The sequence below is a fragment of the Mesoplodon mirus genome (genome assembly GCF_964341445.2).
Source record: "Mesoplodon mirus genome assembly, chromosome: 2".
NCBI lineage: Eukaryota > Metazoa > Chordata > Mammalia > Artiodactyla > Ziphiidae > Mesoplodon > Mesoplodon mirus.
The window spans coordinates 105,005,665-105,077,753 of NC_138977.1; the positions used below are offsets into that span (position 1 = coordinate 105,005,665).

General features: G+C 35.8%; 1 protein-coding gene across 1 annotated transcript; it reads right to left on the reverse strand.

Annotated features, from left to right (window-relative positions):
- Positions 1 to 10,250: 10,250 nt before the first annotated feature.
- On the reverse strand, positions 10,251 to 35,977 carry SULT1E1 (sulfotransferase family 1E member 1). Its single transcript, XM_082609388.1, has 8 exons — positions 35,870 to 35,977; positions 31,850 to 32,011; positions 29,675 to 29,800; positions 28,575 to 28,672; positions 18,327 to 18,453; positions 16,094 to 16,188; positions 13,032 to 13,212; positions 10,251 to 11,109 (listed from the first exon to the last, which is right to left on the reverse strand). Exons 2-8 carry the CDS (start codon positions 31,995 to 31,997, stop codon positions 10,997 to 10,999), a joined length of 888 nt encoding a protein of 295 aa, XP_082465514.1. The 5' UTR covers positions 31,998 to 32,011; positions 35,870 to 35,977; the 3' UTR covers positions 10,251 to 10,996.
- Between the last annotated feature and the right edge of the window lie 36,112 nt (positions 35,978 to 72,089).

Genomic DNA, 72,089 nt, shown 5'->3' on the forward strand with positions numbered 1-72,089 from the left:
TTTTAAAGAACTTCCATACCATTTTCCATAGTGTCTGCATCAATTTACATTCCCACCAACAGTGTTTGAGCGAACTCATCTGAACATACTAATTACTAGTAGTGAAGTTGCATTTGTAATAAAAAAATTATAAATATATACACACAAGACAACAAAGTCCCCAAAATATATGAAGCAACCCCCTGCAGGGTCCTTCTCCATTTTAGTAAGACTTTTCCAGTTAATTTGATTGAAGTATGCAGCTTACTTAATTCGACTTCATGGGAAAGAGTCAGGAATTAATCAACTTGACTTCACCATCCTTGTTCCCTCAGATCTCTGGGAAAATAGAAACCAGAGGTCCCAGAATACTGTTGATGTAATCAATATGCATCAGCCTCCAGGGCACAGAACAGGATGGAAAAAAGTGGAGAATGAATCTGGAGGGGTAAACTAAAGATATACAACATGGCAAACTTGTCCCATTTTTCCCTAATTATTATTTTCCTAAAAAGCATTGTCAATTTGATTGGTGAAAAAATATGTTAAATATTTTTCTGTAGGGATACATTTTGTAACTAAATATTCTCTCTAGGAATAAATCTTATAAGTTTGCATCTCCCTGGGAACATATGTATATGTATAGCTGATTCACTTTGTTATAAAGCAGAAACTAACACACCATTGTAAAGCAATTATACTCCAATAAAGATGTTAAAAAAATAAAATAAAATAACTAAATAAATAAATCTTATAAGTTTGCAGAACATATGTGTGTGTGTATAGAAATCAAGATTAAAATAAATGGAAATACATACTTAATCTAAAGATGAATTATTCATAGCATAAGACTGTGGGTTTTTTTGAGAGAGTATCATATCAGTGCATTTTATCAACACTATCCTGGATTTGATAAGACTGAACCTAAGGGTAAGATTATCTCAAAGCATAGATCTCTAGTTTCTCATCACTATATTTTATTTCAAATCACTAGATTTGGCATAATGTACAATGGATGATTTTTTTTTTTTTACACTGGAAAGATTGCCACAGAGATGATCATCTCATGGCAAGTTTACTAACATGACCTTAGGCCAGCTAATACCTCCCTTGTTTAATTTGCTTTCTCTCTCTTTTTAAAAAAAAATTGAAGTATAGTTGACTTACAATATTATATTAATTTTAGTTGTAAAACATAGTGATTCAATATTTTTATAGATTATACTCCATTAAAAGTTATTACAAAACAATGGCTATATTTCCCAGTACTGTGCAATGTGATATAGAGAACAAACTAGTGGTTACCAGTGGGGATAGGGAAGAAGGGAAGGGCAAGATAGAAGTATGGTTTTAAGAGTTACAAACTACTGAGTGAGCCAGAGTCCCCGAAGAGGCTGCTCCTTTAACCCTGTCCTATCTGAGCGAAGAACAGACGCCCTCCGGCGACCTACACGCAGAGGCGGGGCCAAATCCAAAGCTGAGACCCAGGAGCTGTGAGAACAAAGAAGAGAAAGGGAAACCTCTCCCAGCAGCCTCAGAAGCAGCGGATTAAAGCTCCACAATCAACTTGATGTACCCTGCATCTGTGGAATACATGAATAGACAACACATCATCCCAAATTGAGGAGCCCGGAGTCAGTGCTGTGCCTCTGAGGTGGGAGAGCCAACTTCAGGACACTGGTCCACAAGAGACCTCCCAGCTCCACATAATATCAAACGGCGAAAATCTTCCAGAGATCTCCATCTCAACACCAGCACCCAGCTTCAGTCAACGACCAGCAGGCTACAGTGCTGGACACCCTAAGCCAAACAACTAGCAAAACAGGAACACAACGCCACCCATTAACAGAGAAGTGGCCTAAAATCATAAAAAGTCCACAGACACCCCAAAACACACCACCAGACGTGGACCTGCCCACCAGAAAGACAAGATCCAGCCTCATCCACCAGAACACAGGCACTAGTCCCCTCCACCAGGAAGCCTACACAACCCACTAAACCAACCTTAGCCACTGGGGACAGACACCAAAAACAACAGGAACTACGAACCTGCAGCCTGCAAAAAGGAGACCCCAAACACAGTAACATAAGCAAAATGAGAAGACAGAAAAACACACAGCAGGTGAAGGAGCAAGATAAAAACCCACCAGACCTAACAAATGAAGAGGTAATAGGCACTCTACCTGAAAAAGAATTCAGAATAATGATGGTAAAGATGATCCAAGATTCTATTTCCCAGATCCAAAATCTTGGAAATAGAATAGACAAAATGCAAGAAACAGTTAACAAGGACCTAGAAGAACTAAAGATGAATCAAGCATCGATTAAAAACACAATACATGAAATAAAAAATACTCTAGATGGGATCAATAGCAGAATAACTGAGGCAGAAGAACGGATAAGTGAGGTGGAAGATAAAATAGTGGAAATAACTGCTGCAGAGCAAAATAAAGAAAAAAGAATGAAAAGAACAGAGGACAGTCTCAGAGACCTCTGGGACAACATTAAACACACCAACATTCGAATTATAGGGGTTCCAGAAGAAGAAGAGAAAAAGAAAGGGACTGAGAAAATATTTGAAGAGATTATAGTTGAAAACTTCCCTAATATGGGAAAGGAACTAGTTAATCAAGTCCAGGAGGCACAGAGAGTCCCATACAGAATAAATCCAAGGAGAAATACGCCAAGACACATATTAATCAAACTGTCAAAAATTAAACACAAAGAAATCATATTAAAAGCAGCAAGGCAAAAACAACAAATAACACACAAGGGAATCCCCATCAGGATAACAGCTGATCTCTCAGCAGAAACTCTACAAGCCAGAAGGGAGTGGCAGGACATAATTAAAGTGATGAAGGAGAAAAACCTGCAACCAAGATTACTCTACCCAGCAAGGATCTCATTCAGATTTGATGGAGAAATTAAAATCTTTACAGACAAGCAAAAGCTGAGAGAGTTCAGCACCACCAAACCAGCTTTACAACAAATGCTAAAGGAACTTCTCTAGGCAAGAAACACAACAGTAGTAAAAGACCTACAATAATGAACCCAAAACAATTAAGAAAATGGGAATAGGAACATACATATCGATAATTACCTTAAATGTAAATGGACTAAATGCTCCCACCAAAAGACACAGAGTGGCTGAATCGATACAAAAACAAGACCCATCTATATGCTGTCTACAAGAGACCCACTTCAGACCTAGAGACACATACAGACTGAAAGTAAGGGGATGGAAAAAGATATTCCATGCAAATGGAAACCAAAAGAAAGCTGGAGTAGCAATTCTCATATCAGACAAAATAGACTTTAAAATAAGGACTACTAGAAGAGACAAAGAAGGACACTACATAATGATCAAGGGATCGATCCAAGAAGAAGATATAACAATTGTAAATATTTATGCACCCAACATAGGAGCACCTCAATACATAAGGCAAATACTAACAGCCATAAAAGGAGAAATCGACAGTAACACACTCATAGTAGGGGACTTTAACACCCCACTTTCACCAATGGACAGATCATCCAAAATGAAAATAAATAAGGAAACACAAGCTTTAAATGATACATTAAACAAGATGGACTTAATTGATATTTATAGGACATTCCATCCAAAAACAACAGAATACATATTTTTCTCAAGTGCTCATGGAACATTCTCCAGGATAGATCATATCTTGGGTCACAAATCAAGCCTTGGTAAATTTAAGAAAATTGAAATTGTATCAAGTATCTTTTCCGACCACAATGCTCTGAGACTAGATATCAATTACAGGAAAAGATCTGTAAAAAATATAAACACATGGAGGCTAAACAATACACTACTTAATAACGAAGTGATCACTGAAGAAATCAAAGAGGAAATTAAAAAATACCTAGAAACAAATGACAATGGAGACACGACGACCCAAAACCTATGGGATGCAGCAAAAGCAGTTCTAAGAGGGAAGTTTATAGCAATACAATCCCACCTTAAGAAACAGGAAACATCTCGAATAAACAACCTAACCTTGCACCTAAAGCAATTAGAGAAAGAAGAACAAAAACATCCCAAAGTTAGCAGAAGGAAAGAAATCATAAAAATCAGATCAGAAATAAATGAAAAAGAAATGGAGAAAACGATAGCAAAGATCAATAAAACTAAAAGCTGGTTATTTGAGAAGATAAACAAAATTGATAAACCATTAGCCAGACTCATCAAGAAAAAAAGGGATAAGACTCAAATCAATAGAATTAGAAATGAAAAAGGAGAAGTAACAACTGACACTACAGAAATACAAAAGATCATGAGAGATTACTATAAGCAACTCTATGCCAATAAAATGGACAACCTGGAAGAAATGGACAAATTCTTAGAAATGCACAACATGCCAAGACTGAATCAGGAAGAAATAGAAAATATGAACAGACCAATCACAAGCACTGAAATTGAAACTGTGATTAAAAATCTTCCAACAAACAAAAGCTCAGGACCAGATGGCTTCACAGGCGAATTCTATCAAACATTTAGAGAAGAGCTAACACCTATCCTTCTCAAACACTTCCAAAATATAGCAGAGGGAGGAACACTCCCAAACTCATTCTACGAGGCCACCATCACCTTGATACCAAAACCAGGCAAGGATGTCACAAAGAAAGAAAACTACAGGCCAGTATCACTGATGAACATAGATGCAAAAATCCTCAACAAAATACTAGCAAACAGAATCCAACAGCACATCAAAAGGATCATACACCATGATCAAGTGGGGTTTATTCCAGGAATGCAAGGATTCTTCAATATACGCAAATCAATCAACGTGATACACCATGTTAACAAATTGAAGGAGAAAAACCATATGATCATCTCCATAGATGCAGAGAAAGCTTTCGACAAAATTCAACACCCATTTATGCTAAAAACCCTGCAGAAAGTAGGCATAGAGGGAACTTTCCTCAACATAATAAAGGCCATATATTAAAAAAAAAAAAAAAAAAAGAGTTACAAACTAGTATGTATAAAATAGATAAGCAACTAAGGTGTGGATCAATTTGATGTTTTCACTGTGGCCCAAGAGTCACAAATGATTCTTACACTTTGGGCCAAATATTGGGAGACTCAGAGGCCTTAATGTGAGGACTGTGTGATAAATTCAGCATTTTCTTAACAAGAAAATAAATAACTGAAGTTTAAGGATGGCAGGTGGTTAAGAATGAAACTAGAAAGTGCTTGAACTCTTGATAATGCAATTCTTCCTGTAGAATATCAAATAGATAGCAACAGTTCTGATTATGAAGGCTATAAAAAGGTAAGAGAAGATTATGGAAGTTGATGTTAACCTTGGCAAATATTCACTGTCCTCCACTTTGCTCGTAAAGGAGTATATACTTTCCTGCCCAATAACTTTGGACTTGGTCATGATATCTTTGGCCAATTAAATGTGAGCAGAAGTGAGAACACACCAATGATGCTTTAAGAGACTTTGCATTTTACAATGGATCTCTTGTTCTTTACTGTGTCTAACTTGAGAATGAACATGTACCCCAGGGGGCTGCTTCTTCAGCTTGGGTCCCAAAATGAAAAACATGTATCAGAGTCTCATCCTGTCTAAAACCTGGAAATGCATGGCAGTATAAAGGTAACATGAACTAGGACTAGCCCTCTGTTATTGTAGGTAATGAGAGATTTCAGATTGTTTTGTTTCTTTAGTAAAGCTGGCTAACATAATTGTTTCTTACAGACCTTCCCTAAAATAGTTGCTAAGTTGGAGACTGGTTTAAAATTTTTCTATAAGTATTTGTTCTAAAATATGTACAATAAATCTTTCCCTTTATAGACAACTTTGGTCTTAATATTTAGAGATTTGAACAAAAGTACTATATAATTCAGTTAAAATTAATGTTCAATGGTTTCAAGAGTTGATATAAATGAGAAAAATGACATTTTCATTGGTATAAGTAAGGAATTTATTTTTTAAACTCTTTTTAATAACAGAGATGTACATATGTACCTTGGTAGACATTCATTCATTCATTCATCTAATATTCATGAATATATACTGTACACAAGTCACCATACACAAGGCTTTGTATTGATCAGTGAATAAAATATAGTCCCTGCTTTCATGGAGTTTAACTGTATTTAGATTGGAGAGAGACAAAATAAATGTTATCTTTGATTATTGATCAAGCTGGAGTCTGATAGGTTTTGTGCATCTTAAAGTCACCATTTCTCTCTTTGTAATTGATTAGCATTGTCTGGAGAGGTACACTTAGTATCTGCAGTATCCAGTTCTACACTGGATTCGTTATATATTATAGGGTAACAAATTACATACACTACAATGTAGTAGCATAAAGCAACAAACATTTATTATCTTACACAGTTTCTAAGGGTTTGGAATATGGGAATGACTTAGCAAGGTAGTTCTGGCTCTGGGTCTCTCACAAGGTTATAGTCAAATTGTTGGTTGGGGTTCCAGTCATCCAAAGGCTTGACTAGGATTGGAGAATTCAATTTTAAGTTCTTTGACTTGCATTGCTGTTGACAGGAAGGCTTAGTTCCATTCCAGTTATTGACAAATGACCTAATTTCTTTGTCATGAAGGAATGTCCACAAGGTTGTTGAGTATACTCATGACATGGCAGTTTTCTTTCTTCCTTTGCAATCTGTGTGCTATTTATTTATTTATTTATTTATTTATTTTTTGCCTTATTATAGTGGCCAGAGCTTCTACTACCAGGTTTAATAAGAATGATGAGAACAGGTATTCTTGCCTTGTTCCTGATTTTAAGATGAAAAGATTCAGTCTTTTCACAATTGAGTGTGATATTAGCTGTAGGCTTTTTACAGATAGTCTGTATCAAGTTGACATAGTTTTCCTCTATTCTCAAATTGCTGAGAGTTTTTATCAATGAATTCTATCAAATGATTTTCCTACATCAATTCATATGGTCATATGATAACTCTTCTTTAGCTTATTAATATGGTGATCTATATAGATTGATTTTCAAATGTTGAAAACTCCTTACATATCTAATATGAATTTCAATTGGTCATATTGTGTGTGTTTTTTAATATATATATTGCTAGATTCAGTTCACTAATACTTTTGTTGAGAATTTTTGTGCTTAAGTTCATTATGGATATTGACCTATGGTTTTCTTTTTTGTACTATGTTTGTCTGGTTTTAGTATCAGGATAATATTGGTTTTATGAGTTGGAAAGCATTCTTTTCTTTTTTATATCCTAGAAGAGATTGTGTAAAATTGGTTTAACTCTTCTTTAAATGTTTGGTAAAATTCTGCACTGAAGTGAGCTAGGAATGTGTATTTCTTTTTCAAGAGTATTTTAATTAAAATTCAATTTTTAATAGTTACAGGACTATTCAGGTTATATATTTCATCTGATCTGAGTTTTGATAGCTTGTAGTTTTTAAGTAATTGGTTCATCTTTTTCTAAGTTGTCAAATTTATGTGCATAAAATTGTTTATAGTAGTTTCTTATTGTCTTTTTATTGGCTATGTAATCTATGGTAACATCTCTTCTTTCCATTCCTGATATTGATGATTTACATCTTGTATCCTTTCATCTTTGCCACTCTTGCTAGAGGATTGTCAATTTTATTGACTTTTTTAAGAACTAGTTTTTAGTTTATTAATTTTCTCTATTGTTTTTTCTGTATTCAATTTCACTTATTTATTATTTAAATTTTTATCATTTCTTTCCTTCTGCTTCTTTGGGGCTTATTTTACTTTGGTGAAATAATGAAAATACTGTTCCAGAAATCCAGAAGAAACAGAAATCTAGAGAATTGAACCCTGCTAATCCCATAAGGACTTCTGATTTCCTGAAAGGTGGCTGAGAAGCTGAGCATAGCTTTTGAGAGCCCTGTGGGTTTAAGCAGATAAAAGTTGGATTCTAGGCCCCAGAAAAAGATAGGGGAGAGGCCTTGTATAACCACTGTGTTTTTAACTGAATCCTGAAGACCACATAAGTTCAAATTCATATTTCATTTCTTCATATTTCTTTTCCTTGAAAGTGGTAACATTACTAAGGGCTAAAGAGTTACTGGGGTCTAGCAGGCAACAGCATGCCTGGGTGAGGAAAACATGGCAGTGAATCTAGGGGTCAAGTAGGTGGCAGGCAAGAGCAGAAGTAGCATGATCATGAGATTGGTTACCTATGGGGAAAGAGGGGTGTGATTAAGCAAAAAAAATAAGTACATTGAAGTTAATGGGAAATAATTTAGAAATTTGGAAAATGAAAAGATTGTATAATATTATTGAAGTTATAGGTGTAGATGTAAACTTGTATTTTTCATAGTATATATACTTCGATTCAAAGTACATATATATATATATATATATATATATATATATATATATAGAGAGAGAGAGAGAGAGAGAGAGAGAGAGAGAGAGAGAGATTTATCTATTTAACTATTCATTTACCCCTATGAATCTATATGTCTATCTATCTATAGAGAAAGATATTGAGAAACGAAGAGTGACATAGCTGTGCACTAAGGTGACTCAGAAGCAATGACAGTCTAGAAACAATGAGCACACAAAATGCTCAGTTCTTGATTTCTAAATGGTATCTTCCACTAAATTAACTCAAATTCCTTGGAAAAAATAGCTTGTTCCAAGGCCGATGCAAGGAAAATACATGTCAGAAAATAAGTTCTCAAAGGATAAGGGAATGTCAAGAAGGCACAGAGCCAGTTTGAAGGGACCCCCACTGGCCAGAACTGAGATAATTTGAGTATCAAATAAATTTTGATATGACATATAATAACTTTTGAATTAAATGGGAGTCATGAGTTCATAATGATATGAATAAATAAATGAGGGGAAAGAAAAATTACTTTCTTATAATATAATGCCATGCAATAAATTAAGAATGATAGAAATAGAAACTATTGACAGAATTTGCAATCATTTTAGTGGTGAAAGATTTAGGATAAGTAATCAATGGATGCCAAATGCAAGGGAGTGAATTATAGTCTCAGATTATCTCCTCACAAAATACTAATCAATCACAAAGATAGAAAAGGTGACATTATGGTAGAGAAAAAGGGCAGGCGCCAATTTAACCAAATGATCAAGTTTGACGACATCAGTGTGCAACAGGCTGGTATTGCATGCCCTCTGATGTGATGTGCTGAGAGAGTCACAATTTTTCTGTATGTCCTGAGAGTTGAGATGGGCAAGATTGGAAGATACTGTGCACAATTAAAAGTCTATATTCTAAAACTGCAAAGGTCACGAACACAGAAAATACTGAACAGCTGTTGAGACTGAAGGAAATCTGAATTATGACAATAAAATGCAACATGTTATCTCAGATTGGATCCGGGACCAGAAGGAAAAAAACAAAAAGCCTTTGATGAAGCAGTTGGGATAGATGTGATTGTAATATATGGATTGGACAGTAGTACTGTGTCAATATTGATTTCCTGATTTGGATAGTTGTGATTATACAGGAAAGTGCTTTATTTGGGGGAAATAGACACTGGCATATTTAAGGGTGATTATGTCTTTATCTCAGATGGTTCAGAAAAAGAATAATGATAATGAATGAGTCTGAATGTGTGTATAGGTATATTCATTGTGTGTATGTATGTAACAGCTGTTCCCCCAGAGACTGAGATTCTAATTACCACCTCAACCCAAACAAAATCTTAAAAGTTTTCAAGGCTCTTCAATTTTTGTATAATGCATAGCAATGTTACACTAAAAAAATAACTTTTATTCTGAAAATCATAATTATGAAATCAGGGGCTGAGAAATTCCTAGCTTTTCCTCCAAAGCATAAGAAAACATATATCAGTTTCTCCCTAGATTTGATCTTTGAGTTTGGAAGTAATGACATTCTATTCTACTAAAGACCCATAGTGAATTTTTTGAGATCTTGTGTGTCTTCTGATTTAGAAAAAGGAAGCATTGACTGTTAAAAGAAACATGCTATAGAAAAAAATGATCAAGAGAATAGAGAAGGGCTTCCCTGGTGGCGCAGTGGTTGAGAATCCGCCTGCCGGTGCAGGGGACACGGGTTCGTGCCCCGGTCCGGGAGGATCCCACATGCCACGGAGCGGCTGGGCCCGTGAGCCATGGCCGCTGGGCCTGCACGTCCGGAGCCTGTGCTCCGCAACGGGAAAGGCCACAACAGTGAGAGGCCCGTGTACAGGAAAAAAAAAAAAAAAAAAAAGGGAATAGAGAAAAATAGGAGACATAAGCCAAAACAACATTGTTTAAATAAAAAAAATAATAATCCTTCTTTTACTTTTGTTTGTATTTTATTTTACTGGCATATATCACATTCTTTAAAACTTTACAGAGCTTAATTTTATTATATTGTGTATAGGACAGAAATAATACTAAAGCATAACTATTTCAAATTAGCTAAAGACGTTCAAGCATAAATAACACTCACTGGGATTATTTATAAACGTCTGGAAATCAGTTCTCTTATGCCCCAAATTTACATTAAACTAAGGTAAATTCCAAATTAAGCCATTTTGCAGAAAGTGAAAGAAAATATCAGGAAGGAAATAACAGATCTATTTATACCCTCATATTTATTTATTCTTTAGTTCTTTCTGTCAAGGTTTTCAAATTCCATGTAAATATATATATATATATTTATGCATATATGTATATAAATGTATATGTGTATACTAAATGTACTAACAAATGGAAAAAAAAGTAACAAGAAAGTTAAAGAATTTGGAATGTTTGGTTATTTTTGATGAGGCTTTAACAAGTTCAATAATTTGTGTGTTCCTACATCATTCTCATAGGTTATAGATTTGTGTAATAATTTGTAATAAAGAAAGAAAAGGAAAAAAATTAAAAGATAACAGCAGGGAAAAAGTCTTTCTTGCTTTTTTATACGAAGATCTCAATAATCATGTGAACCTGATCATGATCTTTCACATGACTCATTCTCTACTAGTCAAAAATAAAAGAGGTAAGGAATGATGAGAAGAACACTTTAATCTCAGATGTGTCAAGAAAACCCTTCCTAGATCTCGGTTCGTAACTTCAGTGTAGACCCCTTCATTTGCTGCTCATAGTGCATGTCAAATTTCTCATTTAGGGCTACTGTAAAGTAATTCTTCCAGTCTCCTGCAATCCCTGTAACAAAAGAGAAAAAAAAAAAAAAGTAAATATTATGTCTTCCAGCCAGAATAATGACATTTTCTAATATTCATCACTTTCATTAACACCTAATCAAATTTTATTCTTGTAATCCTTAATTATAGAAATAAAATATATACCATAAATACTATATATTTGAGAGTACAAACAAGTATTTGTCCTGATTGTTAAAACAAAACAAAACAAAACAATAAAAAACAGCAAATTTATTTCTCTGACCTTCCCCTGTTATGCTATCAATACTTCACTTAATTTTTCTTCTCCAATTTCCTCTGAAATGTTGAGGCTCCTGAGATCCATGTTTTACCTACTCCCAAGATATTAAATATCATCTTCATGCTGATAATATTAAAATCCAGACTTACGTCTTCATATCCAAGTGCCTACCTGATATGACCATTTCCATTCCATACGAGCATCTCAAATTCACCCCGTTTAAAAATAAATTCATTTCCTTCCCTACAAAATTGCATTTTTTTGGTGACCTTCTCCATAGCCTGGTTAATAGCAACAGCAGGTATCTTACTGCATAAACTTGGCAGTTATCCTTCAACCACAATATCTAATTCTTTATTTATATTCAGACTTTCTTCATAGCCATTGCCTTCCCTCCATTTCTGCTGCCACCGACAGAGAAGCTCCTCAGCGTTTCCCACCTGTGTGTTACAATAGCCTAGCAGGCTATTCTCTTTTGCTTTTCACCACATCCCACCCTCCCCTGACGGAAGGAAGTCACCTTGTATTTTAAATTAATCAATTGTTCAATAGCCCCGATAGCTCAAGGAGACCTAAACTTTTCCAATGAAAGGATCCAAAAAGCAGAAGATAGAAAATGTGTCTTGAGAATCATGTGGGGTCTGAGGGTATAACAGTACAAAGCACTTTACAAACATGGCCATTATTTTAAGTTTGTTGTTTTATCTTAAAAATATATGAGGGCATTATGGGAAAAGAAACTGAGATAATCTGAGGATTCAATAATTTAAATTTACTCTGCATGTTAACTCTCTTTCATGTGTGCCTTATTTTCACCCAGTGGCAGGTTTATTATTCCAATTGTTTAAAAAATCCCTGACTGACCCTCTCAATGACAATTTGGTTCCAAGAGCAAGATTTTCTCTGTTCTGTTTCTGCTTCACATATCAGTAAGACTGGATGTCCCAATACTCTGCATATCCTACATGCCTTTGGGTTTATAAACTGACTATATCTCATCAAGACCACCATGCCTCCTCCCAATAGATGTCACCTCATTGTATTTTGATATTTTTGCTAAGCCAAGCTGTATTTGCCATTAAGTGTTTTGAAACTTAGTCTTTTTTAAAACAGCTTTATTGAGGTATAATTAGTATACAGAGAACTGTACATATTTAATGTATACAATTTGATAAGTTTGGATATTTGCCATTTAGTCTTGAAAAACTCCTTCCATTTGGTTAAGGAAAAGCTGACTAATTGCTCTAAGCTTGTTTCCTCATCTCAAAATTAGATTATAATAGAATTTTCTCTTAACTCTTGCATTAGAATTTTAAAAAAAATTAGAATTTACAATTTATAAGATGTATGTCATGCAGCACCAAGGCACAAAGACTTAATAAGTAATAGCTAGTAGAGTGTGGTATTAGTGCTAGTACTGAGGCTTGGGTGGCTGCTGGTCATTCTTAATATAATTTGCTGCATATACCAAGTAATCAACAAGTAATAGTAATTTATTAGTAGTATTAGTAGTAGTACTAATATTTTATGCTTCTGAAGAACTGGTTACTCAAATGTGAAACAGCTCTGAAGAAAACAAGCAGGGTCCACAGGCATGAATCGGCCTTAATAGATGTTTGCCTATAACTATTTCAACTTATGACTTCCTACAGCAATGGAGACAAATAACATGACTATCTCACCCTTTCTCATGAAGGGAGATACTTTTTGGTTCATGACTTCATCCGGTAGCATTGTGTAATTTGTAGATGGATTGTTCTTCATCTCCTGGAATGAAGTGTGTTTTATAATCTTGTCCACAAGCTCGTCTGATGCCTTCCTTCCCAGAAATTCTATCAATTTCATCACCTCTTTTCTGATATTCTAAGAAGAAAAAATATTTTGAAGACTCAGTTAATAAAATTGAATACATTACTTTGTGGGGAAAAAAAAGGACACAGAAAGAAAACTTTTCTTCCCTCCTCTTCCTCCCACTGATATTGGAATTAGGCTTCTAGTGAGCAAAAACATTTCTTGGGAAAGTGGTATTTTTTAACTTTTCTAAGCATAATTTTCCCCATTCATAAAATTGACATAAAAGAAACTTCAAAGATTTTTAGAACACTAAATGAGATGGTGTTCATAAAATATTTATTTTAGTCCTTTATGCATAATACATGCTCAATAAATACTATCTGTGAATATAATATACGCTCTTAAAGACTACAGTCCCCTTTGACAGATCAAGTTTGGGGTTGAAAATATGCAGAAAGCTTTCATTTTTCTTTTAATTTATTGATGTAACTAGTGAGAAGCAAAGGAACCAGAAAGATTAAGAAAGGGTGTAAAAAGTCAAATAATCAATATGGAACGATATCAGATTTTTATGAACCATAGCTACAAACATCCCCATCTCTAGTCACTTCTATAGCATACCCTATTATTCAGCTTAATCATTCAATGCAACGATTCTCAAAACCAACTATAATGCTTATTCTGGTGTATCGTTCCCTTTACACAGAATGCTGTTCTCTAATTCTCTGTCCTACAAATTACAGCTTGCCTGTCAAACTTCAGCTTAAGTATCACCTTCTTTGGGATGATTTCCTCGACTATTCCAATTTGAGTTAGATAACTCTAATTTTGCTCTCATAAATCCCTATGTAAATCTCTTGTACCATATACATATTCTCACATGTTTTTTATTTACTTGTTTTCCACAAGAAAAGGTAGTATCTCTACATAACAAGGTTACTGTCTTTTTCTCTTTCTACTTGATATGTTGTAGAAATAAGAGAAAACATTTATTCTTCTGTTCCTCATTCACTCAAATAGAGAAGAAACTTAAACATGGCCATTATTGACCAAAATAGGGAGTAAATGGACATGAACAATTTGGAAGGGTGAAATGGTTGGATTAACTAATAAATTATTTTCGTGTGCCTTTTAAATTTACTGTCTTCAATATTCTAGTTACAGAACACAAATTTAAGTAATAAAACAAACTACAGATCATGGCTGCTTCTCATTCCAATTTGTTCCATGTTAAATTCTATAAAGAAGTAATAATTCAGTTTCTAAAATAATACTTATGATTTTATTTTAAATTTGTCCTCATCAAAACAACTCTAGAATGACTGCCACATGAATCTTAAGAATTGTGCAAAGATGTGGACAATACATGGATATCAATTGCTTTCTTGGTACTAATAAAGAATGAGAGAAGATATTTCTTACCCCTTAATAAAAAGACCCAGTATTTTGTCTTTCATTGTAAAATTATTTGATATGTGCACATATGTGTTTAAAGAATAAAAATCAATGTAGCACCCTTACCTACTACCCAATGTATGCAATAAAACATTCATAATTTGTTGAGTTTTTCCATTTGCAAGTTTCTAACTTCATTCTTTTCATTCTCCATTCCAATTTCCACAAACAACAACAAACTTGTTATCCTGAAATTGACCTAATCAATCTTGTGCTTTACTCTGTAGATTTGAAACTCACGTATGTATCCCTAGACAACATATGGTTTGGTTTTACCCAATTGATGTGCACATATGAAGTGTATTCTTTTTCATTGCAATATAATATTTACTTGTAGAATAATAGTATATTATCATGTATTGATTCCTGAATATATGTATATTTGGGTTGTTTCCAATTTTTATGGTCATGAGGAATGTTGCTATGAAGGTTGTTGTATATATAAACTACTACACACAGTCAGTGTTTCTCAAGAGCATGTATCTATTAGTGGAATTTCTGAGTTTTAAATTATGTGCATGTTTGCCCTCCCTAGGTAACATGTTGTTTCCATAGTGTCTGTATATTTTTATACTCTTATCAGAAATGTGTTACTTCTCACTAACACACATCCTGACTGGTATTTATTATTGTCAGACTTTTTAATTGCTGTCAATCTTGTGGATGTGGAAGAGCATCCTAGTAATTTTTATTTTGAATTACCCTGATTATTAACAAAGCTGGAAAAAATAAAAAACAGATTATGAAGAAATTGTGATGTCCTCACTCTTTTTCATATTGTTGTTCCAGCATTCTCTTTACTCTCTTCTTCTGGAAGTTTGAATTGACATAGGTGGGACCTTATTAATCTATCTTATATATTCATTACCTCTTCTAAAGTATTCTGTTTATCTCACTGTGGTACATCCTGTGGACTTTCCTCAGCATCATCTTCTACATTACTAATTCACTATTTAGCCATGTCTTATCTGTTATTTAAACTAACTTTTAATTTTCTAATTTTAATTTTTCAAAATTATTTTAGAAATTCTATTTTGCTGGGGTTTTTCCCAAATCTGCTTTGTCAATTTTAGTAATCTCTTGTTTTTTGTAAAATTTTTAATTTCTGCTTTTGTTTCTTTAAACATGTTCAGCATAGTTATTTTATGGTCCTTGTCTGATAATTCCTACCTCTATGGATTTGGAGACCAGTTAAGTCTTCTTGCCCATTGTGATTCCTTGTGTGCATATGTATGTGCGTGTTGTTGTTGTTTCGTTTTATGAACTCAAATTCCTTCTTTTAATTTTGGTAATTTTTTGAGACTTGGGTTTATATGTATTCATTTACAGAAGGTTTTTATTTATTAGCTTCAAATCTTTGCTAAAGTATCTGGATTATTTTAACTTTTGGAGTTGGCTGCATCATTTGTTTAAAGGCAGAATTTTGTATTTACCATGTTGTCAAATTCTAACATTTTGAGAATTACTAAGTTGTCATGTGTTTTGAGTTTCTCACCTCCTTCATGTCTTCATAGAAAAGAAATAGCACTTGCGGATTCTCTCTCTTTTCCCACCAAGATTTTGTGTGTTCATACCAGGAACCATAAGGAACTAAAATTAGAGATAAAAACAATGTGAGGACATAGCATCATCTTTATATAGCTTGAAAATGAGTCTTCAGACAAAGAAATATAAATAAATGATCATGGAATGAAAACTAGAGATCAGCCGCTCATCTGAAGCAAATTTCTCTGCAGCAAAAGCAGCACAGTATGTTGAATAAACTATATACAGAAACATATTCTAAATTTTCATTATTATGACATGGTTTATGACTCAGGGGAAAAGTGAAGGAAGACTCCATCCATTTGATTCAGAGCTTATGAGAGCATTTTTGAAAATGGTGTGTGTGTTTGTGTGTGTGTGTGTGTGTGAAATCAAGTTGTTAGTGAAAGGAGTTGAGTAGTGGAATTATCAACATTATTATGATCAGAATTCAGTCCAGGTCTCAAATATACCATTTAAAAACTAGATTTGGGGCTTCCCTGTTGGCGCAGTGGTTGAGAGTCCGCCTGCCGATGCAGGGGACACGGGTTCGTGCCCCGGTCTGGTAAGATCCCACATGCCATGGAGTGTCTGGGCCCGTGAGCCATGGCCACTAAGCCTGCGCGTCTGGAGCCTGTGCTCCGTGACAGGAGAGGCCACAGCAGTGAGAGGCCTGCATACCGCAAAAAAAAAAAAAAAATAAATAAATAAAGCTTTGGTAACTGAAGCTAGCAGCTGTATAATTTTTGTTACACTACTCACAGTTTAAATGGTAAGAGGTGTCCTCTTAGGGACCCTTAGTATCATTCTCACTCTAAAAAATTAGAAGATTTTGGAGATGATGTGGTATGACCAAATACTGTTTCTTCCTTTCTCTTCCCTCATCTTCTCTCACGTATATCCAAGTGTTTTACCCAGTAAAAAGCTGACATGATAATATAATGATGTGTGAGTTAAAGTACTCTGCTTTGCATTAAATCGTTACATACCTCTTCTGTTCTTTGACTCTACCGACAATTTATTTATTTATTTATTTATTTATTTATTTATTTATTTATTTAGTATAGTTGGCTTACAATATTATAGTGGTTGTACAACATAGTGATTCAATATTTTAATAGATTACACACCATAAAGTTATAATAAAATATTGACTATATTCCCTATGTTGCCCATTACTTCCCTGTGACTTATTTATTTTATAACTAGCAGCTTGTACCTCATAATCCCCTTCATCTATTTTGCCCCTCCCCATCCCCTTCCCCTGTGGAAAACACTAGTTTGTTTTCTGTATATGTGGGTAGGTCTGTTTCTGTTTTGTTACATTTGTTTCTTTACAGAAAAAGTCATATAATGATTTTTATAGTGATCTTATTCGTTCATTTTGCAGAGGTACATTATCTTTCTCTGCCTTATAACACCTGTTTGATGATCTTGAGGCATGTATTTTATTCATGATTCTTTAGCATAAAATTTTCCAAACGTAGCGACAAGCATAAAGCACATATAACACATTTTCATTGAGTCAATATTAAATTTTTTGGATATAAAAATGGTGTTATTATGTTTTTTCCTTACAATTATTACTACAGGATTAGAATGTCCTTCTTTAGTTAATATTAGATTCTCCTGAACCCTTTCTTTCTCAAATTTGATTACTCAGTTGCTTTAGTTGGGAGTTAAATAAAAAGACAAAATTTCCCAGAATTTCTGCTCAAGTAACTCTTGTACTGTTCTGAGAAATCTAGTTGAATTATTCAGACTGTACAGTGGTTAGAATGACTAAGAACTTTGTAGATATTCAGACTTCTTTGTGAATTCTGGCCCCATGTAGTATCTGAAATTTTTCTTAGAAACAAATGAACATTTTCTCTCCTCTGTCTTTTTCCCCCCTTGTTCAATGAAGTTGTAATAACACACTGTGAAGTTCTTCTGTAATAAAAATAGATGAGAGAAAATTGGACACACATACATCTGTATACTTATTTGTAGGCACCAAACTAGAGTATCCAGATTCTGCAATTTGCCATCCACATCTGGAAACTCTATGCTTGTTCTAAAGTTCAAGGTCTTCTAGAATTTCTGTTTTAATTAAGGACTAGGAAGGATAACAGACCAGAACAGACAACAAAAATTTTTGCCGAGATGTTATTTGTCTTGTATCATTTACCTTGAAAGAATTCAGAAAAAGAAACTCTTCATACCTTCTCCATCCATGAATTTTTCCACAAAATCTTGAAAAGAACCAGGATCTGGATTAGCAGTCACCATTAAAAAGAAATAATAATAAGAAACAACCACATCCTTGGCATTCCGGCAAACATAGATGATCTAAGAAGATGAAATTAGATATTAAATTAGCTAATATTTTTCAAATATAGTCTCATCAAGATTTAAAAAAGAAATGTTTATGTTTTCAACTATAAACATAACATATTTATTGTAGAAAATATATAAAATATATAAAATTATAAAAAAGAAAACTCCTTAAATAATCTGAAGTGACAGAATTTTTTGCATTGTTGTTCAATGTTAGTTCTCACTTTTCATTTTTGTGCCATATTCATTTTTATTTCACATATTTCATTTGAGTGTCTCAAATTCCATTGATATAAAATGGATGAGGCAGATTATTATCCCCAATTTCTAAGTGAAGAAACTAAACTGAAGCTTAGTCAGAATACATGGTTGAGAATAAATGTACCCAATGAGAGTAAAAAGTTTTCTGGCCTTTATATTACACCACTATTCCTTATAGCAATTAAAAAAAAGTCTGTTATTTTCTTGCTTGCAATCTTGAAGAAAAAATCATGTTTATGAGGTTCTTTTTAAGTGCATCTTGCTGTCAGTGAAAAAATATAATCTTCACTCACGCCTTGTTGAGTTTCCATTTTATATAGCAAGGAAACATCAATAAATGAACAGTCAGGAAGCCTTGGTTTTAGACGCTGGTTCTGGCACTAATTTCTACCATCTTGTGCAAAGCACCAATCATTTTGGACCTACATTTTCTATCTATTAAACAAATGAGTTACATCAGATCGTTACAGTTTCTTCTAGGTCAGACATTCAGTGCTGCCGGAAAAGACCTGTAAAAGTAAACTCCATCTCTCTGGTCTTCCATTTCCTCCTTTAGGCACCTGAGAAATGCCATTGGGAATGGCTGCTCTTGACTCTCCATTCTTTCCTGGATATGATTAGGCTCATAACCTGTCTTACTCAAGTTAATACATTTTTATACAATTTTAAAGAAATCTTTTTGTATACTCTAAGAAGTATGGTTTTCATCTTTAAGGTCCCACTATAAAAAGCTCCAAATACTACAGTAAATAAAGTGAACTTTCTTTTCTCATCAAAGCTATCATTAGCCATATTGAATTTTTCCAACCTTACTTAAAACTCTCCCTAGTCCTTTTTACCTATTAGCTGAATGGAATTCTTTGCCACTATATCCAACAAGTTACTTCATAATTTTCATCCCTTTTTTTAATTCATGATGTTCCCTCTGTCTTGAATATTCTCTGCATCTCAAAATACTATCCATGGATCGGTTCAAGATGGAGGAGTACAAAGACGTGAGCTTACTCTCTCTTGCAAGGGCACCAGAATCACAACTAACTGCTGAACAATCATTGACAGGAACACACTGGAACTCACCAAGAAAGATACCCCACCTCAAAAGACAAAGGGGAAGCTGAAATGAGATAGTAGATGTGGAGAAATCACAATAAAATCATATCCCATAAATGGGGGTTGGGTGACTCACAAACTGGAGAAAAATTATACCACAGAAGTCCACCCACTGGAGTGAAGGTCGTGAGCCCCCATCAGGCTTCCCTACCTGGGGGTCCGGCAAAAGGAGGAGGAATTCCCAGAGAATCAGATTTTGAAGGCTAGTGGGATTTGATTACAAGACTTCAACAGAACTGGGGGAAACATAGACTCCACACTTGAAGGGCACACACAAAGTAGTGTGCACATCAAGACCCAGGGGGAAGGAGCAGAGACCCCACAGGAGACTGAACCAGACCTATCTGCTAGTGTTGGAGGGTCTCCTGCAGAGGTGGGGGTCACCTGTGGCTCACTGTAGGTACAAGGACACTGGCAACAGAAGTTCTGGGAAGTTGTCCTTGACGTGAGCCTTCCCGAAGTACACCATTAGCCCCACCAAAAGAACTGTAAGCTTCAGTCCTGGGTCACCTTAGGCCTAACAACCAACAAGGAGGCAACCCAGCTCCACCCATCAGCAGACAAGTGGATTAAAGTTTCACTGAGCTCTGCTCACCAGAGCAACACCTGGCTCTAGCCACCACCAATCCCTCCCATCAGGAAGCTTGCACAACCCTCTTAGATAGCCTAATCTACCAGAGGGCAGACAGCAGAAGCAAGAAGAACAACAATCCTGAGCCTGTGGAAAGAAAACTACATTCACAGAAAGATAGACAAAATGAAAATGCAGAGGACTATGTACCAGATTAAAGAACAAGATAAAACCCCAGAAAAACAACTAAATGAAGTGGAGATAGGCAACTTTCCAGAAAAAGAATTCAGAATAATGATAGTGAAGATTATTCAGGAGCATGTAAAAATAATGGAGGCAAATATCGAGAATATGCAAGAAATGTTTAATCAAGACCTAGAAGAATTAAAGAACAAACACCTAGAAGAATTAAAGAACAAACAAACAGAGGAGAACAATGCAATAACTGAAATGAAAAATACACTAGAAGGAATCAACAGCAAAATAACTGAGGCAGAAGAACGGATAAGTGACCCGGAAGACAGAATGGTAGAATTCACTGTGTGTAGCAGAATAAAAAAAAAAAGAATGAAAATAAATGAAGACAGGCTAAGAGACCTCTGGGACAACATTAAATGCACCAACGTTCAAATTATAGGGGTCTCAGAAGGAGAAGAGAGAGAGAAAGGATACAAGAAAATTCTTGAATAGATTATAGTTGAAAACTTCCCTAGCATAGGAAAGGAAATATCCACCCAAGTCCAGGAAGTGCAGAGAGTCCCAGGCAAGATAAACCCATGGATAAAAATACAGAGGCACATAGTAATCAAATTGACAGAAATTAAAGACAAAGAGAAATTATAAAAGCATCAGGGGAAAAATGACAAATAACGTACAAGGGAACTCCCATAAGGTTAACAGCTGATTTCTCAGCAGAAATGCTACAAGCCAGAAGGGAGTGGTATGATATACTTAAAGTGATGAAAGGGAAGAACATACAACCAATATTACCCAGCAAGGATCTCATTAAAATTCGATGGAGAAATCAAAAGCTTTACAAACATGCAAAAACTAAGAGAATTCAGCACCACTGAACCAGCTCTACAGCAAATGCTAAAGGAACTTCTCTAAGTGGGAAACACAAGAGAATAAAAGGACCTACAAAACAAACCCAAAGCAATTAAGAAAATGGTAATAAGAACATACATATCAATAATTACCTTAAATATGAATGGATTAAGTGCTCCAACCAAAAGACACAGGCTCACTGAATGGATACAAAAGCAAGACCCATCTATATGCTTTCTAAAAGAGACCCAATTCAGATCTAGGGACACATACAGACTGAAAGTGAGGGAATGGAAAATGATATTCCATGCAGATGGAAATCAAAAGAGAGCTGGAGTAGCAATACTCATATCAGATCAAAACTGACTTTAAAATAAAGAATGTTACAAGAGACAAGAAAGGACACTACATAATTATCAAGGGATTGATCCAAGAAGAAGATATAACAATTGAAAATATTTATGCACCCAACAAAGGAGCACCTCAATACAAAAGCCAAATGTAACAGCTAAAAAAGAGGAAATTGACAGTAACACAATAATAGTGGCGGACTTTAACACCTCACATTCACCCAAGGACAGATCATCCAGACAGAAAATTAATAAGGAAACACAAGCTTTAAATGACACAATAGACCAGATAGATTAAATTGATATTCATAGGACATTCCATTCAAAAACAGCTGATTAAACTTTCTTCTCAAGTGCACACGGAACATTCCCCAGGATAGATAACATCTTGGGTCACAAATCAAGCCATGATAAATTTAAGAAAATTGAAATCACATCAAGCATCTTTTGCAACAACAATGCAATGAGATTAGAAATCAATTACATGGAAAAAAAACATAAACATAAACTCAAACACGTGGAGGCTAAAAAATATGTTACTAAATAACCAAGAGATCACTGAAGAAATAAAAGGGGAAATCAGAAAAATACCTAGAGACAAATGACAATGAAAACATGACAATCCAAAACCTATGGGATGCAGCAAAAGCAGTTCTAAGAAGGAACATTATAGCAATATATTCCTACATCAAGAAACAAGAAAAATCTCAAAAAAAAATGTAACCTTACACCTAAAGTAACTAGACAAAGAAAACAAACAAAACCCAAAGTTAGTAGAAGAAAAGAAATCATAAAGATCAAAGCAAAAATAAATGAACTGGAAACAAAGAAAGCAATAGCAAAGATCAATAAAACTAAAAGCTGGTTCTTTGAGAAGATAAACAAGATTGATAAAACTTTAGCCAGACTCATCAAAAAAAAAGAGGGAGAGGACTTAAATCAATAAAATTAGAAATGAAAAAGGAGAAGTTACAATGGACACCGCAGAAATACAAAGCATCATAGGAGACTACTGCAAGGAACTCTATGCCAATAAAGTGGACAACCTGGAAGAAATGGACAAATCCTTAGAAAGGTATAACCTTCCAAGACTGAACCAGGAAGAAATAGAAAATATGAACAGAACAGGCACAAGTAATGAAATTGAAAATGTGATTTTAAATCTTCCAACAAACAAAAGTCTAGGACCAGATGGCTTCACAGGTGAGTTCTATCAAAGATTTAGAGAACAGCTAACACCCATCCTTCTCAAAATCTTCCAAAGAATTGCAGAGGAAGGGACATTCCCAAGCTCATTCTGTGAGGCCACCATCACCCTGATACCAAAACCAGACAAAGATACTACAAAAAAAGAAAATTACAGACCAATATCACTGATGAATATAGATGCAAAAATCCTCAACAACATACTAGCAAACTGAATCCAGCAATAAATTAAAAGGATCATACATCACAATCAAGTGGGATTTATCCCAGGGGGGCAAAGACACTTCAATATATGCAAATCAATCAATGTGATAGACAATATTAACAAACTGAAGAATAAAAACCATATGATCATATCCATAGATGCAGACAAAACTTTTGACAATATTCAACAGCAGTTTATGATAAAAATAAAAAACTCTCCAAAAAATGGGCATAGAGGGAACCTACCTCAACAAAACAAAGGCCGTATATGACAAACACATAGCAAACATCATACTCATTGGTGAAAAACTGAAAGCATTTCCTCTAAGATCAGGAACAAGACAAGGATGTCCACTCTTGTCACCATTATTCAACATAGTTTTGGAAGTCCTAGCCATGGCAATCAGAGAAGGAAAATAAATAAAAGGAATACAAATTGTAATAGAAGAAGTAAAACTGTCACTCTTTGCAGATGACATGATATTATACATTTAGAATCCTAAAGATGCCACCAGAAAACTACTAGAGCTAATCAATTAAATTGGTAAAGTAGCAGGATACAAAATTAATGTACAGGGCTTCCCTAGTGGCACAGTGGTTGAGAGTCCACCTGCTGATGCAGGGGACATGGGTTCATGCCCCAGTCCGGGAAGATCCCACATGCCACGGAGTGGCTAGGCCCATGAGCCATGGCCACTGAGCCTGAGCATCCGGAGCCTGTGCTCTGCAATGGGAGAGGCCACAGAAGTGAGAGGCCTGTGTACTGCAAAAAAAATAAAATAAAATAAAAAAATAAAAATTAATGCACAGAAATCTCTTTCATCCCTACTCACTAACAATGAAAGATCAGAAAGAGAAATCAAGAAAATAATCTCATTCACCATTGCAACAAAAATAATAAAATACCTAGGAATATGCCTACCTAAGGAGGCAAAAGATCTGTGCTCAGAAAACTATAAGACACTGATGAAAGAAATCAAAGATGATGCAAGCAGATAGAGAGATATACTATGTTCTTGGATTTGAAGAATCAATATTGTGAAAATAACTATACTACCCAAAGCAATCTACACATTCAGTGCAATTCCTATCAAATTACCAATGGCATTTTTTACAGAACTAGAATAAAAAATCTTAAAATTTGTATGGAGACACAGAGGACCCCATATAGCCAAAGCAATCTTGAGGGAAAAAAACAGAGCCGGAGGAATCAGACTCCCAGAGTTCAGACTATACTACAAAGCTACAATAATCAAGACAATATGGTACTGGTACAAAAACAGAAATATAGGTCAGTAGAACAGGATAGAAAGCACAAAGATAAACCCATGCACCTATGGTCAACTAATCTATGACAAAGGAGGCAAGGATATACAATGGAGAAAAGACAGTCTCTTCAGTAAGTGGTGCTGGGAAAACTGGACAGCTACATGTAAAAGAATGAAATTAGAGCACTCCCTAACACCATACACAAATAAACTAAATAAATAAAACAAAATGCATTAAAGACCTAAATGTAAGACCAGACACTATAAAACTCTTAGAGGAAAACATAGGAAGACCACCCGTTGACATAAATCACAGCAAGATCTTTTTTGACTCATCTCTTAAAGTCATGGAAATAAAAACAAAAATAAACAAATGAGACCTAATGAAACTTAAAAGCTTTTGCGCAGCAAAGGAAACTATAAACAAGACAAAAAGACAATCCTCAGAATGGGAGAAAATATTTACAAATGAATCAATGGACAAAGGATTAATCTCCAAAATATATAAACAGCTCATTCAACTCAATATTAAAAAAACAAAAACCCAATTAAAAAATGGGCAGAAGACCTAAATAGACATTTCTCCAAAGAAGACATACAGATGGGCAAATGGCCATGAAAAGCTGCTCAACATCACTAATTATTAGATAAATGTAAATCAAAACTACAGTGAGGTATTACCTCACACTGGTTAGCATGGGCATCATCAGAAAATCTACAAGCAACAATTGTTGGAGAGGTTGTGGAGAAAAGGGAACCCTCTTGCACTGTTGGTGGGAATGTAAACTGGTGCAGCCACTATGGAGAACAGTGTGGAGGTTCCTTAATAAACTAAAAATAGAATTACCATATGACCCAGCAATCCCACTCCTGGGCATATACCCAGAGAAAACCATAATTCAAAGAGACACATGCACCCCAATATTCATTGCAGCACCATTTGCAATAGCCAGGTCATGGAAGCAACCTAAATGCCCATCGACAGATGAATGGATAAAGATGTGGTACAATGAAATATTACTCAGCCATAAAAAAGAACGAAATTGAGTCATTTGTAGAGACATGGATGGACCTAGAGACTGTCATACACAGTGAAGTATGTCAGAAAGAGAAAAGCAAATATCCTATATTAACGCATATATGTGGAATCTTGAAAAATGGTACAGATGAACCAGTTTGCAAGGCAGAAATAGAGACACAGATGTAGAGAATAAACGTATGGACACCAAGAGGGGTAAGCGGGGCGTGGGTGGTGGTGGGATGAATTGGGAGATTGGGATTTACTTATATACACTAATATATATAAAATAGATAACTAATAAGAACCTGCTGTATAAATAAATAAATTAATTTAATTTAACTAAAAAATACTATCCATATTTAAACTTTTGCTCCAGGTCCTCCATGAAAGTTTTTATTCTCCAGGATGTGGGGCAGGGGAAGGTGGGAAGTTAAAGCAATTCCTCTTTCTTTAAACTTCCATCAGTTTGTCTTATCTCTTTTTTGTAAGATCCTATTCTCTTCCCTAACTTTTCACTGCACATGCTCTTCCTGCCTTTGAGTTAAATCTAGGTTTTTCCACTCAGTTCTCTCAAGTCAAAATTTCTAGTTCGCCCACAATTCACTTGGGATCATAATCTTTCTTAAAATTCCTACACTTGAAAAACCTCTGATCCTATAATAATTCATACTTAAACCAGCTGAGCTATTTTTAAGCTTGTGGTCATTCCCTTGCTTTAATTGAAGATTTGAACACCTGCCTTATAGTGTTACTCTCCATACCAAAACTTTTCACTGTATAATTTTAGTGTCTGTATGCATGAACCATCTGATTCTCTATGTTCATGTGGTCATTGATCATTATCTCTATTTTACTTCAGCTAACAATATTTTTAGCCAAATCTTGAAACTTGTCAGTACCCTAAAGTTTCTGAAGGCTTGTCCTTGAGCACCATATTTTCTTCCAAGACAGTCCTGTTTCTTTATTCTTTCTTTCTTATCAGGAATATACGTCTTCTGCAACAACTTGAAGTTCTCAAGTTTATTGGCCTCAATTGTTTCTTTTATCTATTAGCCTGTTCCCTTTTTTTTTATTTTCTTCTTTTTTATCACTTAAAGTTTCTAGTCCAACACTCCAAACACACTTTTACTAACAGTCTCAATCCACTTCTCTTCTTGTCTATCAGTGAGTCACCCTGGAAGTACTCAGGATGTGAATCCATCCAATTGTCTCCTATTCTTTGATGATCTCTGAGATGATCAGCAGTTTTGTGAAGACTGAGGCTATTATAAAGGTACAGTACGTATTTTCATGTAAAAGTAAAGGGGGGGAATTCCCTGGTGGCATGGTGGTTAAGAATCCACCTGCCAATGTAGGGGACATGGTCTGAAGCCTTCGTCCGGGAGGATTCCATATGTCATGGAACAACTAAGCCCATGTGCCATAGCTACTGAGCGTGCACACCACAACTACTGAGGCTTCACGCCACAATTACTGAAGCCTGCGAGCCTAGAGCCCATGCTCTACAACAAGAGAAGCCACTGCAATGAGAAGCCCATGCACTGCAACAAAAAGTAGCCCCCGCTCGCTGCAACTAGGGAAAGACTGCATACAGAAATGAAGACCCAACACAGCCAAAAATAAATAAATAAATAAATTTATAAAACATATATATTTTTTAATTTTTAAAAAAATAAATAAATAAAGGGTAACATCAAGGCTTCATCCCATTCTCCAAAAAAAATTAGTAACTTGGCCAAATCTCTTGAAAAAATAGTAATGACATGTATCTTTCCCAAAAGATACATAAATAATGTTTATTAAAGAGAGAGCTCTTATGTATGGAATGATTTCAGCAGGATGTATGTGATCTTTCTAAGATTGCCTATGATATAAACAAACAAACAAAAAATGAACATTGGAATCTTCAAAATTTTGCACCATGGATCTCTAGAAAATGTCATATATGCCCTGTTATGTCAGAGTACAAAATGGAAATGTTTCATGACTCAGATAGATCCCCTTTTTGTCAATAATGACTACATATAGTGCTTTAATATCTTATATGTTTAGTATGGGTCATAGTGTGTCCTAATAAAGCTAGTAAGGTCTTGAGAAACGGCTTCAGTGTTTTAAGACAATGTTTTGCCTGTACTTTAGGATTCCATGTATTATTCTTTCTAAAAAGCAAAATTGATCATATAAATCAGCAGCTTAATATGGCTATAACTCCTCATTATCATCAAAGTGGAACCCAGACTTTCTAAATTGGCTTCCATATCTGTTATAAACAAACCCAGCTTATCTCCCTTCACTCATCCAGCCAGTATGGACACTCAGCTTTCCAGCTAAATTGAACTGGTTTCACATCCCACCTTGGGTTGCCTCTGGGATTATATAGACTAATTCCTGTACATCCTTCATATATCAGCTGAGATGTTACTTGCTCCTGGATAACTCCTCTGCCCTCAGTGTCTGGGCTAGAATTCTTCTCTTACTTGACTTATAGTACCTTATGTATTGTTTGTTTATTTGTCACTTTCTCCCTGTGGACCATGTGTCCATGAAGACAAGGATTGCATGCATCTTGTTAATTGTCATATTGCTGGCTCATGATAGGCACTCAATAAATAATTATTATATTATTTTTGTCTGGTTTATCCTTGTCTAGTTCATTTGCATGCCTCACAATGCCAAGCACAATAGTTTGCAAAAAGAGTATATTGAATGCAATTATTAATAACAGCAAATACAAAAGTAGCTACCATATATTATTTATAACATGCTAGGTACTATGTTAAGCACTTTACAAGAATTATTTTAGTTAATCCTTATAACAACTCTATGTGGAATGCAATTTTTATCCCTCTTTTATAGATGAGGAAACTGAAGCTTAGAGAGTTTACCTGTTTTTCTCAGAATCACCTCTGGAGTTAGAACTGAAATCTAGACTCTCTGACTGTACTGACTATGATCCACATTTAAAAATGTCTATAGATTCAATGAAGGAATAAATAAACAAGTGTGTATAAGACACAGTTAGGATGTTACATAACATTACCATTGTAAAATTCTTTGAGTTTGGTGAAGTTCTAAGAGCACTTGACTCTGGTTACCTTACAGTTCTTTTCCCAAAATGAGGCTGGAAGAAGCTCAGGTGGTAGATGAGACTTCACTATTCTAGGAGATGCCATCTGTTTTAATTGTTTTACTCCTAATTTTTTAAAAAAACAAAAGTTAGACAACTTCAAAAATTATAAATATTTATATGGATTTTCATAGATTTAAAAGAATAAAAGTAACTATATATTCTATATTGTTTTCATAATAATAATACATATTCACTATGACAGAAGTTTAGGTAGAGAAAATTATAGAGAAAAAATACATCAAATAAAATTTCACCTTTGAAAAAAATCATTATTAACGTTTTGATAAGCATCCTTCCATACAAGGATGTCTATATGCCCAGACTCACAGCCATACAAATACCACACACACAGATGAAATTTTTAATATCTTCTGATTGAATTTTTCTTTTCTTTTAAGATTTTTTTTCATGTAGGCCATTTTTTAAGTCTTTATTTAATTTGTTATAATATTGCTTCTGTTTTATGTTTTGGTTTTTTGGCCGTGAAGCATGTGGGATCTTAGCTCCCTGACCAGGGATCAAACCCACACCCTCTGCATTGGAAGGTGAAGTCTTAACCCCTGGACAGACAAGGAAGTCCCCTAATTACATTGTTCTCGATATATTATAGCAACACTTCAATGTCAAGAAACATATGACATCATAACATGTTTAATGATTTCATATCACTTTTAACTCTTATTTTGTTGATTAACATATATATTGTTTCTAATTTTTCATAATATTAAAAGAATCTGTGATAAAAATATTTTTGCATATATCCTTGAAAAATTTATGGATATTTTCCTGGCATTTAAAGTACTGTTGCATACATCCCATAAAGAGATAAATGCTCACATATTACTAGGCTCTGCTGAAAGCATGTCAGAGCTATCCTTATTCACTCTATTCAAGGTATATGCTATACCATAAACTCTGTCAAGATTTAAAATTAAATTTACATTCTTTCCTATGTAGAAGACATAATACTAATTGCCACTTTTGCTTATAGTCTCTTTCCTTGCACCATTTACACCCACACTTAAAATATGTGTATATAGCTTTTAAAATTAACTTAAGCATTACCATTCATCACCTTTTCGGTTCTGCATTCCAGGTAAGGAATTCGATTAAAAATGGCATCTTCTTTGCACTTTTCCACATCACCCTCTGTATAAATCATGTATACAATTTCACTAACCCATGTTGTGCCTGAAAAAAATTAAACAAATCTGAGTCTCCCGCTGTTGATGCATAGCTGATGATGAAGGGAGTGACAGATTTATAGTTGGATAAAGTAGGAAGTTACCAATGCAATAGTATTTGAAAGATCCCAGAATAACCACAGGACTCAAGAAATATTTCCTCTAAAATTTAATCTTATAGGATCTTAACATAGCATCAATAAATAAAGAAGAACATTGTAATAAGATACACCTGTGGTAGAAATCTGAATTTGTCGAAGATGAATTGTGACTTCGTACAAGCTGATAACAGTCTTGGAGCTAAAATTTTGCATCTAAAAAGTAAGCATGCTGGGCTTCCCTGGTGGCGCAGTGGGGCGTGGGTTCGTGCCCCGGTCCGGGAAGATCCCACATGCCGCGGAGCGGCTAGGCCCGTGAGCCATGTAAGCTGAGCCTGCACATCCGGAGCCTGTGCTCCGCAACCGGGGAGGCCACAACAGTGAGAGGCCTGCGTACCGCAAAAAATAAAAATAAAATAAAAAAATAAAAAGTAAGCATGCTTTCATCCACAAATTTTCTGGATAGCTTCTATGCCTCAAGTTGAGTCCTAGTACAGAGTATATAGAAAATAATACATCTGGTCCTTGTCCTGTGATATTCATAGGCCCTCTGAAAAGTCAGAAAGAATGCTCAATAATTACAACACTTCTTTTTTCTTAAGATGTTGTAATACAGATGGTCACAGGGATTCAAAGGGCTGTAAAGGAGGAACTTTGTGTGATTCTGCTGCTGCCGTGATGTTTCCACAAGAAATGTCTTCAAGATACCATGACAATTGAGCTTAGCTTTAACAAATTATTGGCATAAATTCACAAGTTTTGTAAGGTAGGTAAGTGGTCTACCAGACAGAAGATCTGTTTGTTTGTTTGTTTTTTAATCAAAGTCCAGATACTTACAGATAGTAAAGTGGCAAGGAAACAAATTGGATGTAGATTATAAAGACTAAATCAGAGGCTATCTGAAGGGATGGGTGGAGCTGAGCTTACAGCAACAGCCAGACACTGAGCCTAAAAAGCCTTGTAGTTCATACTAGCGTTCAAGTTGTTTTCTAAAAGTTTTTCAAAGGCATTAGCATACATTAAGCAAGAAAGCAAGATTATCATGGTTATATTTTGGAAGAATTCCTCTAGAGCCAAAGTAAATAAAACAATGGAGTGAGGGGTCAATAAAAAAGGTGACAAGAGACCTGTAAGAGACTGACTGTGAGGCATATCTAAGAGACTAAATGGGCAAAACACATTGACTGATTGAATATGGGAGATGCAGAAGTAAGAGAAATTGACTCTGGAATAGCTCTCAGGTGTCCTCTTCATGTGACTGGTTTTGTGCTGGCATAGATCTAGACAAGGAAGAGAAATGCAGGAGCTCTCTACAGTCAGAGTAGTCAAAGACATATTTAGTGTTTGACATACTTAAGTACTAATTGGAACAGTTAGAGAAGATAGAGATAGAGATGATAGAGAAGAGAAGATAGAGATTGAGAAGAAGTCTGTATTGGACCTTTCTAATTTCTAAAGGTCTAGGATTTTAAGACTCCAGAGGTATGACTAGCAAGCAAATTTCAGGAAAATAGACGTTGCTTGCAAATAGAGTTTCAGAGATGGACTTTATAAAGAGGAGCTTGTTAGCTGAAAAAGTGTTAAGTTTTAAAAAATCTAAAATTGCTTATACTTTGTCTATACAACAATGACAATAATGACATAAGGTAAACAGAGTGGGTGGTTTTAAATTTTAGTTATGGTTCCTTATTCATCCATCTGTATTATGTGATTTTCTAAAGTGTCCAACAATACTCATTTGTCAATGTGCTGCTCAAATTATAGGTACAGATTGTGGTCTTAGAATAGAGCTATCGTATGCCACTTTTTCTATGTCTATACCAAAACTGCTATATCTGTCCTTATTTAATATAGAGAATGAGTGTGGGAGGGGTGAATGGCTCAATATTTACCAGTCAAGGTGGGTTTGTCAATTCTAGGTGAAAAGGGAACAACTTTGAAATAACAAAGAGACTTACCAGATTTGGGATAGGTGACAATGACAAGGTCATCTGGCCTTGCCTCAAATGCCTCCACATCATGCCAATATTTGATAAATTCTTTATACAGTAGAATTCCATGGATTCTGCCAAAGTAATCTAAATAGGCAGGTTTGGAAGAATTCATCACAGAGTGGTACACTGAAAGAAAAAATGTATGCTTTCCACTTTGTATGTACTTTAAAATGTTTTAACATTAATAATAGCCCTGTGCGTTGAGTTTCTCTTGGGTGTCTAGCATTTCTTAGCTGTTGAGCATATGGTGTAAAGGCATATTAAAGAAGGGTATAACATAACCTGGGTGTTTTAAGAGTTTCCTACTAATAAGTCTAACATATGAAAGAATAAGTACAAAACACAATAAAGCAAGATGTTTCAAAACTATGTACAAAATATGTGATACATTCAACAGAGCCTTCGATTTCTCTGTCAAAATTGATGGGGCATATAAAAAACTAAGAGATTGAGAAATACAAAAATACTTTGGCAAATAATCACTTTGATTAATTCTATATACATTAAATAACAATAAAGATTGATGGTCACATTTGATAGCTATTGCCAGATACCAAAGTCAGAGCTTCCTTAGTTCCTGAATATGTTTCATTTAAACATATTCAATCAAATGCTTGTTGAGTGAATTAAAAAGAAGATGAAATTAATGACACTGTAATGGATATGTCTAAGACAGATTCTTGAGGGTAGAGAAGATTCCTGTGTGACCCCTAGCATTACTTATACTTTTCTCTCTCACTTGATCAGTAAAGAAGTCAACACTCCCATTGAGTGACTTGTGTGACAATTATAAGGTTAAATAACATGTTTATCATTGACAGTTCCTCTCCTGATCCCATGTTAAATCATTTCATGTTCAGAGTTAGTCTTAAAATTTTTAATTAAGCACACTTTCCTTTATTGGCTTTCAACTTCTTTCACTACATTTTTACTCCCCAAACTTACCCTGTTCTGAGTTTGTGATATAGCATCTCAACAAATGTTGTCCTTCTTTGATATTAACATTACAGCTAATATCCACCCTTGCCCAAAAAACTTCCAGATAAGTTGTTATACCCCTATACATTTGTGACTGCTGTGGCTTTTACTGTCTTATTCAGAAAGTTCATACCATAACAGGAGCCGCTTGGAGGCAGTAGTTCTTTTAGTCACCTAATGTGTTTCCTTTAATACAGAGCATCCCAAACTATGAGAAGTACACTCTAAAGAGGAAGTGAAATTAGCAGATATTGTAACAAATGCATTAACCCAAAGGAAGAAATAACTGATGGTAAAATTTTAGAAAGGTGTGACCTACAAATCAAACCAAGTATTTAGACCACTGACTTACACTGAAAGCTCCTTCTGGTAGTGTTTCCCCTATTACATTTCAGGCTAAATAGTAGAGATGAAAACTTTCAGATGTTACCTCCCATCTCTCCCTCACTGTCACCAGGCACTCAAACCCATTGATTCCATCTCCATTATTTTCTGCTCTTTTCTATCTTCATGGTCACTGCCCTAGTTAGGAAGCTCAACAACTACTGACTGAATATGAAAATAGCCTTCCAGCTGGCCTCACTGTAAGAAGTGCCTATTTTCTTTCTACGACCACCCTAGGAAAGAAAGGATATTATTTATTAGACACATTTTGGCAGACCTGAAAAGTTTTATTTTAAAACCTTATGCATATGTCATAAGGTTCTATGAAAAAGCAGACATCATTATAGATTAGGTTAAGTTTGTCCTGCAGGAGACTCTTTGAGGATTGAACCATATCCGTCTTACAAAAGGAAGGATAAATTTGCACACATTCATGCATTCATGTAAACATGCACATATAAATATCCTTATTTTTGACACGTTGAAAACATTAAATGATATAGAGAAAATGAAAGTGCTCTCTTTATTCTACACATAAGAAATGACCATTCCTAATAATGCTGTTTTTATGTTTCTAAATATTTAAGTATATATAAAATCTATACACTTATGAATGTAGTTTAATTTGTATTCTATTTTACATTCATTTGTAATCTATTTTTACACTGAACTGTATGATGTGAACATATTTTAGTGCTGGTACATAAATTCTGTTTTTATTCTTATAAATAACACATAGCAATCCATAGTATGATGTAACATAGATGATACAACTCTTTATTGTTGGAAATCCCTGTTTTTCCTTTTTTCCAATATAAAGAGTACTGCAACAAATTTCTTTGAGCATATGTCTTTTCACACTTATCTTTGCAGTGATGATGGAATTGCCAAAGTAAAAGGTATGCACACTTAAGAAATTGGCAATTGTCTTTAACAAATAGCTAAAAGAGTGTGCACATTTGTGCGGTATATGAAATTGCCTATTTTCTCACTGCATCATCAGTATTGGAAATTTATTTGTTGTAGTCTTTCATAATTTAATATATATTATTTAAATAGATATTTTATAATTTTTCATGTTTTCATATTTCATAAGTTTATTGGTTCTTTTAATCATTTTGATCAATTTTGTCCATCAGGAGTGTTGTTTTGTCCTAACTGATGTATAGCTAGTAATTTATTATTTATTTATAAATTGAAGATATCTGTAGTTTTCCCATAATGTATTTCCAGTTGTCTTTAACTTTCTTAATGGTTTGCATAGAAGTCTATTGTTCATATAATCACTAGAAAAAAACTGTGTGATGAAGGCATCCCTTGCCCTGTCTGTTGATTTGTTTATTCATGTGAACAACTTTCTTGATGTTCTGCCAAGTTTGTAAGAATTGGCTTATAGTCAATCAGGAGTAGCTGATTTATTATCAAACAGTTGACTGACTTCTGGCTGACCCTTCATGGTCAGTTTGAATCTCAGAGTTAAACTAGGTGGCATATAATAAAATCTCTTGCTTTGTTTACCTAACTTCTTTTAGTAAATTATCACACATCACAATGTATAGTTTCACCTCTAGCTGCTTTTTTCTTTCTCAGAAGACCTATTTCAGTTAGAAATTGCCAATGTCATTTCCTACCTGAGTATGTAGGTTACTGTTGTCTAGAAACACCAACAAAAATTATTAAAACTGTGATTCATAAACTCAGTTTAAGGAAGAAATATTTCTTCTTTCTCTTTTATTTCTTCTTTCCTTCCTCTTTTTCTTTCTGTGTTTCTCCATCCTCCCTTCCTCCACTCCCAATCTGCCTTTCATTCAGCAAGTACTCTCTGTCTGAGTTCCTCTGTTGTTACCAAGCACAGTGATAAGTGCTGAATACCAGGGTGAGTGTAGATGCAAAGAGCTCACTTCAGCCTCACCTTCTTAGACTTACTTGGATTTGAGCAAAGTGGCTGAAAGTAGAGAATATCCTCTTGTACATCATTCTATCCAGAACCTCAACACTGTGTCACAAAATAGATGCTAAAAAAATCCTCATTAAATTCAATTATTTAATTGTTAGATCAAATCTTTTCAGGCTCTCTAGGTTCCACTAAAGTCTCCTAGATAAAATAAGTACTATCCTGACAATGGTCTACCTGTCAACAACTTACCAAGGACTTGGATTTCTGCTCTTGTGTATCTAATATCTCTCACTTAAAAGTGATAGTAATATTTTCAAGGCCTCTGGTGGTAATAGACTGCTTCTGACATATTTCACAGAAGTAAACACCTGACTAGAATTCAGTCTGCCCTCTAACTTTTCTACTCTGTTGCTTTGTTTTCTTATCAGTAAAATAGAGAACATATCCAACATACAGGACTTACAAGGCAATTAGAATACTGTAGTTTTATGTTAAAACTCTTTAAACAGCAAAGCATTATATAAATACAAGATATTATTTTTAATGATAAATAAGTGATTTAATAAAGCTTTACATGTTGTATATTATTAAGTGACTAAAGTATTGATAAAAACTTCATTATCTCTATATTTCCTTCTTAAAACAGTTTTGTAATAAATAATTTGCATTCTGTATTTGCTATATCTAAAATCTAAATATTAATGTCAGCAATAATGAGATAAAACCTGTCCAGATGGTCCTGTGAAAGAAACTTGGTGATCCAATCCAGTTTTCTTCAAATCTCCACTCAGGTTTCAAGCTGCAAAAAAAGATGAGAACTACTGTGCGTTTGGAATGTTTCTGGTGAGCTTTTATTCTGAATGCCAGAGCAGGAGGCGGAGATTAATCTGCAGGGCTAGGCTTTCTGGAGTTTGTGTTGCAATGGAGTAATGCAAATATGGAATCATACCTGCAGATGCAGTGAGCCACACAAAGTCATGTTTATTCATACAGAGATGTAGAAATTCTCCTGTTATTTTTCATCCTTGGTTCATGATCAAATTTCTAAATCTGCCAATAGCCATCTGTGTGTTAAGGAGAAGGAGGGAGAGGAAGTGAAGGCAAAGAAGAGGGAGAAAAATGTAAACATGATGCAACAGAGTATAAGAGAGCTTGGAAGACAGCGTCCCTTACTCATTCACTGATGAATAATCAAATGGGCAGGCTTGACCTTTGAGAGAATAAACTTACTAGGGGAGTAAGAAACAGAGAAGAAACAGGAGGGCATTGAGGACCCTGGATGGGGAGACTTAGATTAGTTTAGGGAGACCTGTCAAAGAAGGCATTGTAGTACTTGCTTGTGTCCTAAGTCACTTGGAAAACACCTTCTATTTAAAAATCTTTGCCTTTAACTCTTAAACATCCCTGAAAATCAAAAACAGGTGACAGCTAAGGAAAGAATGTAAACAGCACTCACCTTTGGATTATTATTGTCATTTATTTTATTTTATTTTTTTTTGCGGTACACGGGCCTCTCACTGTTGTGGCCTCTCCCGATGCGGAGCACAGGCTCCGGACGTGCAGGCCCAGCGGCCATGGCTCATGGGCCCAGACGCTCCGCGGCATGTGGGATCTTCCTGGACCGGGGCACAAACCTGTGTCCCCTGTATCGGCAGGCGGACTCTCAACCACTGCGCCACCAGGGAAGCCCCTGGATTATTATTTTTAAAACCTCACTTCTCTCTGCTCCTAATCACATGTTCAATGATATAGTGTGAAATTTCCAGGTAACGTTAGCCATTGACACCACTGGCACCATCAGAATTTAGATAAGAGAATGAAAAAAATGGACTTGGAGTGCGTTATGCTGAGTAAAGTAAGTCAGACAGAAAGACAAATCCTGTATGACATCACTTATATGTGGACTCTAAAGAAATACAACAAACTAGTGAATATAACAACAACAACAACAACAAAAAGCAGACACAGATATACAGAACAAACTAGCTGTTACCAGTGGGGAGAGGGAATGAGGGAAGGGAAAGATAAGCATAGAAGATTAAGAGTTACAAATTGTTAGGTATAAAATAAGCTACAAGGATATATTGTACAACACCAGGAATATTGCCAATATTTTATGATAACTATAAATGGAGTATAACCCTTAAAAATTGTGACTCACTATATTGTACACCTGTACTTATATAATATTTACCTCAACTATACTTCAATTCAAAAAAAAATCCAAGGGTTTTGGAATGCATGACTCCTTCACATTTTTTTTTTCTTTTCATGTCTCTGCACCTACTCTGTCTTCAGCTGAGAATATTCTCCTTTGCTCCCACCTTATACACTCATCAATACCTTCAACCCAGTTAGTTCAAAGCCTGATTAGTTCTCCTTTGTCTCTTGACTCTAATTTGACTGGACTTTCTTTGAAAGGCATTTCCTGACTCTTGCAAGACTGAATATCCCTCCAAGTGACCTTTGAAACCTTGCACCGCATCCTATTTAGCATTTACCTCATTGTGCCGTAATTAAAATTTACATGTCCAACTCCCTTATTAGTCTGTGTATACATTTAAAACAGAGTGCTATTCTGTAATTAGCTCACTTCTGGCATTTAGCAGGCTGGTCATTGAATACATATTAACTGAATGAAAGTGGCTCATGTGTTCAAGAAAAAAAAAAGAGTTAAGAGAACTGTGGTTGTTAATTGTAAAAGGCGTTAATATCCAGCCCTACGACATAAATACAGTACCATGTGTAAAATAGATAGCTAGTGGGAACCTGCTGTATAGCACAAGTAATTCAGCTCGGGGTTCTGTGACAACCTAGATGTGTGGGATGGGGGGGTGGAGGTGGGAGGGAGGTCCAAGAGGGAGGGGATATAGGTATACATACAGCTGATTCACTTCATTGTACAGCAGAAAGTAACACAACATTGTAAAGCAATTTTACTCCAATAAAAAAAACAAAAAAACAAAAACAAACAAACAAAAAATAAAACCCAAAAAAACCCAAACAAAAAAATAAAATAAAATGAACTGTTAGGTGGTTTTTGAAAAATGGTAATTTTTCATGATAGAAAATCAAAGTAGATTAACAAGGGATTTATTTTTAGATTGTATATTATTTGGTCTTATGTAGTTGGTTATTTTATTTTTTATATTTATTTGAGTTGAATAAAATGTGTTAAAACATTTAATTGTTAAATATACAAATTTAATATGGACTGTAATATTTAACACTATTGTGTAGCTTAACTTAATTTTTAAATTATCGTTATTTAATGATAAAGATCTGTGATGTTTCCTTCATTGTTTACCAAGATATCCTTTGATCTGAAAAGTCAGGGTATGAGCAAAGGCTAATATGAACAAATGTAACCTTCTCTCTTGTCTTTCAAGCCATCTCTCTTGTCTTTCACTCTCTTGTCTTTTCCTTCTGTATGACACACTTATTTCTTTTAGATCTAATTTGAGGGTCCTAACATTTGTTTTATAAATGACAAGATTTCGATATTTATAGTGAAAAACTGTGGCAGTGTGACGGAATGGTTTTTATTGTTATTAGTAGTAGTAGACTTTATTTTTCAGAACAGTTTTGGGTTTACAAAAATGATCAGGTAGGGGCTTCCCTGGTGGCACAGTGGTTGAGAGTCCGCCTGCCGATTCAGGGGACACGGGTTCGTGTCCCGGTCCGGGAAGATCCCACATGCCGCGGATCGTCTGTGCCCGTGAGTCATGGCCGCTGAGCCTGCACGTCTGGAGCCTGTGCTCCACAACAGGAGAGGCCACAACAGTGAGAGGCCCGCGTACCGCAAAAAAAAAAAAAAAAAAAAAAAAAAAAAAAGAAAAAAGATTTTCTTTTAGTAAGATAAACAAAGATGTTGAGTTTTGTAAATCATTTAAAAATGTCTGGCGTTCCAAGTATCAGGCATTTCAAAGAAGCTATCTGCTCTAATGAACACTACTGAAAAGTTAGTGGTTATGTCTTTCTTTCCTGATAAGACTCTCAGGGGACTTTTCACAAGTGGGAGAAGACTGTTGTCACTTTACATTTTTAGTCTCACAGAATATCAAAAAATGAAGCCACATAGATGCATTAAAGTGTTGTCAGACTCCTGGATTTTCTCTGACATACAAAGAGCATGTAAATAGTCAATCACATCCTCACAACAAGAAAAAAAAACTGAACTGGAAATCAACAATGCTTCTTAGGTCCATCAGAGAAATGAGGTCGCAGGGCAAACTGCAGCCCCCAAAACTGGAGAGACAGGAGAATACATAGAATGAGAACCAAAGAGAGTGAAAGCCAGTGGAGCCAGTAACTGGTAGGAACTGACGAAATGCTGGAGGCTCAGTGTGGATTAGTTTAAGAGTTAAAAACTCCTGAGGGCCCAGTCAGAGAAAAGCCCCAGGCTTTTGTGAGTTTTACTTCCAAGAGTCTCACCAGGTTATTATGTTGAAGAAAAAATGGAGAAAAATTCCCTGGGTTCAGACAGTGAGAGGGGAAAAATAACCATCTAAAAAAAAAAAAAAAACCTAAAGGGAAAAAATCAGAATGCAAATATCAAAAGTACTTGAAATTAGAAGGCTTTGAAAAGTGTCTATAGTCATTAGTATCTTAATATAAACAGATGAAAGTAAAAATTCTAGTCATAGAGATACGGATGATAAATTGAACTTTGGGTCATTTATTTAGACGTTTGATATTGGGCAAATCCAGCCACATATTAAAGGAGCTCTTATCCTTCGTCCTGCCTTCTTAATATTACAGTTACACAGATTTTCCAAGAGAAACATTATTTCATCAATAGTATGATTATTTTCTATGCAAAACTCACAATGTCTTCATGATTAATGTGTACAGAGACAATGTCAATGTATTTGGTTTGTGTCTGTGCTTATTTTTAGAATACATTTAGGCTTAGTTCAAATATGAGAAGTCTCTTCAAACTTGAGGGTCATGGAAAAAAAACATAGATTCATCTACTTAATAAAGTCTTCCTGAATGTTAGAGGATATTTTGAAACCTAAATATGCTTATAAATAAAAGTTCCATCTATGAGAAAGAATTGGAGATAAACAAAAAGAAAAAGTGTAGCTAAATATCCTGTCTAGTATTTGTACTGTTGAAAGATAATTTTCTTCACCCTTCAAAATTCATTGAAAAATTTAAATATTTAAGGAAGTGTTTCCGAGAGTTCTTCTTTTCAGAATTTCAATCGCTATTTTTGCTCTGTGTCTTTCAAATAAACTTTATAACCCACATGTTTTGCCGAAAGAAAAAATAAAAATAAATAAATAAATAAACCTAGAGTGTCCTCCACGATAAGGGCCTACTTGTTAAAGAAAAAGATCTTACCATAATCTTATCTCATGCAGCGGAAGGAAAATACTCAACTACAGCCCCCTCTGGGCTTCCTGTCTCATAAAGGGGAGGAAAAATATAACAGAGGAGACCAAAGCAAGGACACTAGAGGAAATTCAAGTATGTGACACTATAGCAAACATTAACTACAGCCTAACTCTTAGTAAGATAATATCCAAAATTCTTACGATACCAAATGCTGGTGAGGATGTGGAGCAGTAGGAACTCTGTATCACTGCTGGTGGGAGTGCAAAATGGTAGAGCAACAGTGACAGTTTCTTACAAAGTTAAACATAGTCTTAACCATTCAATCTCACAATAACACTTCTACATATTTACTCAAATGAGGTGCAAACTTATTTCTACACAAAAACCTGAACATAAATCTTAATAGCAGTTTTATAGATACTCGTGGAAATTGGAAGCAGCCAAGGAGTCCCTCGAGAGGTGAATGGATAAACAAATTTTGGTACCTTCAGACAATAGGATATCATTCAGCAATTAAAATAAGTCAGCTATCAAAGCACCAAAATACGTGGAGGAACTTTGAATGCACATCGTTAAGTCAAAGAAGCTGATCTAAAAAGGCTACACATGCTGTTTGACTTCAACTATATTTCATTCTGGAAAAGACAAAACTACAGATACAGCAAAAGAACCAGTGATTGTCAGTTCACAGGAGGGGAATCAGGATGAATAGATATTCTTGTGTGTCGGGGGTGGGGGGTGGCGTTGAAACTATTCTATATGACACCATAATGGTGGATGCTTGACATTAAGCATTTGTCGACACCCACAGAAATGTACATACAAAAAATTGAACCTTAATGTAAACTATGGACTTCATTTAATACTAATGTTTCAACAACGGTTCTTCAATTATAACGGATATACCACATGGATGCAAGATGTTAATAAATAGGAGAAAGCAAACAGGGGATAAGAGATATATCAGACCTCTCTATACTATCTGCTCCTTTTTTTTTTTTTTTTTTTTTTAGCGGTATGCGGGCCTCTCACTGTTGTGGCCTCTCCCGTTGCGGAGCACAGTCTCTGTATGCGCAGGCTCAGCGGCCATGGCTCATGGGCCCAGCCGCTCCACGGCGTGTGGGATCCTCCAGGACCGGGGCATGAACCCGAGTCCCCTGCATCAGCAGGTGGACTCTCAACCACTGCGCCACCAGGGAAACCCATTTTTTGAACTCTGGTTTTTTCAACATCAAATTTTGTACTTTATTTTTCAGTCCTATCAGATATATACCTGCTATCCACTTGATAGTTACCTTTGAAGCTCAAACAATTGTTGTTGGTCTCTAAATTGTACTGTGAATTCCAAATTAGCCTTATCCAATTATTTTAACAATGTTGTACATTTGAAAGTAATAAACTACATATAAAATAGACTATAATTCATAGTATTTTGCTACATGGGTCATGACATTATTAGTGTAGTATTGCTGTACTTTAAATACGGCACTGGTAATTTTGTAAATACTTTTAAAATCCTTACATTATAGTCCTATTTTTCATGGATTTCTTTATTTTGGAGGGATTTTTTACCTTAAGTTCAAGCAAGAATCAGCTTCCAGGAAGATTATGAAATCATATGTTCCTCTTACTGTTTTGATTCCATTCCCCTGATGGCTCTAATTCTCAAACATGATATCAATATGCAGGTTCAAGTTTCCTCATTTTACCATTCCTGAACATTCTACTCCTAATTCTTGGAAAATTAAAAATTATTTTGAAAAAAATATTAATACTATACTTCTTTTATGATAAGTCAGCCATGTTATTGGTCTAATGTTAGCCTGTATCTAATAATTGGGCTCTTTCTTTACTCATGTGTCTGCAGCAGCAACAATGACAATAAGAGGACATAGTAAAATTTACAGAATTTATATGCCAATCAGTTTGTGTACAGTCATCTGTTATCTTCACATTTATCCAATGGAAGTATGTCCTACAACTATGTCCTGAGATATGCAGGTGGGAGGACACACCTGTGATATTGGAAACCAACTACACAAAGATGCATCATGGTGAAGAGAGAGTGAGTGAAACCTGGGCTAATCTTAAACACTTTCCAGAAGTCATGGTCTTCATCTTTTAAATGATTCAGATTTGAATGAGATTTCTTGATAAAAAGAAAAAAAACACGTTATCACAGAACAGATAGGCACAAAGTGCTAGGACAATGGAATTCAGGGAACATAGGGTAGTAGGTAATAGAAAGGTGGGTATTAAGAGTCAGGAATTGGAGAACAGGGTCAGAAAGAGCTGAGCAGATGGTAGAGGTCTTGTTATAAACCTGGAGCTCAGGAGCAGGACGAATTCCCAGAGAGACAGAAAAAAAACAAGTCTGAATCCTATATGAGAGGAACTTAAGGTACCCAGATAAAGATTCAGATGTGGAAGAAAAGTGAGAAACCTGGGATATAATGCAGGTTTTATCATAAGACAGAATTCCTCACCTGATTTGTAAAACTGCTAAAATTATCTCAAATTTCATGAAGGCTTATTTCATCCCAGGAACTATGCTGAGTACTTTTCATAGATTTTCTCTTTTTCTCCTCACATCAGTTGGTGCTTTTATCCTCATTTTAAGACAAAAGAAAAGAAGTTCAGTTAGGTTAGGTAAGTAGCAAAAATTTACAGCCACTAAGTGGCTGACTTGGGATTTGAACCCAAGTCAACTGATTCAAAAGCTCATTCAAAGAACCCTGTGGCAAAGGACTGTAGCAGTTAAGTACACCTCACTTCCCTACACCACCTCTAGCTTCATCTTCTCACTTCATCCTCATTCTTAGCAGGATTGGCTTCAGGGCATGAGATGCCACAGCTGTGGAAACCAGAAAGATTTTGGGGGAGTGAGAAGAGACGGTTTTTTAGATATCCCCCAATTGCTTAGTCAAGTCCAGTAATTCTCTAATCTTTAATCAGCATATTGAATTCCTACTTTATTTTCATCTTTTTTTTTTTCACCAGCTCCCAATAGTTCTGTCTCTGATGAGATTGCCTAGCTAGAGTTGAGCCAATTCTGAAAGGGATAATCATTCTAACCTACCTAAGTACTTCTGCCTCTGTGCATAGAGACTCAGGTATAATTTCCATATTCCTTTTGCTCACAGGAATCTCATAGTCAACTACACCAGGGAACTGGTGAACTGGGGCAATTCCTGAAGATCTGAAGCCACAGAAATAGCTTGCACATATGCTGGTCCACTGCAACTGTGGGTTTCTGCTCTGATCTCCACTCTGTAGTCGGTCTACTTTCTACTATTTTGGCCATCTTCTAAGAAAGAATTCCATCTTGAATCTTGATCCATTCCTCTACTTCCTCAGTTTCGGAGGTAACTGAGTAACTGTTACAGTGTATATTCTTGAAAGGTTATGAACAGGGAGAAAGGAAGAAAAATGGTGGTGGATTTATAATTTGTAAGAATGAGTTCCCTCTTTGCTTGTTATGAGTTGAATTATGTCCCCTCAAAATATATGTTAAAATGTTAACCCCAGGTGCCTCAGAATATTAGTTAAGATCTTACTGTAGTAGGGAGGAGCCTTAATCCAATATAATGATGTCCTTATAGACGACAGTGTAAAGATATAAGGGAAAAACTCCATGTGAAGATGGAGGTAGAGATTGGAGTTATGCATCTACAATCCAAGGAACACCAAGGACTGACAGATACCATCAAACCTAGGAAGAAGAAAGGAAGGATTCTACCTACAGTCTCAAAGGAAATATGGCTCTGCTGACATCTTGATTTTGGACTTCTAACCTCCAGAACTATGAGAAAATAAATTTCTGTTGTTTTAAGCCTCCTAATTTGTGGTACTGTGGCAGCCTTAGGAAACAAATGCACAGCCATTGTTACCTGAAGGTGAAGTATAGTTCTCTACTATAATAATCTTACAATTGACCATGTAACTTGCTTTGCCCAATAGAATGTGAAAGGACATGACATAGGCCATGTCTGAGCAAAAGCTTGGAATGTCTTTGTGTGTTTTGGCTGTCATTCTTGTTATCCTCCACCAAGAGAACATAATGTACCAGATAATACCTCCTAATACCTCCTGAAGGGAGAAGACAAATGAAGCTCAGCAGAGCCCAACTACACCATAACTGAGTTGTAACCTTCAAGTGGCATGAGCAAGAAATTAATTTTTCTCATTATAAGTCACTGATGTTTTGCAGTTGTCTGTTCTTTCAATAAATGCCAAATGAGCAAATCCTAGAAAATAAAGTTGTATCTTTCTAAATGAACCAATCTGATTAAACAAATATTGGTCAAATTAATTCATGGCATGATATATATGATACTATATATGATACTGATTAATATAAGGGAGTTACACTGTATTTTAGAAAAAATATTACAGGGCACAGTTATCTAGTATTATGGGCCTTTGCACAGATTTAAGGAAAAATATATGGTTTTTTAATACAGTAAATGTGTCTTGTTTTATCTAGGACATAAGGCATATGTAATTAGAAGTGAAGAGCTATAAAAGGCTTTTAAAATTAGGCTTGATATTATGAAGAGAATTGGACAATACCTAGAGCTAAGAACATGGGAATATCTGACCTTGGATAAGGATAAGATCAGATTACTGTTTCAAAAGAACATTTACTCTGACCGTGAAATGGAGAATGTCCCTTATAGATTGTAATATTGTAGTTTCAAAAGACAAACAAATCTGGACTTAGTAGAAAGAAACTTTATTTAAAAGAATTAAACTATTTCAAGATGACATGGGATTCGGGGGATTGGGGTAGAGGAAGAACCACTGCAATAGGGAGAACATTCTGACTGATAGATCAGCAAGCATCTTAAGAGTCAGGCAAGATATACCTTATGTCATCTCACTTATGTGTGGAATCTAAAAAGTCAAACTTGTAGAAGCAGAGAGTAGAAAGGTGGTTACCAGGGAGCTGGTGAGTGGGAGAATGGGGAGATGTTGGTTAAAGGGTACAAACTTCCAGCTATAAGATGAATAAGTTCTGGGGATCTAATGTACAGCATAGTGACTATAGTTAATAATACTCTATTGTATACTTGAAATTTGCTGAGAGTACATCTTCAGTGTTCTCACCACATAGACAAAGTTAACTGTAAGAAATGATAGACATTTTATTTAACTTGATCATGGTAATTATTTCACAATGCATGCTTATATCAAATCATCACATTGCGCAAATTAAATGTACACAATTTTTATTTGTCAGTTATACCTTAGGAAATCTAGGGGAGGGAGAGCTAGGCAGAAGGTTTTTTCTTTCATACGGAGAAGTCAACAAGGCTAGAAAGAACCATGAGTGGAGAAGTGGGATAAAGGGTGGTATGATGGAATAGACGATCAGAGAATGTCTCACCCTGAGGCCAGCCTATTCTCAGATGGGCTGTTAAAAAGGGGTTGTTACTACTCAGCCATGTAAAAAGATGAAATATTGCCATTTGCAACAACATAGATAGATCTTAAGGATATTATGATAAGTGAAATAAGTCAGACATAGAAAGACAAATACTGTATGATTTCATTCATATGTGGAATCTAAAAAACAAACTAACAAAAACATAAAATAAATGAACAAGCCAAACCAAACGAAAATGAGCACAGATACAGAGGACAGAGTAATGGTTACCAAAGGGGAATGGGTGGGGGAAGAGGGGAAAATAGGTAAAGAGGCCAACTGTATGGTAATAGATGGAAACTAAATTTTTGGTGGTGAGCATGGTGTAGTCTATACAGAAGTAGAAATATAATGTTGTACACATGAAACATATAATGTTCTAAACCAATGTTACCTCAATAAAAAAATAAATTTTATAAAATGGAGTTGTTTATTGATTCAGGCAGATGGTAGGACAAAGTTCAGGCTCCTGGGGGAAGGAAAGAATCATAACCAAAGTTTAGTCAACAAACATTTTGTTCAGTTAATCATTTACAAGGCAAGAATGGAAACGTGGAGGGTAACTGTGTCTGTGTTACCGGTAAACAAGGGGGCATCAGTGACTCTTACCAAAGTCATATAGGACAGGGTGTTTCTTTGCAATAATCCCTTTTCCAGAGGACAACAGGTAAAGTTCAATATTGTCAGCATAATTGTAAATTCACTGAGATGAGAAAACATGTAATTTTTTCCCTTGAAGTTCATGGTGCCCTCCATAGAATACGAAACAAGATAGTGAATGAAAATAGACCTGATAGTGAGGCTACCTGGTCTCCTTGTGATGAACTGAGCAATACAAGGGAATTATTTTAACTACTATTTCTTAATATAAAAGAGAATAACATCTTATCTTACTATAAGGAACGGAGCAAATATGAAAATCTTTGGAAACGCTTTGTAAATTGCAAAACATCAGACATAAGTTTAATATGTGTAAAATGAATATTGGCTGAACAAATAAGTGAATGCAGAGGTGCAAGGGGACAGAAAAAGCCCAGTGTTCTCTCTGCTAGTTTGTTGGAACATACTGCTTCCTCCGCCCTAGCTTGCCTCTACATCTTGCTTAAGTAGAAAAGAGTAAATTAGGTTTAGCTTGCCAGAGATAGCAACTTTGAATTCTATGCTGTCCAGTACATATCAAAAGCCAGATTATGAAAAGCAATATTTATAGAGAGCTGTTTGAGGGAGTGAATTTTTTTTTTTTTTCGGTACGTGGGCCTCTCACTGTGTGACCTCTCCCTTTGCGGAGCACAGGCTCCGGACGCACAGGCTCAGCGGCCATGGCTCATGGGCCCAGCCGCTCCGCGGCATGTGGGATCTTCCCGGACCGGGGCACGAACCCATGTCCCCTGCATCAGCAGGCAGACTCTCAAACACTGTGCCACCAGGGAAGCCCAAGGGAGTGAATTCTATCTGTTTCTCTGGATATTTTAAAATGTTACTTTTGGATTAAGGCAGGCCGTCAAAGAGCTATGTACTTACACTCACTTATTTTGTCTTCTCATAGAATAATTTCATTGAGCCAAGACTCGAAACAGGAGTTTGATGGAGTGGCTTAGAGCTCCAACTCTAGACTTGGTGGAGACCTTAATTTAAATACCAGTTCTGTCACTTAATTGTTGTGACCTTGAACAATTGATTGATGTTTCTTGAGGTTTATCTATAAATTATGTTCATATAGTAACTTCCTTATAGGGTTTCTGGAAGATCATATGAAATTATATATTCAAAAAGATGATCACCATTTCTGGAAATAATAAACCTTTTGGGGTATGTTTCCAGCTAAAAATGATGTTCTGAACTCTACAGCTTTAGAACCTCAAAAGTCAATTTTGTAAAAGTGACCCTTTTGGTCACAGATGATCAAGAAGGAATTAGATATTCCCCCAGGTGGGGCTAATAAGATTATGCCAGGGAATCTAAACCTAGAGGTTCTATAGGATTTGGGGTTGGGCTCTTAAACAATTCAGTTATGGCACCAAAGCAGCAAAGTCCTGTTTGCATTGCAAATTGAAGAGTAGATAGAGACATACAGGGAGAGAAGAAAAAAGAAGATGTGAGAAAAAAGATAAATCTTTGGGAGCTTTTCTCTTTGGTCTCAAGTATCTTTCTGAATGCTGCACCCCTGGCCTTAGGATCCAAGATTACGCTCATGGGAAAACTGTGTGTCTAGTTTCAGAAGCTGTATATTTCTATAACAAACTTCTTCAATTATTCTATTTTTATTTTTTAAAGATTTTTTATTTATTTACTTATTTTATTTATTTTTGGTTGCATTGGGTCTTAGTTGTGGCACACGGGCTCTTCCTTGCAGAGTATGGGCTTCTCTCCAGTTGTGGGGTGCAGGCTCCAGGGTGCGTGGGATCTGTAGTTGTGGCACACAGGTTCCAGAGTGCATGGCCTCTGTAGTTTGCAGCACTGAGGCTCTCTAGTTGAGGCATGTGAGCTCAGTAGTTGTGGCACGTGGGCTTAGTTGCCCCATGGCATGTGGGATTTCAGTTCCCTGACCAGGGATCAAACCCACATCCCCTGCATTGTAAGGCAGATTCTTTACAACTGGACCACCAGGGAAGTCTTTTTTTTATTTTTAGAAAGGAAAATTGAAAATTGGATCAGAATAAGATTAAATGAAAAGGAGAGATTATATATATGATCCATGCTTCCATGTAAGGAGTGTATTTTATTGATGAAACCAGCATCCTATACTGCTTAGTATTTAATTAATTTAAATGGAAATCAAGACATACTCAATTATTACTAAATTTAAATATTCTCTCAGTAGTTTTTTCTCATCCAGCATAAACTCATCAACATAAATAGAACCCTCATTTGAAAAAATCTCTAAATGCAAAGGTCAATTTATAATTGCTGGGGAAGGAAAAAAACTTTATTCTTCTAGGTTTTTCTGACTGGACTAACACTTAAATTGACATGAAACATTAACAGAAGAAAAACCAAATTTAAGTGCATATGCATAGAGCTTCCATAAGACTATGAGGCCCAAGGACAAGTTAGGCAATCGAGGCTTATATGCCTTCTGAGAGAAGAAGGGGTTAGGGGTTTGAGGCTTCAGAGAGGAGGAAGTCAATTCATATGGAGATGAAAAAACAAATTTTTGGTAAACAAATGTTTGCTATGCCATAGAGACAATGGGACACAGAGTGGACTTTGATCTCCAGTCCCTGCTGAGTTTCCCTACCACAGTAGCCCACATTCTCTGCAGATATCTCTGGTGAGAGGGCTCTTCCTGGACAGGGCCCCTTATCTAAATTCTTTTAGGCAGTTAAGGGGGAGGAAAAAAGAAAGACTTCCTGAGCCTTTTGATTCTTAAAAACTATCAGCTCAAACTAAATGTCAAGCCAAAGAGATACATTTTGGGGTGGCAAGTTTTGTTTTACCACCTAATCACTCAAAAAACTGGATTGTAGCTAAGCAAGAATAATTCCACTCAAGAGGATTTGACTAAAGTGAGTTTCATGAGGTTATTTCCAAAAATGCAGGTAAGATTAAGGGGCCTAAACTGATAAGGAATAATGAGGCACCCAGAGACTGGCTTCAGTAGAAAGCAATCACCACTCTTGGCCTGAAGGGGCTAGGGAAAAGGATATTGCGAGAACACAGTGAGAGCTGGAGAAGAGGCCACCTCACAGGAGTTGACTTTTCTATATGACTTTCCTTAGAATCAGCATATCTAATTAAAATATAAAACAAACCCTGTATTTTTATCACTTTTGTTTTATTAACTAACTTAGGAAGAATTCTTAACTGTATGAATTTGTGTCTATGTAAAATCACAGAATCTTTCAATTACTCAAGTCTTAGTTTGCATCCTTCTGTAAGTTTCATGATTTTTTTCATTTAAGTCTTACATGAATCCATCTTTATGGGGAAGGGTGTTTCATCTTTGTTACTTTTATTGTTGTTCTTGTTATTACTGCTGCTTTTGTAAATAGTTTTCTTCATTATCTCCTATATCAGGTGATTCCCTTATTAATTGCAAGCTCTTGGAGTTGCATTTCAGAGTGAGCTTTTCACCACTTTGATGGTGGTTACTAAGTGGTCACTAGTTAGTACTCTTCCTGCCCTTCTTCTTTTCACTTCTTCACTATCAGATTTGGCCAATCTCAACTCAAGGGAACAAGTTGACACCAAATGCCTTAAGTGTTTTCCCCACATTTACATTTTAATTTAAAAAGACATATATAGCCATTGTACCAAGAAAAAAACAAACCAAAAATATTGTAATAGATGAAATGAATATTAAGTATCAATTACACTTCCTAGAAATAATTACATTAATTTTCCTTTTTTTGTGGTATATGTATATATTTGTTTATTTTAGAGTAGCCTCAAATATATTGTAGAAAAAGAAGGCATATGAATAAATAAAGTCCTTTCAAACTTTAGATATTCAAGGTTCTTGTTTAAATCTCACTATCTGGGAAATGTTTGAGCAAAATTGATGCAATGTCAATGCAAAAAGAATATTTCACTTATTACTTGTAGAAATATGAGCTCTTTGAGGGCAAAAATTATATCTTTTAATTATTTGAGTTTTTTATTTATAAAGTGCATTTCTATATAAAGAAGTAGAGTAACTTACTGTAGAAGACTTTATACCAGCTGATCAACCTCAGAATTTTCTGAGGTTTTAGACAATGCTTGTGTTAAAGAAAACATTATTCATGACACTTCTTAGAGATTGAAGGTAGACTTTATTCAGGACTGCTGCAATTTGTATAGGGATTATTGCAATGGAATTGTGCAGTAGGGGAGAGCTATTTGGCTGAGCTTTGAATACAGCAAGGACATGTGGAAATTTATAGTCAAGGAGCAAATAAGAGGGGGCATGGTGGAAATAAATGGAAAATTAGTAAGAGGGAAAGGTGTTATTCTTGCTAAACTGACCTAATAAGATTCTTGCTGAAGGTAGGCCAGGATGATCAGATATTACCTGGGGGATAGTAGAGGATAAAGGAATTTGGGCAGATATTGAGGGTGATCAGATATTAATCATGGGGGATTCTGGCTAAATGGACTTAGCAGAATTCTGCCAAAACTAGACTCTCCAAGTATTAAGATAAGCCCAAGATCAGGCCTAGTTGAGCAGAGGGCTCTGAGAAGCTCGACTAAACTTTTGTCCTGGAAAGAATCCTTGTGCTAGTAGTAATAAAGGGTCATGCTGCTCTCTACTGGCACATATCAATATCTGCTGCTAGACTGACTGAAGCATTAGTTCATTTTTAGATTTCTGGCTTGGAGCATAGTGAATATCAAAGATAATCAGAAAGTTTAAAGATAATCAATTCTACTAATTTTCTGCTGTTTTATTAAGTTTTGTAAGAGTAAATAAATTTTTGTTTCATTTTTTGAAGGAATTCAAATAGTGATTTAAAAATTTATTCAAGAAACAATGTTTTAGCATCAACTAAGTGTCAGGTATTATGTTAGTCACTGAACACACATAGTTCAATCATAGGTAAATCTTACCTTCAAGGAACTCACACTATATTAACTATCAGAAAGTGTCATTAAATATAACAGTAACCTACAAAAGAAGTACAGAGAGAAAGAGTATATGCCTTCACTCTCCCATCCATAATCAATTTCCGAAAACACATTTTTTTCTAGTGTCATTCCCTCAAGTTCTTGAACCAAACCTGATAGATCCTGGTAGGAAAGAAGGATTTAAAATTATTTTTCTTATTTTAAGATCATTCTTCAGAAAAGTTCTTTATTCATGGTGTTATTACAACCTTTTCTGTTAATTTCAAAAGTGTGCTAATCCACATGAAACCATTTCTTCCATAGTCCCTTAGTGGGACTGGAATTCTATGCTGAACTTCAGACAAACTGGAAGAGATCCTGACACAGACCCCAATTCTATCTCCTTTAGGATCAGATGCTTTCCTTGGTCACTCTAGTTAGTAGAAAAAATTCCTATTTCAAAAAAGGAAAATATCTAAAACCCCAGTACAAACCTTCCCCCTCTTTCTCATTGATTTGTAAATATTACCCTTTTCGCCCATAGTTATGAATACTGCCCACAATTACACTCCAGTTCGTCCCGCTCCACTGGACCTTGTGCTTTAATTTATGATACCCCTCCAAGGGGATGAACCCTACACATGGGTCAGGTCCTTTAATTCAGGGGTTATTAATCTTCTCCTCCCAGCCTTTTGGGCCATCAGAACAGAAGTTAACATACCCTGAATGGTAAGGAATTGTTTCATACAAGAGGTAATATTTGAGCTAGGTTTTAAAGGATGAGTCAAATTTCTCTTAAGAACAAAACGGAAGAGAAGAAATAACATTCTAATTAGAAAGAAGAGCAGGTGTAAGACATCTAATCATTTAGTACTTAAAAATAATGATGTGTATATATTGATATGAAATTATCTTTAAGACATTCTTTTTTTTTTTTTTTTTTTGCGGTATGTGGGCCTCGCGCTGTTGTGGCCTCTCCCGTTGCAGAGCACAGGCTCTGGACGTGCAGGCTCAACGGCCATGGCTCACGGGCCCAGCCGCTCCGCGGCATGTGGGATCTTCCCGGACCGGGGCACGAACCCGTGTCCCCTGCATCGGCAGGCGGGCTCTCAACCACTGCGCCACCAGGGAAGCCCTAAGACATTCTTGAGTGACAAAAACTGGGAGAAAAACAATTCATAAAGTGTCATCTTTTTAAAGTAAAATGAACAATTATATATTTCTTAATATATGTATACATATCTGATTGTGTATATATATATATATATATACATACATACATACATACATACATATATATATATATATATATATATATATATATATATATATATATATATATATATACAGGCAAAATGCTTGCAAACTGATTTGGAAGAATCTCTGAAAAAGAATATGAAAGTGGGTGGTACAAAAGAGTGACTTTGCTTTCTCTAATCATTTGAATTTATAAAATGTGATGGTGTAGGATTGTGTGTATTAGTGTATTACTTGGGAAATTAAAAACTTGTTGAGAAGAAAGAATAAGAATGTTCAGTAGAAGAAAAAGAGCATAGATAAAAAAGGTGACAGGATGGCTGGACTGCAGAGAAAATATTTTTTAATTTTTTATAGTTAAGTCTTTCTGAACGAAGAAATCTGGGACCTAGGTTAAGAAACAAGCCTTGGCAGTTAAAAGATGATTGAGATTTACTGTCTGGGAGGTATTCGTTTACATTTGGAATCCAGGAAACTTTCCTGGGCTTGCAGAACTGGAGGTATTTGACACATTCCAACCCCTGTGGAGATATTCATTTACATTCCAAAGGATAAGAACCTTGAAACCCTCTCCTTCATTTCCCAATTATAATTTGTTTAAATTAGGGAAATTAAGCTTTCCTTCCTCTCTCTGGACCAGAGGAAGGCAACATGTATATAAACTCGGACTTATATTTTTCAGGTTCCACTCCTGTAATGCAAAAATAGCGTTCGTACTTGCAGGCATGTCCATCTGGCTATCACATTACTTCAGAAAAAGAATTAGGGTAAAAAGGAATTAATAAAGTTATGATGGTGAGTAATAATACCTCTGATCTCTGCTCCAGAAATTTTATGTTTACTTTCAGATAATATGAACAAATATAGGTATTAAAAACTTACCATAGCACTGATATTCAATTTCATTGAGCATCATACTTTTGTGGCAGGGTTGAAGGTATCTGTCTCTCTGGTGTTTTCTTTTTAAATCCCATCATTTTCAGAACAGAGATTGAAATACATTATTTTTCCTTTTTTTGTTTCACACGTATCTATTGAGGGCCTAATAGGCACCAAAGTACAACAGTGGATAACAGCAGATATAATTCACCACAATCTGTTGAGATGAATCAGGCAATAGACAAAATAAATGAGACATATAGAATTCCAAATAGTGATTAGCATTAATTTTTAATAAGTAAAGCAAGATGATAGGGTAAGGAGTAGTTTATTTTAAATATGGTGATCAAGAAATTCATTTCTGAGTAAGGTAGCATTTGAACAGAGATCTGAATAAGAAAAGCGAGTGAGCCATAAAGATATTTTAGGGAAGAGCATTCTAGAAAGAAGGGCACAGCAGGGGCAAATGTGCCAAGTATGTTTGGGGAATAGTAAGGCTGTTAGTATGGAAGGAGGAGAAAAAGGGATAAGTAGGAGGAGAAGAGGTTAACAGCAGTGGAGAACCAGATTACAGAGGGGTTTGCAGTCTACTGTAACATCTCTGGTTGTTCTGGGAGAACTCACCACAGAGATCTGAGCAGAGGACTGTGAGATCTGATTTCTATTTTAAAAGATTTACCCTGGTGACTGCACTGAAAATAAATGTGAGGTTGGAGGTGCAGGCAAGAGTAGAGCAGAGAGAATAGTTGGGGTTTCAACTAAAAAATATGCACACACAACAGTGTGAGAGCTGTGAGTTCAGTTTTATTTGGGGCTATTTGGGGCTTACTGGGGACTATAGCCTGGGAGACAGCCTCTCAGATAGCTGTGAGGAAGTTCTCTGAAGAGGTAGTGGGGAGGTCAGTATATATACATGATTTTCATGAAGAGAGTACATAAAACCAAGTCCACATCTCTGTAGAAGGTTGCTGGTAGTCACAGGGAGCAGATGTCTCCGTTAATGATTTTAGTACCTCTCTAGGTATGAGAAGATGCAAGATTTTGGGTTCAAGAATTTCTCCTGAAGATACCTAACTATCTGAAGGTTTGTTCTGCCAGTTTTCCCAGAGCACAGTGTCTCATTCCTAATCTCCACCCTGAACTCCTTTCAAGGTGTGTTAAATCACAGTGGCTAATGACCTAATCCTTGTAGAGCCAGATGGCAAGCAACATTTTTTAGTTGGCAGGAGCTTTTGCAGCTATCCAGGCAATGGTCCATGCTGACTTGGATGAAAATGAAAGCGATGGATTTGGTAAGAAGTAGCCATAGACTCTATAGGATTTGGGAATGGTAAGTGAGAGAGTAAAGTAAAGGATGATTCCAAGGTTTGGGGGCTGAGCAAGTCAAAGAATGTTTCATTTGGAATTCACTCCCTTGGATACAAGCTACAGGAAAGGGAGGATAAGAGTTCAGTTTTGGACTCATTAATTTTGAGAGGTCAAATAGATATTTACATGGAGATGGGTAGTAAATGTGGATTTTTAGGGGAGAATTCCAGCACAGAGATAACACTCTATACCCTATAAATGGTTTATTCTGTTCTCCATGAAGTATAACTTTCACTCAGTTTTTGCTCAAGTATCACTTTCATAGGCATTTCTAGATCATTTTATATCAAATAGCAACCTTCCCCCAAACTTTAGTCCTTTACTCTTCATTATGATAATTCATAGGGTTTATCTCCACATGGCATATTACACATTTGTAGGAATATGTTTGTTTGTTTGTTTGCTTGTTTTCTCTCTCCCTCCATCAGAATAAAATATAGGTTTCATGAAAGTAGAAGATATATTAGTCATAGCAGTTTCTCTGGTAATTACCTAGCACATAAGAGTTGATCAATAAATACTTTTGAATCAAAGCATAAATAATGTTCATTTTGATACTTATATGTTTCACATGTTAATATTTTTTGAGTAAAATAATTGTGATTATTCATATATATTTTTTTTCCAAAACACCTACCCAGGTGTCTAATATTATTAGGTATTAAACTATTTATTTAATTAGTAAATAAAGAACTGAATGATTCATCATTGACTTTTACTTAATACAATTTTATTTTAACAACTTATTTTGCATATTTGTAGGTAAGGATGCTAAAAGCCTAGGGGGGCTCTCAAACAGAGAGCTTTCTGAGTATTCTGAGTGGGAGATTATGTAGGCTATACAGGTACTTCCTTATACCTGGTGTTCCTCTCCTTTCTGGACATTTAGAAAACTGCATTTCTTAGCCACTTTGTCTTTGTCCTTGTCACTGTTGCTCAGAGGACAGTCCTGTTGAAGACTGCTCATTCAGACAAAACATGTGTCCCTGGAAAGGGAGCCCAGAACATGGTCTCTGACCCAACACTACAACTTAACCTATACACTGAAAATTAGAAGAGCCAGAACAATGGAAACTTTGAGTGTAGTTAAATATCTGTGGTGGTAGAAGGCTTTTGTGGCCTCCTATCAAAAAAGGAACATTCTTTTGATATTAGCTAGATGCCCCATATTGATTTTGTGCAATAAAACATTGCTGTTGCAAGTGGTTAGAGATTAGGTAGAGGGAAAATGCACTTGAATTCATCAGTTGAGATAGTAGACTACACATCTTCAACTTATTTAGGTAAATCTCTAGGAGCATGACTGCTGGGTGATATGGTAAGGCAATGTTTAGTTTTGTAAGAAATTGCAGGCTGTTTTCCAAAATATCCATATTATTTTGCATTCTCACTAGGAATGAATGAAAGTTCCTGTTGCTTTGGACCTTACTGAAAAAGAGATAAAAGCTTGATTTTTCAGGGAGTCAATAAACTAAAAACTACACTGTGCCTTTTAGTAAATCACTTTTACAAGAATAATTACTGAATTACTCAGGAGGTAGAACAGTGGATCAGTAGCTGTTTTTAACACTTACTGCCTCACTCCTTACCATCTACCAAAGAAAATTTTCCATTATAAATTCTGCCTGTACCAGAATCCATCCGGCCCAAAAATTATGGAAAGCTTTGTTCTGCCTGAGGACTCAAAAGAAGACAGCTTTGACCTTGGATTCAATACGTTGGGAAGTGACCTATTGGTTACAGAATCTTTTGAATACATGATGAAGAAGCAAAATGCAGCTGGTTTCAATGTCCATTGGAGGACTTGGTCTGTTGGCCCGTGTCTGTAGAATTCTGAATCCCTTAAGCATCTGATTATACTTTGTAATGTATAACGTGCAATGTATGTTTAATTCCTAAAACATTTTTCTTCTTGCTGTGTGTTTAATTATCTTCAAACTATTGACTCTATAAGTTGAAGAGCTACCACTTGCTTGATAATTTCCTATCAACTCTAGCTTCAGATCCCACTGCCACAAAGTAGTATAAACTGAATTCATTTCCTATCATTACTTTTGGAAAATACTCCTCGCAGTTACTGTCTTTTTTCTCTCATTTTAAGGATTATCATCATCTCTTGGATATCCTCATAGAGCAGAAAAAAGATACCATGATCATTCTCCCTGCAACATTTTACATGGCCATGTCAAGTACCCTGATACACTAAAAGGAAAAACAAAACAACTTTGGTAGTGGTTCTAGCCTGACTGCCTTTAGTGTCTGTTTTATTTAGTTCTGAAAAGAATACTTACTATTTTATAAATAATTCCATGTTCAACAAAGAATCCATGTACATTCGACTTCACTTTCCCTAGCAGTATAATTTATTAATTTATTCCATAATTGACAAACAAATGAATGAATATATCTGTGAATTATATAAATATTTTGCTATATGAAGGAATATAAAACAAGAAGGGAAATATAAAACAGAAGTCTGACAGTTATAAGTATAAGACATGCAAAAACTATTGTGAAAAAATAAACTTGAAATGCCCTTGATAGAAGAGTAGAACTTTGGCAGGACAAGAAGAGTGGAAAAATAATTATGGCCAAAGAAAACAGGGTGAACAAATACAGAAATGAAAGGTTAGCACACATTTGGTCCTATATAAAACCATTTGGCAGGAACCAAATATGCTCATGGATGTTTTGGATAGAATCAAATATCAAGGACCTTTTGCAGTAGACCAAAGGTCTTATGGACCAAATGTCTTACAGACATTTTGGACAGGACCAAACATCCTGCAAGGAAATAAAACATCATGGGCATTTTCCTAAAACAATAATCAGTAGAGAATCATAGAATACAAGATGCTAAATACTAAATAGGAGATAAGATTTTTTTTTAATTAATTAATTTATTTATATATGGCTGTGTTGGGTCCTCGCCCCCGCGCGAGGGACCCCTCCAGCCGTGGCGAGCGGGGGCCACTCCTCATCGCGGTGCGTGGGCCCCTCGCCACCGCGGCCTCTCCCGCTGCGGAGCACAGGCTCCAGACGCGCAGGCCCAGCAATCGTGGCCCACGGGCCCAGCCGCTCCGCGGCATGCGGGATCCCCCCAGACCAGGGCGCGAACCCGCGTCCCCCCCACCGGCAGGCAGACTCCCAACCACTGCGCCACCAGGGAAGCCCCCAGGAGATAAGATTTGAGAGATAAATGGAAACTTATTGTGAATGACTTTTTTAAAATAAATTTATTTATTTTTATTTATTTATTTTTGGCTGCGTTAGGTCTTCATTGCTATGTGCGGGCTTTCTTTAGTTGCGGTGAAAGGGGGCTATTCTTCATTGCAGTGCATGGGCTTCTCATTGTGGCAGCTTCTCTTGTTGAAGAGCATGGGCTCTAGGCATGCAGGTTTCAGTAATTGTGGTTCAAGGGCTCTAGAGCACAGGCTCAGTAGTTGTGGCACACAGTTGGATTTTTAACCACTGCACCACCATGGAAGTCCCTGAATGGCTTTTTTTGCTTGGCTCAGAAGATTTTACTTAATTTAGTAGATAGATATATGTGAGTAATTACTGGAGAAGATTAAGATTGAAAAAGTGGAGAAAACACACATTCTGAGCTTAGGACACTTCCAAAGAAGGAAAAGAAACATAGGAATTAAGACAATTTAAGACAGCATAAGGGCATGAAATATATGGAAATCTATATGTGGACTTGTGGAAATATGGAAAGACACTGCTCCATAAAGAAGAAAAAGGTTACCAAAAAAGGAAAGAGAAGGTTCTTTAGTTTTATCTCAAGCTAGTTCAAAACATACCAAGATTCAAATTGCTCAAACCTATCTCAATACTTCCTATACACACTCCTCTTTCTCTCGTCCAACTGGTACTCAATCCAAGATCACATTGTCTTAAAATTCATAACTTGGTCATAAACAGTGTAAGATGATAGAATTAATTTACATTTGATTTAAAATATTAATGGCTTTTAACTCGTAACTTAGTCAAATAATTTCCTGTGTTTTCTTCTAGGCTTTGATCTCAATTTCTACCAAATTGTTCTAAGCACTTCAGAAAGGGGAACAGCTTTGGTCGCTTGCATGTATCCTGTCTTTTTGGTGTGAAATGGATTTCAGAGTCTCTAAAGCCTTAGTGCATGAGGGAAAGTTTGTCTTTACAGGAAATTTTTCATAATAAATGCAGTATGAATGGTGGAATAAGAAAAATCAATATATCTCAAATCAGCCTAAATCAAGGCTAAGACTTTTCAGAGGAAAGCAACACCATTCTGTAAACAGAATATCTGTCATCCCCTGAACCCACTATCAATAGTATCACCAAATGTGAGAGAACCAGATAATATTAGTCATCTGATGTGGTACAATTTGACATTCATAATTATGTATGAAGTATTATTGAAAAAATAATAAACTTGAATTTAAACTTTAGATCTAACTTCTAGTCTACAAGATAAGTGGGAGATAAAAGAACAATTTAACATCACCAGGAAGCAACTAGAATGTAGTTTTTAGAATGCAAGATTTCAAAATTCAGAAAGACTAGGGTTTTCTTCAGCACATCAATGACATGGAAAAATTTCAGGGAGCACCAGAAGCCAGCCCTGCACTACACCACAGGCTGTTAAGTGGTAGGCACCCTGTAGCCATGGCCTTGGTTTGTGCCTGGCTACTTCAGCTCCCTGTTGGCAGCTCCTCCTGTAATGCTACAGGCATCTACTGGCTGCATGCCTTGTTGGCATTTTATGTGCTGTGAGCTGTTCTCCAAAAGGCAGGACTTAGGATTGTATAAAGAGAATGATGCAATTACAATTCAACTCTTTCCCTATGGTACAATTCAGTTTATAGAATTTGAGCATTATAAAAAGTTTAACTACTTCAAAGCTGGGGATTTCTTGTCACATGGACAGATTAATAACTGTCTTTTCCTTGCTGTGTATTCTTGGCTCCTTTGTCAAAAATCAATTGACCATATAAGCATGGGTTTTTTCTGGGCTCTCTATACTGTTCCACCAATCTATGTGTCTATTTTCTTACCAGTATCATACAGTTTTGATAATTATAACTTTGTACTGTAGTCTGAAATCAGGGAGAATAATCCTTCCAGCTTCTTTCTTAAGATCACTTTGGCTATTCAGAATCTTTTGTGATTTCAGACAAATTTCAGAATGATTTGTTTTAGTTCTGTGAAAAATGTCATTATTATTTGATAAGGATTGCACTGAATTTGTAGGTTGCTTTGGGTAATATAGACATTTTAACATTTTTCCAATCTATGAGCATGGTATATCTTCCCATTTATTTGTGTCATCTTCAGTTTCTTTCATCAATGTCTTAGAGTTTTCAAAGTATAAGTCTTTTGCTTTCTGGATTAAACCTGTTCCTGGGTATTTTATTCTTTTAGATGCAATTGTAAATGGGATTTTTGTCTTAATTCCTCTTTCTAATAGTTTGTTATTAGTGTAAAGAAATTCAACAGATTTCTTATATTGATTTTGTATCCTGCAATTTTATTGAATTCATTTATTAGTTCTAATTTATTTTTCTGGTGAACTCTTTAGTGTTTTCTATATACAGTATCATACCATCTGTAAATAGTGACAATTCTACTTCTTTCTGTCCAATTGGGATACATTTTATTTCTTTCTCTTGTCTGATTAGTGTGATTAGGGCTGCCAATACTATGTTGAATAAAAGCAATGAGAGTGGGCATTCTTGTCTTGTTTCTGATCTTAGGAGGAAAAGCTTCCAGCTTTTCAACATTGACTACTATTAACTGTGGGTTTATCATACATGGTCTTTATTATGTTGAGGTATGTTCTTTCTATACCAACTTTGTTGAGAGTTTTGAATTTTGTCAAAAGCTTCTTCTGCATCTAGGATCACACGATTTTTATCCTTTGTCTTGTTAATGTGGTATATTATGTTGGTTGATTTGCAGATATTGAATCATCTTTGCATCTCTGGGATAAATCCCATTTAATCATGGCATATGGCCATTTTAATATTTGTTGAATTTTGTTTGTTAATATTTTGTTAAGGATTTTTGCATCTATGTTCATCAGGGTTATTGGCCTGTAATTTTCTTTTCTTTTCTTTTCTTTTTTGTAGTTTCTTTTTCTGATTTTGGTATCAGAGTAATGGTAACTTTATAGAACGAGTTTGGAAGTGATCTTTCCTTTTCAATTTTTTGCAATAGCTTCAGAAGGATAGATACTAGGTCTTCTTTAAATGCTTTAAAGCTATTTTGTACTAAATTTTCTTTGTTGGGATTTTTGGTTTTGATTTACATTCATTACTAGTGATTTGGAAGATTGTACATTTCTAGGAATTTATCCATTTTTTTCTAGGTTAGCCAATTTGTTGGCATATAATTATTCATAATAATCTCTCATAATCTTTTGCATTTCTATGGTGTCAGTTGTAACTTCTTGCCTTTTATTTCTGATTTTATTTATTTGGGCCCCTTCTCTTTATTTCTTGATGAGTCTGGCTAAATGTTTATCAATTTAGTTTATCTTTTCAAAGAACTAACTCTTAGTTTTATTGATCTTTTCTATTTATGTCAGTCTGTGTTTTATTTATTTCTGTTCTGATCTTTATTTTTTCCTTCCTTCTACTATGTCCATTGTTTCTTCTTTTTCTAATTCCTTTAGTGAAGGTTAGATTGTTTATTTGAGAATTTTCTTGTTTCCTGAGGTAGGCCTGTACTGCTATAAACTTCCCTCTTAGAACTGCTTTTGCTGCATCCCATAGATTTTAGAAAGTTTGTGATTCCATTTTCATGTCTCTTTGATTTCTTCCTTCTTGAACCATTGGTTGCTTAGATACATGTTGTTTAGCTTCCATGTGTTTGTGTTTTGTGTTTTTTCCAGTTTTATTTCTTTGCAATTGATTCATCTTGTTTGGGACTCTCTGTGTTTCCTGCACTTGGATATTGGTTTCCTTCACCAGGTTAGGGAGGTTTTCAGCCATTATTATTATTATTTTTTTAATAAGTTTTCTGTTCCTTTCTCTCTGGTCTCCTCTGGAACCCCAATAATGTGAATGTTAGTATGCTTGCTGTTGTTCCAAAGGTCCCTTAAACTATTCTCATTTTTTAATTAATTAATTTATTTATTTTATCCAATGTGATTTCCACATTACCCTGTTCACTGATCTAGTTCACTGATCTGTTCTTCTGCATTCTCTAATCTACTGTTGATTCCCCCTACTGTATTTTTCATTTCAGTTATTGTATTCTTCAGTTCTGATGGGTTCTTTTTTATGTTATCTATGTCTTTGTTAAAGTTCTCACTGAGTTCAGTCATTCTTCTTCCAAGTTCAGTGAACATCTTTATGATTTTGAACTTTTTAATCTGGTAATTGCTTATCTCTGTTTCATTTAGTTCTTTTTCTGAGTTTTTGCCTTGTTCTTTCAATTTGGGTGGTATTCCTCTGTCTCCTTTTGTTGCCTAACTTTCTGTGTTTTTTTCTATGTATTAAATATATCAGCTAATACATAATATGCCTTCTGGTCTTGAAAAAGTGGCATGTACAAGGTGTCCTGTGGAGTATAGTGATGCAATCCTCCCTGGTCACCAGAGCCAGGTACTCCAGGAGTATCCCCGATGTGGGCTGTGTGTGACCTCCTGTTGTGACTGCTGCAGGCACACTGCTGGGGGGGGCTAGCCCCAGTGTGACTGGCGGGAAGGCCAAGCCATCACTGTTGTGGGTACATGAGTATTGCAGGTGCACTGGGTGGTGGGCCTGGCACCCAGCCACTTTGGAGGGGTGCTGATGCTAGCTTAGGCTGCCCACTAGGTGGAGTGGGCCTGGATCCCTGAAGCAGGAATCTTTTTGGAGGGACACTTGTACCAGCCAGGGCTGCCCACCAGGTGGGATTGGGCAGAAGCCACTTTGGAGGGCATGACCAGGGTGGGTGGGTTAGTGGTGTGGGTCTACAGGGGTATGGTGCATGGTGTTAGCTAAGTTGATAGAGAGTCACAGAAATGACTCTCATAAATGCCAGAACAGCTAAGTGGAAGTAAAAATTTTAAAAATGATGCCCACCAGTGCTTCTATCCCAGAGAAATTTCCACCAGATCCCTGCCTCTCTGGCACTTGCCCTAAAATTAGTCAATGAATCTCCTTCTCCTATGATTCAAGCACTTCTCAAGCTGGTGCCTCTGCATCTGGGTTGAGTGAGTGAGTTTGTGTGCAAGTCCTTCAAGAGCAAACTCTTGGTTTCCTACAACCCTTTGGCTTTCCTGGATGTGGATGTAAGTCCTGCTGGTTTTCAAAGACAAACATGGGGGTTAATCTCCCTGGTGCAAGTTCCCTGGGGTGGGGACCTGGATGTGGGACTTAGATCCCTTGCTCCTCAAGGGGTACCCCTACAGCTGTGATATTCGTCCTTTCATGGGTTGGGATACAACCGGCATTATGGGTAGTGTGGGTTCTGACTAGGACACATCTCTGCCCCTCCTACCCATCTTTATCTGGCCTTTGCTTTGTATCCTTAGTTGTAGAAAATCTGTTTTGCTATTCTTCAGGTCATTTTTAGAGATAGTTGTTCTATATTTAATTGTAGTTTTGGTGTGTCTATGGGAGGAGGTGACCGCAGGATCTTCCTACTCCAGCATCTTGGTCCAGAACCCAAGAAAGAGAGAGTCTTCAAAGATACTGAGTTATTTCAGCAGAACAGAATTACCTCAAGATCAGAGCTGGCAGAAGCTGGCAGAAGGAAGTGCCTGTGGAAGCAGCTATGCATTTAATTAATGGGTGGCAGAATAGCTGTTCTAACTTTTCACTTCTGATATTGGAGATTTCTCCTAAGCAAAAACTAGGGTAATAGCTATCTAAAATGGGAGTTTTGACAACAGAAATTTCTAGAACAAATAGTATAGATGGAGAAATGTAACTCAGGTAACAGAACCACTGGGGAAAATGGACTGAGTTTGTCAAACAGATGCTTGCCACACACCCTACAGAAAAGCACACTGGATGCTTGTCCTACTCTCCAGCTGGTAATTGTGCAATATACCTCAAGAATATTATTAAATGTACTTTACAGCCTAATGGTATGCACTAGAGTGTATCATGATCTAATATAAACAGACAACCAAAAGCATGATAGAGAGGCACCAAAATTATGAAAAGAAGCATTAACACCTGAAGAAAGTGGTTTATGCAGAAAACTCAAGAAAACTTCAAAAGATGAATAATTAATATGCCCATGATTGTTCACTAGGATGGTACAGGTATTCTAAAATAGACTGTTTTGTACAAGAAACAATTATTATTTTTAGATATTGATTACATGATCATTGAAATAAAAAATTCTCTATAGATTAAAATAAAATATCAAATAAACTACCTAGAAGATAAAGTAGAGAGATTTTTGAGAGAAACCAGTGCAAAGGTCAAGAAAATATAAAATGTAAGAAAAAGTTGAGAAAATGGACTTCCCTGGTGGAACAGTGGTTAAGAATCCATCTGCCAATGTAGGGATCACAGGTTCAAGCCCTGGTCCAGGACGATCCCACATGCCATGGAGCAACTAAGCCCATGTGCCATAATTACTGAGCCTGAGCTCTAGAGCCCATGCTCAGCAACAAGAGAAGCCACTGCAATGACAAGTCCACACACAGCAACAAAGACTGAACACAGTCAAATAAATAAATAAATAACTTAAAAAAAAGTTAAGATAAACTGTGTATATATCTAGGTATTTGAAGACTCATTTCATAAGTGTCCCACAAAGATAGACATGAAAGAATGCAATGCTTAAGAAATAATAATATAAACAAACACATAATATTTACCTTTTGAAAGAGACATTATAGTGATGAGCAGTAAAAATGAAAAACAAAACAAAACTTACCCACATCTTGCTAAGAAAGATATGAATATATTTAGAAAAAAACTAAGTTATCCACAAGGACTTTCATCTTTCTCCTTGCTGATAAGTAAGCATTTTCTGTAAGTTTAACCTTTCTTTCCATATAAGACATAGATATAAAATAATCAGAAGAGGAAATTATAATTCATGGTGTGAACTCTGTGACAAAGGCAGAGGTCTGTTAAACTACCTCTAACGTTAGCGAGGTAGAAAATTGATTACTCTCTACATGAGGACATTTAGCATCTCACAGAAATGTTTCTTCCACAGTGAAATAAACAAGAATAAAAATGCATGTAGAAGAATCATATAAACAACGGTATAAGCAGAGACACAGGTGCCTACATGCTTAGGACATGGAAGATAAGTAATCAAGGAGGAAATGCAGAGCAGACAGACTTGTGGGCATCAGAGTAAAGGGTGGAGCCCATTGCACAACATTGTAACCAACAGCCTTGGTTCTGGGAAAAGAACTTAACTAAAATCTTGGTGAAAGGTATGCTGGAATTCTACCTCAGGCAGATTGACTAGAGAGTCACAGTGACTCAGCCCAGGACATGTAACTGATTCTAGAATTCAATCTGCTGCAGGATTCAGGCTGGAAGTTCAAGGAAAGAGATTCTCCAAGCTCAGCTTCAATTTTGGCATTTCTGAAAAACGAAACCATTCAACATACTCAAAGGGTCACAGGATTATAAATATGGACAAACATGAATATTTTCTGAAAGAAGTCCACTTTGTAAATGTGACATGGTGTCCACATTCCTTTCAGAAGTGGTATCCCAAACATGTAAGCAGGTAAGTCATGTAAGGTCAAACTATACACAAGGTCAGATGACTTCTACCTGGTAAATTGGGAATCATGCAGGAGATGAGCTCTGAGTCAAGTAGCAGAGTCCAAGGCTCTTACCAATTAAATGTAGAATGAGGGAGAAACAGCATTCCAGGCAGTAAAGCAATGTGAACAAAGGAGTAGTGACAAAAACAGACCAGGGCATAAGGAGAACTTCACATAACTTGGCTTGCAATACTGAAAGACCAGACTGGAGAGTCTTGTGGAAAAAGACAAAAAAACTAAGTGTTGTGTGAATAACTTGCAGGTAGTATGGAGATTCGGGACAGTTCTGTGTTTTTAAACAAAATGTTGAATGTTCAGATTGCTGTTTGAAATTGTTCTGGAATCAATTCTAGGGTAGAATAGAGAAATTTGAGGGAGGAAGCAGAAAGGTCCAACGTTTACTGATTTGTAATATGATTATGGGTCCAGGGAGAAGAGAGATGAGGTCACTGGCAGCCTTTAGTAGAGGCCTTTCATGGGAGCAATAGTGAGAGAAGCTCCTGGGCAAAGCTAGAAGACTGTGAAAAAATAGAAGTGGTTAGCTTTTTACTTTGAGACGCATATACCCATGTACATATAGTCACAGGACGTCAAAATGGTTACTTTGCAGTTTTTCTCCCGGAGGGATATGGAAGTAGATGAATAGGAAGATGAGTCTTTATGACTCTCAAATACGGTTTCTTATGCGAAGACTCCATACTTTAAAGGACGTGTATTAATTGGTAAAGGATTATAGGTCATCGTAAATTTCCAATAGAGTCTTCCCACGTAGTTTTAACCATATTATGGTTCTCAAAATGTGGTGTCCCTGGAACGGTAGCATCTATATCATCTAGAGATTTTTAAAATGCAGATTCTCAGAACTCACTTCAAATCCCCTGAATCATAATCTCTGAAAGTGGGGTCCACAATCTATGTTTTAATTAGCCCTCTATAAAATTCTGAAGCACATTAAATTTGAGAATCTCTGGCATAACTCATTCTAAAGATCATATCAACAGATATATTACATAGAAGAACTGAGACTTAATATCAATCCATTCAAGGTATTATAATAATATATTTTTCAGCAATGTCATAATTAGAGGTATTTGTGAATATATGTATTATATATAAAATCCAGTTATATGACACTACACAGCTCTATAAATAACAAGCTTAAGTAAAATCATTTGCAATTTGAGGCATAATCAATTCCATAAAAACAACTCAGTCCAAAACCCATGACTTCAATCTAATAATGAGAAAAAATATCAGACAAATCCCAATTGAGGGACATTCTAGAAAATATCTGACGATTATTCCTCAAAATTATCAAGATCATCAAAAATAAGAAAAAACTGTCACAACCGAGAGGAGCCTAGGAGACATGAAAACTAACTGGAACAGAAAGAGGATATTCAGTAAAAAACTAAGGAAATCTGAATCAAGTATGCACTTTAGTTAATATTAATATGTCAACACTAGTTCTTTCATTGTAACAAATACACTCTAGTGATATAAGACGTAATAGAGAAAATTGGGTGTGGGGTATACAGAAACTCTCTTCACAATTTTTCTGTAACTATAAAACTGTTGTAAAATTAAAAGACTACTGAAATAAACAGTGAGATAAGAATTCAAGTTAAAAGTTACCAAAAAAATTAATATATCAGAATAAACTCACAGTATGCAGAACTCAATATTACAAACAAAAGTAGAAAATGAAAGAATACTTAGAGAAGAAAAATAAAGTCATATAACTTTTTCTTTGAAATAAAGATTAAAATTGAGGAAATCAAGCAAAATAGAGCTAATATAAAAATATCACACATATAACCAATATTGGAAATGAGAACAAGTGATCTACAAAATGAAAATGACGAGACATCTCTGAACACCTTTTTTGCCAATAAATTAAAAAATAGATGAAATTGAAATAGTCTCGACCAAATATAATTTTAATCCATAAGTACAAAGAAAAAATCAAAACATTATGTTTTAATTACATTTCTTTAATGATTATTGAATACTGTACTACTGCAACATTAAGAAATTTAATAATTTAATCAGCAATTAAGTAATGTTACCGTCTGTAAAGGAATTTAATAAGCCATTTAAGACTTTACAAAAAACAAATATCAGATTCAATGATTTTACAGGGGAGGTCTATTAAATATTCAAAGAAAAAATATTTGTTGATGTTTTAAATTTCTAATGGTGTTGAAAGTGATATTGTCTTTGTTTCCAGTAGGAGGAGATAAAACCTAAGGATTTCTGAAGGAAGCAGCAGAGAAGAAACATTGAAGCTAAAAGGTAAACTAGACCAAGATTTATTATAACTCCAAACACCTTTGTGAGACATACTCCAAGCCTTAAGAAAATTCAAAGTTTTGCTTTCTAGGTCAGATAGGTGTATTCTGGCCATTCTAAAGGAAAAATATTTCAATTTTGTGTCTGGGGAAAAGTCGCGGCAGCCAAGCAATGTTAATGAATGGACTGAGGGCAACTACAAAGTACCACTGTACCTCCTCTTTCCTTCTCCTCCTCCTCCCCTCCCTCCTGCCCCTCCGCACACCCCGCCCCGGCACGCGCGCGCGCGCGCACACACACGCACACATATACACACACACACACAAACACACACACACACACACAACCAGGGCGGACTTAATCCCCTCTCTATCCCATAGGTTGTTTTCTTCTTTTAATTTAATTTAATTAATTTATTTTTTTGTACAGCAGGTTCTTATTAGTTATCTATTTTATACATATTAGTGTATACATGTCAATCCCAATCTTCCATTCATCCCACCACCACCACATAGGTTTGAGAAGGAAGGAACAATAGATCTATTTTAATTTCAATCTTTTTCTTTTCAGGAAAAAATATCACCTTTGACCATTAGGTGGCATCAAAGAGCTATGTAATATGCTCAGATGACAATGCAAAGTAAAAAAAAAACTTTAAAAAGTCATGCAATAAATTATCTTTCTTTAGTTAGGCAGGTAAGGACTCTGTATCTGGATTGAAATCATATCAAATAGTTTTTTTTTTTAATTTCCTGAATGATAACTTGTTAATCATTAAAGATCATAGCAAAATGCTTCAGTTAAATTCTACAATTAAGTATATGACTTTATCATATGAATTACTTTATCTTTGCTGAAAAATAGTTACTAATTTAATTTGTCTAGACATTTCTATCATCAGTGGATCAGGTCCTGGACATTTAAAATCATTAGGTACTAGACATAAAAATGCACAAATAAATTTGTTATCTACACGTGTGTCCCTATTCATTTCTTTAAGTTTATATCAAGGCTATGAGGTTAGGGATGAATAGCTAATTCAACTTCAATCAATTAAAAATTGTCAATTTATGGCCAAGTATATTTCAAGTACTGAAAGATGCTGATTATACAGTGATGTCTATCCTTGCCCTCAAAGAATTCACAACTGAGAGGGAAGACAAAAATGCAAATAGGCAATTAAAATACGTGCTGAAAAAATACAACACTGATCTCATGAAAATGAAACACTGTCCAAAAGACGTCAGAGAAGGGTCATCTAACAAACAGTGGAGGAGAAGTGGTGCCAAAGCAGGGAAAGGCCAGAAAGAGCAGGGATGGGCTGGAGTAATATAAAATGAGAATATTCCAGGTGAAGGAAATAACATGTGTAGGGATGCAGGAATGAGTCTCATGCATTCTTGAAACCAAAAGAAATTTGTACCCTTGAGAAAAGGGTGGGTGTGGGAGATGGTGAGAGATGAGGCCAAAGGAGTCAGCAATGTTCATATCATGTAGCGATTTATAGATGAGATTATGTGATTGACTATTAGTGTATAAGCAACGAGGAGCCAGTGGAAAAAAGGATGTCAATCAGACAGATATTATGATGAGCTTTGAATTTTTGAGCGATTGCTTGGGCTAAAGTGTGGAACACAGATTGAATAGGAAAAATATCAGAGGCAGTGAGAGCAGTGAAGAGACTAGACAGTTCCAGTAAGATGGTGGTGGCTTACCTAGAAAGGGGACATATGGTAGGTAGACTCAGAAACTTTTAATGCTATATTGGCTGTTGAGGAAAGAGATAGTGTGGTATGCAGATATCTGGACTATGCAATCGAGAGATGATCTACATAAATAAGAGCAAGGCTCACGCAGAAGGTAATATGCTCCTTTTAGACACACTAAATTTGAGATGCCTCTAAGGCTTTCCTGACCCTCTCCTCAGAGTTCTCTACCTCAGAGAAAGGCACTAACATTCACACATGTGTTATTTGCCTTGCTCTCCATATCCAAATGATTACAAATCTCAATATATAAATTCCTTTCTAAAGTCTCTTTAATCTATCCAGTTCTTTTCCCCACCAACCCTCTTGTTAAAACATTCTCATCTCTTATTTGGATAATTTCAAATGGCTCTGAACCTGCTTTCACTTTTCCCCTACTGTAATCTCTTCTCTACTCTGAAGTCAGAGTGAGCTTTTTAGTGCATGAATCTGATCTTGTCACCTCCCGTCATATTCCTACGACTTAAAACTTTTCACTAGCTTCCCGTTGTTCTCAAGATTAAGACCAAATCCCTAAATCAGCCTACAAATCACTGAATGATCTGGTTCCTGCCTTTCCAGTATCATATATCACCTTTCCCTTACCCATTCCCCCCTTCTCCTCCACTCCAACAAACACTGGGTCCTTTTAATCCGGCAATGGCATCTTGAGTCTCCTTCAGCAGGCTCTGAATATCATGTTCTGTTTTCACCAGAAATTCTGTTCTATAGACATTTCAACGCTGTCGCATTCTATTGACTGCAGCTTTACAAAGCATTTCCTTAGGAAAAAAGCTTTTACTGACCTGTTTAGACCAAATACCTCTTTCACAGGTCCCCATAGCTCTATGCACCTGTCCTTTGCTGCACTTGTCAAAGTTGCACTTTTGCATATGTGTATGCAATTGTGATTGTATCTCCTGATCCACCAAGCTTCAGGTTTCTAGCCTGAAGACTGGGTCTGATTTTAACTCATCTCTGGGTTTCCAGAACTTAGTCTGATGTTGGCAAATGGTGAGCACAGATACTTCTTACTTCTTGAATGAATAAATGTAAGCAGATAAGTACAGTGCACACTTTATGTATAAATGCGAAGCTTAAGAGACAAGCCTGGTTGGGTCATATGATTCAGGTGTCTTTAGAATAAAAATAAGAATTGCAGTCATGGGAGTGAATCAGGTCACTCAAGAAATGCACACAGAATGAAAAAGAAAGGAAGGGAAGGAAGAAAGAAAGAAAGAAAATCAAGGATGTGTTGATTACTGTTCTCAGTTGTTGACATAAAAGCATAATCTGTGTTTAAGCAGGAAAGAAATTTGTTTTAGGAATTTCCAGGGGTTTACAGAATGTGATTCAGAGATCCATGCCTGGAACTAGATGGGAACAGTACTAAAGCCTATGATGAGGCATTTCTAGGGAAATAGTGAAGCTCACACAGTTTCTGCCAATTTCCTGATGACTTGCAGTTCTTATAGACAATACTGGAGAATAAACACTAGAAATTCTGCTACTCCAGTCAGCAAAGAGCTAGAGCCCTCAGCAGGAGGTTAATGCCCCAGACACCTACTTCTTCATCTTCACTGAATTTCCAATTGTAGTACCTTGAGAGTCAATCTGGTAGGCAGAACCTAGGTCACATGTCTCACTGCAGTAACAAAGGGAACTCAAAAAGTAAAGTTTTAGGCTTTTACCTTGAGAACATGAGTCATAATATAAGAAGTTATAAAAATATAGAGCTATCATTCCAAAGAAGATAAGTACTCCCCCCCACACACATATAACAAATACATGCTACAATAACTCGGAAGGAATTCCTGAAAATATCAATATATAAGAGAAGGTTAAGGAAGAAGAACTATCTAAGGAAACCAGAGAGATATGAGGAAAACCAGGATGATGTGTTATTAGAGATGATATCTGAAAAGAGTGTTCTGGAAACGGAGGATCGGTATATCAAATGCTGCAGAGAAGTTTAATAGGACACAGACTGAGGAGTATCCATTGGGGACTGGCCAGAAGGAGGTCATTAGTCACCATGGAGGTGCCAGTTTCCGGGGATAATGAGGTAGAAGGCAAATTATAGTATATTAGGGACTAAGTGGGAGGTAAGAATACAAAGAGAGTAAGTATAGGATGTTATTTCAAGAAACTGTGGAAGAAGAACTAGCAGTACATTATGGGATTAAAAAGGTTCTGCTATTATCGTTTCTTCCAAAGGAGAGACTTCAACATGTTACATGGACCCATTCGAGACGGAAAGGTTGAAAATGTTCAGATGAGGACATTAATGGAACAAAGTCCCTTTTGTGATGCTCAGCAGAGGTTGAAGACCCAACTTTAAGGAGGAAGACGGTTACTCGCTCTACTGAAAAGGCAGGGAA

Excerpts from the sequence above, each read along its gene's own strand:
- SULT1E1 (XM_082609388.1), bottom strand. The coding sequence starts at position 31,997 with ATGAATTCTTCCAAACCTGCCTATTTAGATTACTTTGGCAGAATCCAT. Across the intron at positions 28,673-29,674 it reads AACCGAAAAGGTGATGAATG|GAGTAAAACAATTAAAACAG; the intron begins GTAATGCTTAAG and ends TTAAAAAATTAG. Across the intron at positions 16,189-18,326 it reads AAAATTCATGGATGGAGAAG|TTCCTTATGGTTCCTGGTAT; the intron begins GTATGAAGAGTT and ends CTCTAATTTTAG.